Genomic DNA, 71,432 nt, shown 5'->3' on the forward strand with positions numbered 1-71,432 from the left:
ATTTTGGGAATGCTCAGTGGAACCATGCAGACACCTTCAAACGTGACCCCAAAGCACCAATCAGCTCCTTCCAATGGGATCTGCTGGAAGATGGGAAGGAAAAACCAGGAAAGGATCAAACGCAGGGATTTTTTTGTGTTTTCCCCTCTTTTTCCTTTTCTCCCTGTTTTTCTTCCTCCTCAGCATCAACAGTTGGTGCTGCTGAAGGGAAAACACTGAATTTAGGGGACTTGGTCCTACTCTTCTCCAAAACCAAAGCTCCATCCCTAATCCAAGGTTTCTCAAGGATTATTGGGAACAGGCCGCCCTTTGTGGACCAATCCCTAGAAATGTCCAAGGCCCGGCTGGACAGGGTTTGGAGCACCCTGGGATGGAGGGAGTGGATGGATTCCTTCATTCCCTGCCCATGGCACTGGGATGAGGGAATCTTGCAAGTCCCTTCCGACCCAAAATATTCTTGAATTCTCTGCTTTTCCCTGTGTTTTCTTTAAAGGCTTTTTTGGAGCATTTTCCCACATTCTTTGTGCTGATGGATCTCTCGTTGTTTCCAAACCCAAGGCAGAGTCCTGGGATTCCCAAGTCCCAAGAAATTTCCCTTTTGCCAGGAGCTGCAGCGGGATGAAGCCAGTCAGGCTCTGACCCTCCCACTCCAATCCCCCCTGGAAAACCCGGGAAAAATCCTTGGAAGTGTGAAATGGAGTTTGGAAGGTCACCTCTAGATTTCTGCACTTACGGAGTCACAGGAAGAGACAAAACCTCTGTGTTAGACACCACAAATCCGTGGAAAAAGGAATTATCACCCTCAGGATCCTGCACATGCCATGGATAATTTCCCAGGTGAATTTCCAGTGCTTTCCATTCGCTGTTCCCTATTGGAATTTGGGCAGTTTCTTGCCTGCAAGATCTTGAAGTAATTTTCCTTAATGGATTTAATGGCCAAATATGCCAGTAAAAAAGGTAATTCCAAAAGATATTCCCTGTATTTGCACATGATTTTTCTTTAACCTGCTCTATGGTGCCACTTGTCATCCTGGAGTCCTGCAGCCTCAGGATCTGTGGCTGGAAAAAACCAGGATCCAAACCAGGATTTAGGCAGGGAGGGAGAGAAAAAAACTATTTAATGAAATCTGGGATCTTGCAGAAGGAAAAGGAACTTCAGGATGTGCGGGCAGAGGACACAGGAGGAAGGAAAAGAGAAGGAAAACTTATTCCAATCCCAGGTAAAATTTTTTTTTTCCCACTGGAACTCCTTGGAAGGAACAATGCTGGGCCAGCTCCAGCTCCAAACCAGAAATAAAGGGATGAGTTAGGGATAAAAACAGAGGAATGTTGTCTGGAAAAGCCCGATGTGACATTTCCCCGCGGATGCTCCAGGCTGCCCAGGGCCAGGCCGGGTCCTGCAGGAGATGGATGCGGGGTGACAGCCCCGTGTCCCTGCCAGCCGCTGACACAGGGACACTCTGTGCATTCCTGGCAGCCCTGGAATGCCCCTGGGAGCTGCTCCGGCCACTCCGCTCGGTTTAAATCCTGGCAAAGCCCTGGTTTTCCGTACCCTCGTTGTTCCCGGTGTTTTCTTTCCCTGCCTGGGCTGTTTACCAGGGTTGAGGGCTCGACCAGCCCAGGGGGTGTTGGGCCAAGCAGGAGTTATTTTGGAGATCCACCCTGCTGGCTTCAGGAATCCAGAGGGAAATTCCACGCTCTGGTTTTAGCTCGTCCTCAGGGATGGCTCCATTTGCCCAGGTGGGACTCTGGGATTTGGGGGGGGGCTCAGGGGGAAAACAGGGATCACCCACCCTGGGAGCACTGGAGGCATCAGTAGGGTCTGGGAATGTTCCTCATTCCTGGTTTTTATAAGGATTGGGATGTTTTTTGGCCCTGTGGATCAAGGAGGGACAATTAATGGGAGTGATCTCCTCAGGATTAGTGGGATCTCCTCAAGGATTGGGAGAGCAGGAACATCTCCAAGCTTTGGTGTGATCCAGGCAAGATGGCTTTGGAAATTTCCATCATTTTGTTCCTGGTTCCTCCACAACTTCTCGCTCCTCTGAGGAGGAACCAGCCCTGCTCAACTTGGAAAGAGATTCCTCAGGATTCTGTAGGACCCAGCTAAACCCATAACGCCCCTGAACCCTCAGAGCTGGGAGATAAAAGATAAGAAATTGCAGATAGGAGTGATTTGTGTGGCTTTGGATGGGCACAGATTTATGAAGTACAAGGAAAGATTCCTGAAATCCCCTCTCCAGTCTCCCCAAGCAGGAGGGATTTGGACTGGGACATTTTTATCTGGATTTGGATGAGGATATTTCCATTTGGATTTAGATAATGACACTTGTACCTGGTTTTGGATGAGGACTCCTCTGTCTAGATTTGGATTGGGACATTTCTATTTGGATTTGGATAAGGGCATTTTTATCTGGATTTGGATGGGGACATTTCCATTTGGATTTGGATGGGAGTGTTTCCATTTGGATTTGGATCAGGACACTTCTACTTGGATTCGGATGAGGACACCTCTGTCTGGATTTGGACTGTGACATCTCTATCTGGATTTGGACTGTGACATCTCTATCTGGATTTGGATAGGGACATTTCAATTTGGATTTGGATGGGAGTGTTTCCATTTGGATTTGGATGGGGACATTTCCATTTGGATTTGGATGGGGACATTTCAATTCGGATTTGGATGGGGATGTTTCCATTTGGATTTGGATGGGAGTGTTTCCATTTGGATTTGGATGGGGACGTTTCCATTTGGATTTGGATGGGGACATTTCTATTTTGAGCTCGGGCCAGCCCAGGTAAAACCATTTGAATTCCCCTTTATGTGATGGAATTTTTGAGACTCCCCGGCTGGGAATAACCCCAAAGTGAGGGATTTATCCAACCTGGAATGAGGAGGGAAGGCCCCAGGCTGGCTCCAAAGTCAGGTTCTGTTCCTTCCCACTGCTCCTTCTTGAATGCCTTGGAAGAACCCCAGCTTGGGCCAAAATAATGTGTGAGCCTCAACTCCCCTGAGGATGGGAGAAGGATTTGGGGGAGCCTGGAGAAAGGCAGGAAAATCCAACATAATCATCCTTGAAAAGAATAATCCTGAGTAGATTTGTGCATAATAAAGAAATCTAAATATAACAAATAAAAAAATATCAGAAATGTAGCAGGAGAAGAGAATAAAAAATAAATATAAATTTAAAATATAAATAATGTAAATATAAGTAATAAAAATGTAATTAAAATGTAATTAAAATGTAAATAATAAGTTTTAAATCACAAAATACAAATACAAATAAAGTTACAAAAATATAACTGCAAATAATTAAAAAAATTATAAATCATGTAAATGGGTTTTATAGATGTCACTCCAAAGAATGTCCCTGCTTTATTTATGGCTTTCCAGCTGCTGGGACACAGAGCAGAGGATTTATCTGCTCTAAATTTAGCCCCACAAATGTTGTCCAGCCGGAATCCCAGCTATTCCAAGGATTAGCCTGGATAAATTGTGTTTGATATATGCTTGAGATAAGCAAAATATTCCCAGAGATAATTCCTAATCATAATGGAGGATCTGGAGGCTCAGACTTGACTTCAGAAGAGCAAAGGGAGGACACAAATCCCTGTGGCAGAACGTTCCTTAGCCCTGGATTGCCACCCAAGGGAAAGGAATTTGTTCCATGCCTGGGTTCATTTCCCACCAACATTCCCAGACAGACAACCAAAAATTGTCCTGGTTTTTCACTCAAAGGGAAAAAATTCCTGCTCTTTCAACACAGGAGTAGAACAGGAAGGGAATCCTTGGATCAAAATTCAAAGCCTGAGGAACTGAAGTTGTGCAAAAGCCTTTGGTTGACATCTGTCGGGAAGGGTCTGGAACTTCCAGCTCCAGCGGGGAACGGTGTCTGATTAAACTGGGATGTGGCCACTGGTGAATTAACAGGGATCCATTTTCTTTTCCAAGGGCCTCCACCCACACTGGGACAATCCCTGGAATCAGCACAGCCAGGGAGATGAAGGGATTGGGGAAAACCCCTGGAGAAAGGCTGGGAGCGCTGGTGGGGGAGGGATGAACACGCCCTGACCTTGTGCTCCAACAGCTCTAAAATCTGGAGGGCCCCTGGGCTGATCCCACAGTTTGGGCAGCAGGAAAAAGGGGAATTCTGCACCTCTGCCCCTGAGGTGAGACCCCACCTGCAGAGCTGCTCCAAGCCTGGATCCCTGTGGATCACAAGGACCTGGAGTTGCTGGAGACATCCAGAGGAGGCTCCAGAGCTGTTCCCAGGGCTGGAGCCAGGCTGGAGAGCTGGGAATGTTCCCCAGGAGAGGAGAAGCTCCAGGGAGAGCTCAGAGCCCCTGGCAGGGCCTGGAGGGGCTCCAGGAGAGCTGGAGAGGGACTGGGGACAAGGATGGAGGGACAGGACACAGGGAATGGCTCCCAGTGCCAGAGGGCAGGGATGGATGGGAGATTGGGAATTGGGAATTCCTGGCTGGGATGGAATTCCCAGAGCAGCTGTGGCTGCCCCTGGGTCCCTGGCAGTGCCCAAGGCCAGGCTGGAGCACCCTGGGACAGTGGGAGGTGTCCCTGCAATGGCAGGGCTGGCACTGGATGGGCTTTAGGATCTTTCCCAACCCAAACCATTCCATGATTCCTTGGCAATTCCATCCTTTAAGGTGCCTCCCTGAGCCACATCCCCAAACCAGGGAGGAGAAGCTCTGAAATTCCAGAGTTCCATGGAAATGTCTGTAGGACCAAAGGTGAACCAAAGCCTGGGGAGCTGCTGGGGCTTTTCTGGGAAGATTCTCCCAATTTGTCATATCCAGACAAGGAAAGTGCTCCAGCACCCCAATATTTGGGATTTAGGAGTTATATCCATCTCACCATTCCTGGTGCCTCAAGGATTGAGGATATCCTTGGAAGGATCTCAAGGGCAGCACGGGGATCTCACTCCTGCTTTATGGACAGCACCTGGAATTTCACTTTTCCCATCTGGCTCCTGTTGTATCCATACCATGGAGGCCCCCCTTTAGTTTTTTTATTTTCTTCCCTCTAGGAAAGCCCCAATTCCAAGAATTTTCTTTTCTCCTATGGAAGAATGGTCAATAAACAAAACCTTCCCACTTTCTTCCCATTTTTGTGTAACTTGGATTCTTATTCCAAAATTATCTGTACTCTCTTCATCCTGATAATGCAAAAAACCCCCAACTTTTAATTAAAATTGCTTAATTAAGGCCTCCTCTTCTCCACAGATATGAAAATTGGGTGTTTTGGCCTTTATTAACGTGTTGTATTCCCAGGGAATGCAGAGGGAGGGAATCCTTCACCTTCCCACAAGAACCCTGGACAGACTTCATGAAAATATCTCCCATCCCAGCATTCCCTTAAGGACTGTGCAGGCAACGTGGAAATAACTGGGAATTCTCAGATTTTCTGGAAATCCAAATGGATTCCCTGCATCCTGAGGTGTTTCCATCTTCATCCCTGTCCTCCACTCCACTGATTCCTTTTAGGGTTTCCTGGTTTGTGTCCTAAAAATGATCCATCCCTGCTTTTCCTAAAGTTTCAGTGGGGTTTGAGGGATCCCAAGGAAGGGAAGGTGGGGGAAATTCAGGGAAGGGAAGATGGAGAAATTCAGGGATGGGAAAACAGGGGAATTCAGGAATGGGAAGAGGGGAGAATTCAGGGATGGGAATGTGGGGGGAATTCATTGAAGGGAAGATGGGGGATCCAGGGGAGGGAAGATGGGGAATTCAGGGATGCGAAGATGGGGAAAAATTAGGGACGGGAAGACAGGGAATTCAAGGATGGGATGATGGGGGAATTCAGGGAAAGGAAAATATAGGAGGTATCCAGGGAAGGGAATGCGGGGAAAATTCAGGGAAGGGAAGATGGGGCAATTCAGGGATGGGAAAACAGGGGAATTCAGGGATGAGGAGATGGAGGGAATCCAGGGATGGGAAGAGGGGGGGATCCAGGGATGGGAAGATGGGGAATTCAGGGATGGGAAAACAGAAGAAATTCAGGGATGGGAAGATATAGGATGTATCCAGGGAAGGGAATGCAGGGGAAATTCAGGGATGGGAAGATGGGGGGAATTCAGGGAAGGGAAGAGGGGGCGATCCAGGGATGGGAAGATGGAGAATTCAGGGATGGGAAAACAGAAGAATTCAGGGATGGGAAGATATAGGAGGTATCCAGGGAAGGGAATGTGGGGGAAATTCAGAGAAGGGAAGATGGGGGGAATTCAGGGATGGGAAGACAGGGAAATTCAGAGAAAGGAAGATAAAGGAGGGAAGCAGAGAAGGGAAAATGGGAAATTCAGGGAAGGGAATATGGAGGAAATTCAGGGCAGGGAATATGGAGGGCATTCAGGGAAGATCAGGGTCTGATCCCTCTCTTTCACACTTCCATTTCCCATCCCCAGGGCTCTATCCCGAGTTCCTCGATTATCAGGAGCCAATCCCAGGGAACATCCATCTCTGCCCCCCTTGAGGCGAGGCACGGCTGAGCTTTGTTCCTTGACAGCTCCGCCTGGATTAAGGAGCCGCTAATCCTGAGGGGGGGATTTGTGAGCAGAGCCCCCGGACGTGATCCCTTGTAAACAGCTCATTAAGGACTTTACATCTCCCAGGGTTTTTTTTTTTTTCCCTCCCACACTCCCAGCCCGGGTAATTCCCTCCATCCCAGGCGTTGTAAGAGGATCCCGAGGGCATGCCCGGGATATTTTTAAGCCTCCACAGCTGCCAGCCCATTTTGAAGTCCCGTTTTAAGGCTGGTTCATCCTTGGCCTTCATAACTTTGCATAACCCGTGGCTGGAATTCTCTGCTGTTCTCTCTGGGGTATGAGAGAGACACAAAACTGATCCAAGGGATGGAGCCGGGCTGGGAGAGCTGGGAATGTTCATCTGGGGAGGAGAAGCTCCAGGCAGAGCTCAGAGCCCCTGGCAGGGCCTGGAGGGGCTCCAGGAGAGCTGGAGAGGGACTGGGACAAGGATGGAGGGACAGGACACAGGGAATGGCTCCCAGTGCCAGAGGGCAGGGATGGATGGGAGATTGGGAATTGGGAATTCCTGGCTGGGATGGAATTCCCAGAGCAGCTGTGGCTGCCCCTGGATCCCTGGAGTGTCCAAGGATCACCCTGGGATAATGGGAATCATCCCTGTTTTTCTGATCCGTAGTTGGAACCAGTTGACTTTTAACCTTCCAAGCCAAACCGTTTCCTGGTTCCACAATAAAATTCCACAACAAATCCAGCAATTTTCACTCGTTCCACTCATGTCACACCAGGGCTGGGAATTTTGTCCTTGCCCTGCTGGACTTTTCCATCCCTGGATTTGCCTCTCTTGGAAGGAGCTGCTGAGCTTTTCTAGGCACAGCCAGGCAGCCTGCAGTGGGAATAACGTGTTTTATGGAAGTTAGCTGCCTTAAATAAACACTCCCTGGGATCCAGGAGCTCCCAGCGGAGCCTCTTTCCCAAAATCCGCTAAAACAACAGCGAGGCAAAAAGGGGGCAGGAAACACTCTGGGAAAATGGGATAAACGCTGTGAAAATTGATTTTCCTCCTGTTTAATTGAGGGAATAGGTGGGGATATTGCCCAGCTCCAAGTGCTTCCCATCCCTCCCCTCCATTTTTCTCCGGCTGGGATTTCCTTCCACTGGATTCTGGGGAATTCCTGCTACGCTAAGTGCTCTCCTGGCATGGAAAAGAGGAATCCCAGGGGGATTTTTGTTTGCAAACATCCCCTGGCTGTTGGAATAATGTTACAGCGATGGATTTCTGCCAGGTGTGAAAAATGCCTGGCACAGCTGGAATTCCATGTGCAACTCCACGTGTTTCTCCCTGCTCTGGACTGTTTCAGCGCAAGCTGAAAGGATGATTTTTATTAATTTTTTTTTTCAGGAATATCCTCTGCAATACCAATCCACCTCTTCACCAGGAATTTTAATGGCTTTGCCTGGATAATGCCAACATGATCCCATCCAGGATGCAGGGATATGAACTTCAAACTGGGAACAGAAACAGCTGGATGAACTTTTATCCCAAAGAACAAGGCTGGGAAGGAATTCCAGTCCCACTGACAGCCAAACTCTGCCAGGACATGATGACTTTCCAGGGCTTCCCCTTGTTGGAGCCCTGGTTAATGAGAATTTTAATTTAAATACCAAAATTTCTGGAATTTTAAACTTTCTGTGCCAACAGACACTGAGCCCCGGGAAAACACTTTACATTTAACTAAAAGCCATAAAAAAACCTTCCAAAATAAAATAATGGAACTAAGATTACAAGTGTGTAGGTTAAATAAAAGTATATAATATCACATAGCAGAAAACTTCAAATTTGAAGTTTTAGAATATTTATATTTATTCTATAAATATTATATATATTTTATAAATATTTATATATAATTATTATATATTATATGTAACTACTATATATAACACTAAATATTATATAATAATTATATATTACATAATATTATATATTATATTTAATATTTATATATAAAAAGATGTTTTAAAACAGAAGCTAGTCCTTCTTTACCTTCTTCTTCACAAGTTTAAATAGTATGATATAATTAAATAAGTCCACATTACAAACAACAAGCAGTTAGTTATTAAATTAAAAGTAAAAATAATTGAAGTATCATTTCTTAATTAGATAATTTATCCGTAAAAACCTTATAAATAAAAAGAGAGAAGGGAAATGCAGATGGGAAATTAGGATAAAAAAGAGGCTGCATCCTCCAAAAACTGGAGGGATCCCAGGGGAACGCCCCATGGCCTCTCCCTTCATTGGAATAAAGCCTGAAAGGACTCCTCTGTCTCCTTTTGGACATAAACCTCTGCTGGTTGTGGATTAATTTTCTCAGCACATTGGTTTTTGGTGTGAGTTGTTTTGACTCTTTGGCCAATCGGGGCCAGGCTGCGTCGGGCTCTGTAGAGCGAGTCATGAATTTTCATTATTACCCTTTTAGCCTTCTGGCTGTGTCCTTTCTGTATTCCTTAGTATAGTTTAGTTTAGTGTTCTTTAATATAATATAGTATCATAAAATAATAAATTGGCTTTCTGAGAACATGGAGCCAGATCCATCATTCCCTCCTTTGTCAAGGAATCCCGCAAATAAAGCAGGGATGGATTTTGGCAGCTCCATGGGCCCTGCCAGAAATCCCCGCCCCGATTGCTTTTGGGATGGCTGCCTTGGGACAATCCTAATTAAACCCAGCTGGCCCTGACTGTATTTAGGGATATTTATTTGGGGTTTGGTGCTTTTTGGGGTTTTTTTCCCTTCTGTTTCATGCATATGGTTGTAAGGAATTTCCAACCAAGGAATTTCCAACCAGGCAGCAGCAGGTGTGTCTCGATCAGGTAATGGGAACAAGGGCTGGATAAAGGGATTAATTGGGATAAAAAACTGGAATTGTGGTTCCTGCTGCAACCTCAATGTAATCCCAGGATTCAGATCACAATAAAAACTGATGGCAAGGTGCAAACTCCTCGGAGCATCACTGCAAAGGGATCCGTGGTTATGGACGCGGCTGGAATTTTTAATCAAGGCAAGAGGTTGAAATCCCAAAAAACTGACCAGGGCAATGTGGGGATTTATTTGGAGCATCACTGCAAAGGGATCCGTGGTTATGGACACGGCTGGAATTTTTAATCAATGCAAGAGGTTGAAATCCCAAAAAACTGAGCAGGGCAATGTGGGGATTTATTTGTTGTAGGGCTGTGACTGGAAAGGAAAGCCCCAAGTGTTCACAGCTGTGGGAATGAGAGGTGGGATTAGCTCTGACTCCTGGTGGGAATTTGAACATCCTGAGTGTCCATCCAATCCCAAGGCGGGAATAACGACATCCCTGCTTTTCCTGACAGAAGTTTATGTAAACCCAGCTTAAAGCTTTCCAGCAGGCCCAAGTTTTCCATCAGACAGATTCCAGCAGCTGGGATTCATCCGAACACGCAGTTTTCCCAAACATTTCAGCAGGAAGATGAGGTGCAGGTTCTCACAACCTCTGGGAACAGAGTTTTGTGTGCTTTGAGCCATGGAGAGGGAATTTTATAAGGATAGGCAGTAATGGGATAGGTGGGAATGGCTTTTGACAGAAGGAGAGTGGGTTTGGTTGGATACTGGGAAGGAAATCCTTACTCTGAGGGTGGTGAGGGTCTGGTATCGTTTTCCAGAGAAGCTCTGATGCCGTTTCCCAGCCATCCACACTTTGCCAAATGATGGCATTGCAGCTTCCTCAGCAAAACCAGAGGGGCAGGATTGGTGGATCCATTGGAAAAGAGCCCCAGGGATCATTGATTCCAGGTAAATCAACAAACTCCATCCAGCTGGGAACAATCCGGTGAGGATTGTGGGGATGAGGGAAGAGTCCTAGAATGTGTCCTCCAGGCGAGGGGTATCCATGGTTATTCCTGCTGTCCATGATCCAAAGGAAAAGGTTTAAATGATCCCACAAGAGGGCAGTGATCCTCACTGGCTTCCCTAGGGAAAAATGTAATTAAGAATGGACACAGAGAATTCCAGGGTAGTTTGGGTTGGAAAAGAACTTAAGGATCATCCAATTCCATCCCCTGCCATGGGCAGGGACACCTCCTGCTATGCCAGGGTGCTCCAACCCTGTCCAGCCTGGTCTTGGACATTCCAGGGGGTATCCACAGCTTCTCTGGGAATTCCATCCCAGCCAGGAATTCCCAATTCCCAATCTCCCATCCAGCCCTGCCCTCTGGCACTGGGAGCCATTCCCTGTGTCCTGTCCCTCCATCCTTGTCCCCAGTCCCTCTCCAGCTCTCCTGGAGCCCCTTCAGGCCCTGCCAGGGGCTCTGAGCTCTCCCTGGATTTTCTTTCCAGGGGAACATTCCCAATTTTCCCAACCTTTCCTCACGGGAAGGCTGTTCCATCCCTGGGATCACCCAGAACTGGCTCATGACAAGCAGCTTTCCAGTTCCCATGAATCTCTGCCCTCCTTTTCCCAGTTGAAATTCCATGGATGTCAAAGGTGGATCAGCTGAGCTGTCACAGACCTCATGCAGTCCTCAGCCCTTGGATCTGTATCCAAATCTTGTTCCAGCTCCTGGAGTCTGGATGTGGGAAATCTCTCCTGGAAGAAAGAGGAAAAAAGAGGGGAAAATCTGTTTAAAAAGGATGAAAGGATGGGTTTTGAAGGACAATCAAATTTTAATTCGGGCAAGACTGAAATGCTGTGTTTGGTGAATGCCGTATTAAAAGTGATCCCAAAATCTTTCAGGAATGAGGGAAAGAAAAGGAATAATAGGATAAGGTGGGAACTGAGGCAGAGAAATAAAAAGTGACTGGAAGTCCAGCCTGGGGCAAATGAATTCACAAGCACAGGATCCCATTCCCTGTTCACGAGCTGAGCCGGGACTGTCCCAGACAGATCCAGGGGCACTTTTGGGTGTTCCCTTTGAGCCCTAATCTTGATCTCAGCTCTTCCCACACCTCCCAGGCTCCTCCAGCCCCGCTGGGCAGAGCATTCCCGGGATTTCAGGAGCCCTTGATCCCGGGACATTCCTGGCGTCCCTACGTGCCCATTGTTCCCGAGCTGGTGGCTCGGATTGGGTTACAGCCCCACGGGGAAGGGGGGGAGCGTCACAACCAGAGCCCAAATTCCGCCCCGTGAAAAAGGCAGGGGAGTATTTTGGGAAGTGACATCGATGTTCCACCTGTGGCATCCCAAAAAAAGGCTCCGTGTTCCCTTTGGATCTCCCCTCTCCTTGTTAAAACACCGGGACAGCATCAACACCAAGGAAATGAAGGAAATTTGCTGTTAAACCATTCCTGTTTAAGTTTTTCCCATCCCCTTTTCCTCCTCTTCCCACTTATATTTAGGCTTCGTTTTGATGTTTTATTCAAGTTTCATCCCATAACGTCAAAATTTCCTTTCCCCCCTCTGTGTCTAATTGTGATAAAAGCTGGAATTGTGGTTCCTGCTGCAACCTCAAGGGAATCCCAGGATTCAAATCACCACAAAAAATAATGGCAAGGTGCAAATTCCTTGGATCACACTGTGAAGGCATCCATGATTATGGATATGGGTGGAGTTTTAAATATCTTGGAGAAAAAACAGGAGGAAGACTGGGATAATTTTCCAATGGGAACAAAATCTGTAATTAACAGAAACAGATTATCATGAAGTCTGCAGAAATAATTGCTAATTAATCCTTTCAATTGTTTAATTAATCCTTTTTTTCTTTCCCAAAACCCCTGAAGGATCCTGCTGATTTTTTTTTTCCAGGTTTTTGGAATTTTTTTCTGTCTTTGCAGCAATGGAATGCCAAAACCCAGATCCCTTCTGCTCCTTGTCCCGTGGTGCCTCCACATCCAAGGATCCATCAGAAACTCATTTTCCATTAAATCCCACAGGGCTTCATGAGGAAGAGCACATTTTCCCTTGGATTTTGCTGCTTCGTATCTTTAACATTCCATTTTCTATAGAAAAAATACTTTTGATTCTAATTTTTGATCCTTCTTTTCTTGTCCCAGCAAGGAGCCAACATGTGTTGTCCTGATCCCAGAAGCTGGGAAGGAATGGATGGATCCTGCTCCATATCCACAGCTGGGATAATTCAGCATTTTCTCCTTGAAGTTTTGGAAGTGATTTAGAACAGCTGAAGAGTTGGGCCGAAAGTGGGAGTTGGATTTTTTTTGGGAGCTGAAATTCCTATAGGAAATAGGGATAACACCCCATGGGATTAAATAAGGTATAAATTCCCATTTTAAATAAGGTGTAAATTAAATAAGGTATAAATAAGGTATTAAATAAGGTATAAATTCCCATTTTTCCCTTTATTTCTGTGCCCCACAGCAGCTTCTCAGCAGGCAAATCCCTCTCATGGTCCCACCTCATCCCTTTGTCCATGTGGATCCAACACCTCCCCATCTCCCTTCCCTTCCCTTCCCTTTCCCTTCCCTTCCCTTCCCTTCCCTTCCCTTCCCTTCCCTTCCCTTCCCTTCCCTTCCCTTCCCTTCCCTTCCCTTCCCTTCCCTTCCCTTCCCTTCCCTTCCCTTCCCTTCCCTTCCCTTCCCTTCCCTTCCCTTCCCTTCCCTTCCCTTCCCTTCCCTTCCCTTCCCTTCCCTTCCCTTCCCTTCCCTTCCCTTCCCTTCCCTTCCCTTCCCTTCCCTTCCCGCTTCATCCACTCTGATGTTGATGGATAAACTGGGAAGATCTGACAAAAAATTGGGAGCCAACTTGAGATTACCCCTAAATTCCCCATCTGGTTTTCTTTTCCTTTTTTTTTTTTTTTTTTTTTTTAATTTAATAGTTTTCCTTTTATTTTTAAACTGCTTTGTATTTTTCTTCCATAATTATCTTGGAAATGCCAGAGCCTTTTGGAAAGCTTGGAATTTCTGTTTTTAACTGGGTTCGCTAAAGGGTGAGGAGCAGATGTGGTTTGGAGCTGGTTTTCCTCATCCAACATCTGTCAGGAACATCTGCGCTTGAGAAGCCCCCAAAAATTCCTCATTTTTGGGTCGCAAATCATCTAAAAATGATTTTTTTCTGCTCTTGGGGGAAGGCCTCAAGCTGTGGCCATCTCCCAATTCCAAGGGCAGAATTCCTTAGTGGGAAAAGTTGCACAACAATTTTTGGTTGGAATTGGGAACATCTTTGACGTGTCAAGATCTCATTTAAAGACGTCTGGAGACCTTCCAGGGATGTTTTGGAAGTGAGAATTGGAGTTTAAAATCCCAAATTGATTTGATTTTTATTTTGAACAGAAATCCCAAAACGTTCCAGAGGGGGGATAAATCAAACATCTGGAAACTGATGCATTTTTTTTCCCCAAATAATTGAATTTTAATAGCCCACAACAATATTCGATGGGGATTGGTCACTTCTCCCAGGTTTTTGTTTTCCTTGGAAAAAGGGGATTCACATTCCCTCTCCAGCCTCCTTTACATGGGGGGAAATGTGGCAAAATGCAGGAAAAAGAGGGAAATTGGGAGATAATCTCATCCAGGTCCCTTTTCCATGAAATGTGCCTCCAGATATTTTGAGGTCCCTTCCAACCTGATTCCAGCAGACATTCCAGCATTCCTCTCCATGGGACAGCCAGAATTATCACGGGTCATGAGGCACCGTGGCAGCATTCCCAAATTCCAACGATCCAGATTTTGGCTGGAATGTTTTGTTTTCACTTCAATCCTAATTTTTTGGTCTTTAAATCCAGTTGGTTTTGGGTTTTGTGGGAAATGTCTTGCTGAGTCTTGGAGAAACTTACTCTATCCTGAGAATCCAGGGAATTTTATACAATTCCAGTTATCCCAGCTTCTCCTATGGGATTCTGGAGCTATGGAATGACTTCCTGGCATGACTTCCTGGCAGAAATGTTGAGGAGAAATCTCCAACCCCTGCCCCAAATCCATTTGTAGGAAAAAGGATTTTTTTGCAAGTTTGGGTTTTCTTTGGGAGCTGTTGGGATTCCAGTGATCTTCTTGGAAGAGATGGATGAAGCATTTAGGAAAAGATTTGGCTGTTGGCAGAAGGATTTGCAGGGCATTGGAATATCTTGAATCCATGGAATTTGTCCAAGCAGAGGTTTGGTGTCTGCAGGGATTAAAATCCATCAGGTGCTTCTCTGGTTTGGGTGGATTTTGGATATTTAAAATAAAGAGGAACTTAGGAAATCTTGGAGTCCTGGAATGGTTTGGCTTGGAAAGGACCATCAGACCATCTTCTTCCAATCCATGGACTCCAAGTCCTGTCCAGCCTGGCCTTGGGCACTTCCAGGGATGCAGGGGCAGCCCCAGCTGCTCTGGGAATTCCATCCCAGCCAGGAATTCCCAATCTCCCATCCATCCCTGCCCTCTGGCTGTTTCCTGGAAAATCCACCTGATCTGCTCAGGGATTTTGGCCGTCCACAGATCCTCACCAATGAACTCCCCAAAAATCCATGGATTTACCCTGGATCTAGAGGATGAACAGACAGGAGGAAACAGAATCAAATACCCAAGGATTTAAGTGGGATTTCTACCCAAAATTTTCCAATCCAAGAAGAAATGACTTCCCATAAAATGTCAGGAAACGAGAACTTTTTGCTTTTTGATGTTCACAGAAGTGCAAAGGATCACTCCCAAATATTTTTTACCACAAATATATAAAAACATTATGGAGAAAATTGGATAATCCAGAATTTTGCCTGAAAATCCAACTGGGGTGATTTCCAGGCCTTTTCCCTGACCATCATTCCCATTATTTCTTTTCAGTAGGAAAAAAGCTGAGGAGAAAAATAAATCCCAAAAAATCAGCCAACTTCCCAAACGTGGCTGATCTGTGGGATTTGGGAGAGAAGTGAAACCTGATTTGTGGGATTTGGGAGAGAAGGCAAATCCATCCTTCCCGGTTTTTCTGGGCTCTTCTTATCTGGCAGAGGTGGAGGTGATGATCCCAAGCTGCTGCTGAGATCCTGCTGGCATCTTAATGGCCTGAAATTTTCCAGGGCTGTTTTCCACCTGGGAATGCAGCCTGGTGTCTTTGTAAATGTGTGAAACTTCTCCCTGTGGCTGCAGCCGATCCCAGATCCCAAATTAATTTTCACTGGAATTTTGCTGCTCTAAATGAGCAGAATTCAAAATTTCCTGGATCTGTGCTGATCACAGAAATATGGATTGAGGAATTTATAGTGAACATGGTGAAATAAATCCTTGGGATTGTTTTGGGATCTGTGAAAGCTCCCCCAATTCTCCAGCCACGACTCCTTCCAATGCAGGAATTAAAGAGAGAAAAACTTTTCCAGGATATGAAAACAAGGAATAATTCCTGTAATTTCTGGTTTTTTTTCCCAGTTCCTGGGAGTTTTCCAGTCCAGGCTGGAATACCCTGGTCTAATGGAAGGTGTCCATTGCATAAATGGGAGAAATGGGATAAATGGGATAAATGATCTTCCAGGTCCTTTCCAACCCAAACAATTCAATGGATTCAGTGATCCCATGGTTCTGTTTCTTCTCAGGGATATTTCCAGTGTGCAGAGTTTGCAGGGATCCATTCTGATCCCAGAAACCTTCCTGTCCTAATTCCTGTTGGGATAGAAAATGGGAAAATTGGAAAGAAAAACCTGCAGGAAAACCTTTCCAATGGGGCTTTGCCATCTGAAGGAAATCTGGGAAAAGGGGGGATCCAGGAAAAGCAGAGGGAAGGGGTTTGGATTATGGATCTCTAGGATGACACCAAAGGGAACTCCAAGAGATTTTTATGATTCAGCTGATATTTATTGGAATTCCAGCCTGGATGCCCTCACAAGTACGCTGTGATTTGGTGGGTGGCTGCTTTGTTCCAGGGTTTTTGGGAAAATACAAATAATCCAAGGAATGTGCAAGTGCCCCTGTGTCAAAGATCCTCCTGGTAAAGAAAAATGACCTGGAAATGGAAAACATCCCGGAAAAACGACATGAATCTGGGAATTATTCCCTGCAGTTTGCTTTGAGGGGAAGCGTTATCCAATCCGAGTGAAGGAAAGCTCCAAATGGACGCTCTTATCTCAGTCCTTGGCACAGGAATTTGGCACTCGAGTCCCAAAAAAGGCCTGGAAAATCCAGGATGAGGAGGCACTTCCAGCACAGCCCCTTTCCCTGTGGAGGGAGGGAGAAAGGAGGAGAGGAAAATCCAGCAGAAGTCAAAGAAGGAAGGACAGAGGGAAAGAAGGAAAGGAAAAGAAAGAAAAACGGGGGAGGTGGAATGAAGAGAAGGAGTTGGGGAAGATGGAGAAAAATTTTGGGTGCAGAGTGTGTGGCTGAATGTTTGAATGCTCCCGGGTGCATTTTCCTCCAAGCCATCCTGGTTTTTGGGCCCCTTTCCCAGGAGAAGGGCAGCGTGTGATCCGAGACGGGAATTCTCCCCGCGCCAGCTGACACGACGCGGATGCTTCAGCTTCCCCAAAGCCCCATCCTCAGCTCTAAATATAAACCTGGGCTTATCTTTGCCTGACAAAGGCCAGGGGGGCCATCCAGCCTGGAAAAGCGAGCTGGGAATGTCACTCAGGAGCTGGAATGTCACTCGGGAGCTGAGAATGTCACTCGGGAGCTGAGAATGTCACTCGGGATGGCCCTGGCAAGGACCAAACCCATCGGAGCACCTGGATCGTAACCCAGCCTCCCCCTTGTCCCTGCCCAGCAAAAATGTTTGAGCCGGCGCCAGGCTCGGCCTAAACCCCCCAAAATCTCTTTTCCACGGAAGTGTTAATTGGGAACAATGCCGGATCCAAGGGCAGGATCCAAAATAGCCGGGGCCAGTCTTGTCCTTTTATAGCCGTGGCCCCATTGTGAGCGGCGGCATGTGACAGGTCTGGGAGGGACAATGTGGCACTTCCAGAGGGGATAAAGGCCCACTCCAGCCCGGGATTTTTCCTGCAGCAGCTCCTCTGTCCTGCCTTTCCCACCCTCTCCAGCTCTCCTCCCCACATCAGCCATGGCTCCCAAGAAGCCCGAGCCTAAGAAGGCGGCCGAGCCTAAGAAGGAAGAGCCCAAACCAGCGCCTAAACCAGCAGAACCAGAGCCCAAAAAAGAAGTGGAGTTTAACCCAGCTTCGGTCAAAGTAGGTGGATTGATCCTGTGGTGGCGTTGGAGCTGGTGGAGGAGTCGGATACTGGGAGTTGATATCCTCAAAAATTAGCTGGGAATTTGGTTTGTGCCGAAAAGAGAATGTTCCATGAGGGATAAACTCTGCAAGGCACAGGAGGAATTCTTGGTGGGGCTTTGTCCTTTGGGGGAAAGGATTGTCCTTTGGGAGTTGTCCTTTGGGAATTGTCCTTTGGGAGTTGTCCTTTGGGAATTGTCCTTTGGGGGAAAGAATTGTCCTTTGGGAATTGTCCTTTGGGAGTTGTCCTTTAGGGAAAAGGATTGTCCTTTGGGAATTGTCCTTTGGGAATTGTCCTTTAGGGAAAAGGATTGTCCTTTGGGAATTGTCCTTTGGAAGAGGGCATTGCCTTTGGAAAAAGAAGAGGAGCTTTTCAGGATCTCTTTTATAGCGGGAATTTGGAGCAGACAATCACAGAATCAGGGAATCCCAAAATTCTGGAATGGTTTGGGTTAGGACAGACCTTCAATCCCATCTCATTCCATGAAAGGCAGGGACCTTCCACTATCCCAGATTGCTCCAAGCCCCAGTGTCCAGCCCGGCTTTGGGATCCAGGGGCACCCACAGCTTCTCTGGGAATTTCATCCCAGCCAGGAATTCCCAATTCCCAATCTCCCACCCATCCCTGCCCTCGGGCACTGGGAGCCATTCCCTGTGTCCTGTCCCTCCATCCTTGTCCCCAGTCCCTCTCCAGCTCTCCTGGAGCCCCTCCAGGCCCTGCCAGGGGTTCTGAGCTCTCCCTGGAGCTTCTCCTCTCCAGATGAACATTCCCAACTGATAAATATCCCTGGATCCTCAAAAAGCAGTTTCCCCTCAGGAAAACATGGGAATTATGAGAGAAAGGGAAGAAGTTGCTTTGTCTCCTCAGTGATTAAATCCTCCTCTTCTCCCACATGGGACCCAGTCCCACAGCTCAGGATCTGGGACAAATCCCAGAAGGGCGTTTTCCTGCCTTGAATCCCAAATTCCCTGTAAATCTTTATATATCAATGAAAAAAGAAATTATTTGTAACACATCAAATAATCTAGTCCCAGGGAATTCAGGTTTGGGGAAGTTTTGAAGGGAATAACTCCAGAGTTGCTGCTGTGCTCCCAGAACAATTCCATGACCTTGAACCAGAGCTTTGTGATGGGCTCCAGCTCCCTCCAACAGCTCCATGCTCAACATTCCAGTGCTGGAAAAGGAAAAGGACAGGCACAAAGGGAATTGTTTCAGGGAGCTCCAGCCAGGACGCCGTGACTTTGTGGGAATATCCACCGGGATTCTGGGACACTGTGGGGTCAAGGGCAGCAAGGATGAGTGGTCATTAAAAAAACCCCAAACCCAAACTGGTATCTCTCAAAAAAATCTTTATTTTTTTAATCAAAACAATTCCATGCTCCACATATTTATTTTTATCTTTATTATTTTTTTTTTAATCTAAAAAATTAATTCCTGCGTTTTTAAAAATTACTCTGCACAGATGTTTGGGAAAATTCTTATTTTTCATGTAAATGTTTATTTTTCCCTTTGGCACAGTTTTGAATTTTGAAGGTTACATGTATGATAAATATTATATAAATTCTGGAGTTCTTATCCCACTTTGAAGGTGCTAAAAGTTTGTCTAGAATTCCCAAATAATAAAAAAATCCCATTCCCTGCAGGGAATACCCCATTCCTAAATACTGGGTCAGGGAAATTGGGAAATACAGAGTTGGCGTCTGGGGCATTTTTTCCCAAACTTATAGAAAGGGAAGGGGATATTTCCTAGAGAAATTTTCCCAGGATTTCTTTAATTTGATCAGGAATGCCCTTGTCTGTTTGTACAAATTCCAGCTCCATAAATCCAGCTCTGCTGGAGCCCAGAATCCCTTCCCAATGTTTGGAAAAATGCTTTAATGAAGGTTGGAATTCTCCAAATATCCCAATTTCTGCACTGGAGGGTGAAATCCATTCTCATTTCCACAAACTGTGGTTAAAAAAAAATAGGAGAAACAACCTTGTACCCCAAAAAAATGTTCAAAATTAATGGGAATGTCTCAAATTATTTCTGTTTATTCCCAGATTTTATTGGTTGTGTTTGGAATTTTGAGACTTTTTTTTTTTTAACCACTAAAAAGTCTCAAAATTAAAATATTCCTGTGGTAGGGAAAGGCGCTCCTTGTTGGAATTTTCCCACCTCTCCCAGTCCTGATAATGATCCCAGGATCTTATTTGGCACTTGGGATTATATCAGATTTTCCCCATTTTTTTCCTCTCACCTTTGGATGCTCCTGGTCTGGTTTTTGTGTGTGTTGGGATGCCAGTTCCAGAGCCTAAATGTGGGATCCATCTCTTACCTAAAGCCATTATCCCAAATTTTTGGAGTTTCTCTCATGCACATTCCCATTGGATTTACCCAACGCTCTGAGATTTTCAACATTCCAAATATTTCCCAAATTTCCAAGAGTGGGTGCAATTGGATGTTTTTTGCAACTCATCCAAAAATTTTGGGGGATTTATTCTCCATAAGAGTTGGGCTCATTCCTTGGAAAATATTTTTTTAAGGAAGTGCTTTTCTAGGATGATCCCGGTACTTTTTATTTTGAGGCTTAAATTGTAAGATAATTGTAGGAATTGAGGAATAATTGTAATCTGAAAAGATTTGGTAGCAAAAAATTGTCTTTTCCATACATTTAATTCATTCCCACCTGGAGGCTTTTTAACAGGGAGGTGCATTTTCCCAGGAATATATTTTGTTTCCATGAAAAATAATCTGAAAAATGGGGTCAATTAATGATTTTTAAGGGCACAGAAAGAGCTTTAACCATGGGAAAATGGATCATTGGATTTAAATCCTCAATAATGAACAGGGAGAAAATCTCTGGAAGTTCATCCCTTGGGAAGGGGCCAAATTCCTATATCTGGGTGGGCTGAGTCACCCTTGGGAGAAGCTGAGCTGGGATAAAGGGAGATGAGAGGGGAATTTGGGAATTTGGGCGCCGGCATTTCAGTGGCTAAAGTTGGGTGAGGTGACGTTGCTCCAGGTCTGGTGACTGGGATCAGAATCCACGTGGAGACCGCTGGGAAACGTGAGGACCTGGAAGGGACACGGTTTTCCATAGAGAGTTTTCCACATTTTCCATGTTTTCCTGGGGAAAAAGCAGCCAGGAATTATTTTTGTGGGGTGCTGGGATCTCAAGGCCGTGGGGAATCTGTTGTCCCTGCAAAGCCCTGATGGGATACTAGAATGGAAAAACTTCTTTCGTTTTTCTGCATGGAAAGATGGAAAAGCATCCATGGTGGGAGCAGCCAGGGAAAACAGGGATGGTGCAGCAGCAGGAATGGGGAATCCTGCTGGATTTCCCTGTTCAGCTTCAGAACTTGGAGCATTCCACGGGCAGAAGGGCTGGGAAAAGGGAAGCTTCTCTTGGGATGAACGGGTTGGTTTTGGGAGAGATGGATTGAATCGTTCAGTTTCGTCCCACCCCAGGGATGGGATGATTCCAGCTGCCAGGTAAGTTCTCTCCATCCTTGGGCACTTCCAGCTCTTTAAAAATCCAGCTCCAGGAGCTGGAGCTCTTCAAAATGTCCCTGGAACAGTCCAGAAAAATGAACAGGAATGAGCTGCCCAAGAGGCACTGGGATAACAAGATAACGGGGTAATGGGATAACGGGATAATGTGGTGACAGGAGAGCTCTGCTTTTGTTTCCCAACTCTGGCGGTGCAGAATTCCCAAAATAATCCCTCTCTAACCCAGTCCTACTTCCAAGGGGGCCAAAAACTTCCCTGTGGAAAATGAGAGAATCCCAGAAGTTTTGGGTTGGAAGGGACCTTAGGGATCATCCCAATCCATCCCATTCCGTGGGCAGGGACACCTCCCACTGTCCCAGGCTGCTCCAAGCCTGGCCTTGGACATTTCCAGGGATCCAGGGGCAGCCACAGCTTCCCTGGGAATTCCATCCCACTCCCTCCCCACCCTCCCAGCCAGGAATTCCTTCCCAACATCCCATCTCTCCCTGCCCTCTGGAATTTAAAGAGCAAACAGAAAAAAAGGAAAAATTTTGTGCGGATTTTATGCAGCAGCAACCTCTGCATGACCTTGACAGAGATTCTGCTTCATATTCCTATTCCTGAAGTATTTTGCTGTGGAATTCAAGCTGGAATTAAGGGTTGATTTCTGGTTTTATTTTCCTTTCCTTTTTGAGGGCTGGAGCTGCTGGAGACTGGATCAATGCTCGTCCCAGGGCACTGGAGGAGTTTATATCCATCATAATTACTGTGGAAAGTGATGGGAGAGGGGATGATGGGAATGTTGTGTATTAATAGGATTAAAAAGGTTTTAGTGGAAGAAAAAGCCCCACATGATGGTGAAATCCAAATGTAACCTCAACCCCCAGGATCCTGATGGTTTTCCTGGCCTCTTTCCAGCTCCTGCATTTCTGTCTCCTGAAGCAGAGTCCCAAGGCAACAATAAAAAAAACCCCAAAACAAGAACAACAAAACCGAAACAAACAACTGCCCATCAAAAAACACACCAAAAAACCCCAAGCACCCCCAAAACTTCAATGAAATAAATAAATAAATGAGGAAAAAACCACCTAAAATCCAACCTCCTCTTCCTCCCAAACTATCCCTGCCATGGCCGAGTGCAAACCCTGCTGTTCATCCCCGGATTCCTCGGTGTCCTATGAAAAACCAGGAATGTTGTTTCGCTCTTGGAAGGGCTCCATTGTCTAAATGCTTCCCCCCCCAGCTCAGCTCCTGACTGCTGGGTGACAACAGATTTATTCATAGGACTGATGTCAGGCTTAGCTATGCCTGGCTCAGCGCGGAGTGACGGGGTTTATTGGGATTGATAAAGATTCCAGGAGATTGGAAGCTGTCAATGACGTCAGCAGGGCCCAGGGTGGAGTTAATCCCTCCCGGAGCCTCCAGGACAAAGCAGGGAAAGCATCCAGCGGCATCAGGACGCAGCTGATGCCATCAGGTGATGATTCCCTAAAGCCAGGAGTGCTGGAGATGAGGAAAGCCGGTGGAAAAGTTTGGATTTGGAGGTTTGATATCATCATGGAATGTCTAATGTTGTCTATACATCAGGGCAGGAGAAAAATGGGAACTTCTCTGTCTCCCAAATGGATTTGGACCAAACTTCAGCACTGGGAGCCTTAGGGAGAGAGAGGCTTGGGTGGAAATGTCCTGGCTTTAAATGACAAATTTTTTTGCCTTTTAAAATGGCATTTGTAGAGGAATTCACATATTTTTCCTAAAAACGCTCCATTCCCACTCCATTCCATGGAAAAAACGCCTGGGAAAACTCAGTTCTGAAGAAGAAGATCCCTTCTGCTGGGATATTTCCCACAAAAACAATTCCCAAGGGAAAGCATCCTGATGTCCTTCCAAGGAAAAGGGGAATGAGTTATGGACTCAGTTAGGGTGGGAAAGCCCTCAAAGATCATCAGATCCAACAATTAATCCAGCACTGCCAAGGCCATTATTGTCCCCAAGTGCCACATCCAGGTGGATCTGAAATCCCTCTGGGAATGGGGCCTCCAGCTCTGCCATGGGTGCTGGACAGACTTTTCTGGGAAGATTCTTTCCCAATATCCAACCTGAACCTCTCCTGTGACCGAGTGTCCAAGGCCAGGCTGGGCAGGGCTTGGAGCAACCTGGGGTGATGGGAGGAGAATCCTCCCAACCCTCCAGGGTCATAAAACTGAGACTAAACCAATTTCTTCTTATCTGAGTCATTTCCCCCCTTCTTATCAGCTTTCTTATCTTGTTTTTGTCTCGTCCAGGTGGAATTCAGCCCTGACCAGATCGAAGGTGAGGAAGATTTTTCTCTTCTGGGCTCAGTAAATCCATCCCTGGGAAGCGCTGGGATGAGCAGGGCTGGGATGTTGGAACAGCTTTGGGAAGGCTGAGCTTTAATTTCTGGCTTTAATTTTCTCTCCTCAAAATCCTTCCTTCCAAAAGAAAAGCATGGAATTCACGTCCCATTTCCAGGAGTGACACCCCCAAAAAGCCCAAATACAAGTTTTTCTTTAGGGAAAAACCCACCAGTACCAATATTTTCAAAGCAAACCCCTCAACTCTGCTTCAGATAATTTTTTCCTGCCTTCCATCACAGCTTAATGTGTTCCAGCTCTCCCGAATCCAGCAAATAACACCAGGCGTGGAATTTCTTTATCCTTTCAAAGCCAAACATCAGCATCAGTTTCCAAACCCTTTGTCCCAGCTCAAGAAACTGATCCCAAACCCTCCTGCCTGAAGTCCTGGGAACGCCGGCACCGCAGCTGTTCCCTTTCTCCTCAAAAACCAGCCTGGGTTTTATGGGATAATTGATGGATGGGATCAAACATCTGGCAGGATTTGCCTTTGGTCTTTAAACCCTTGGGAAATCCACTAAAAGATGGGATCAGGGAAGGGGTTAATTAGAGCAGGGGAAAAAAATCAATTAGAGAGATGTTTAATTATCACCTCCCTTTGTCGTTCCCTGCTGGCCCAGGAGGATCCGGGGGTCTCAGGAAGATTGGATGTTTCCCAGTTTGTCAGATGATGCCAAAGCTGACAAATTCCTTTGGAATTCCCAAATTCCATCCTCTGGGTTGGTCTTTCACCATCGATTGGGGTTCTGGCAGCTGATTCCAAATGGAGGTGGTGGAGGAGAAACAGAAGCTGCAGCACCTTTTAAAACACCCCAAATTCCTTCTTTTTGCTAAGGAAAATGTTGCGTGGATCAAAGGATTCCCTGAAAAGATTCATGGGTGGTTTGGTCCCCAAAATGTGGCTCTGGGGTGAAGCTTTGTGGAACATTCCCATTTTTGGGGGTGTCCTGCTCCTCATTCATGAGTGAAGCCCATCCCTGCTTTGAACCCTGGGTTTGGGCCTCTTCAGCTCCCAGAATTGCTGGAAAAAGAGGGAAAATGAAATGTTGCAGATGGGCAGAGAGGCAGGAATTAGGAATCTGAAAATATCCAGAGGGTTCCTGGCCAGAGGGAGGGCAAAGGACACCAAGGTGGTTTTGGTGCATGGATGGGAATTTCATGGAGTCAGCAAATGCAAATGAAAAGATTAAAACAGTAGGGAAAAAACCCACAAAAAAAAACCCCAAAAAACCAAAACCAACCAAACAAAAAAAAACCCCAAAAACAAAACAAAACAAAAAACAAAAAAACCCACGAAGCCTTGGAAATCTGAGCTGTCAGGAATTTTGCTGGATTGGGAATCTTCAGGAGATGGTCCCAGGGAGTTGGAGAGTGGTGATGGATGAGGAAATGAGGGGGGTGGGAATATTCCCCAGTTTTCCTCACCCATCTTGTTGTGAGACCCCCGGGAAAGGAGCTGGGAAGGGGTCTCTGCCCCCATTCCTCTGTCAGCAAAGAGCCCAGGAAAATCCACGATTGCCCTCTGCTGGAATGAGGGGCTGGAAAGGGATCGGGACAGGAGGGAAAATCAGGAGAGAGGGGCAGGGAGGGGAGGAAAGAGAGGAAAGTGGAAAGAGGAAAACAAGGGAATGTTGATTAGTCCCAAATGAGAACTTTCAGTGCTGTTTGGGAGTGTTGGATGGAGAAGGAAATGAGGAAAATTGGAGCAGAATTATCAAAATGGAAAGGGAGGAGGAAAGGAGGAGAGGAAAATCCAGCAAATGTCAAAGAAGGAAAGGAAAGGTAAGGTAAGGAAAGGAAAGGAAAAGGAAAAGGAAAAGGAAAAGGAAAAGGAAAAGGAAAAGGAAAAGGAAAAGGAAAAGGAAAAGGAAAAGGAAAAGGAAAAGGAAAAGGAAAAGGAAAAGGAAAAGGAAAAGGAAAAGGAAAAGGAAAAAGGGGGAGATGGAATGTAGAGAAGGAATTGGGGAAGATGGAGAAAATCTGGGGTGCAGAGTGTGTGGCTGAATGTTTGAACAAATCAGGATTTAGGGAAAAGAGGATAAATTCCCAGAGTTTGGAAATGTGGGACAGAAATAAAGGTGGAAAAGCAACAGCAGCGCAAGGGCCAGATCCAGGGATTGAAAGCCAAAGGGATTTTTGGGATCAGTTGTGGATGGTGCAGTGGGAAGTCAAGGATAACAGTGAAGTTAAAGGATTAGGGATAAAGTTAAAGGATAAAGGATGAAGTTAAAGAATAAAATAAAAGGATAAAGGATGAAGTTAAAGGATAAAATAAAAGGATAAAGGATGAAGTTACAGAATAAAATAAAAGGATAAAGGATGAAGTTAAAGGATGAAGGATGAAGTTAAAGGATAACAGTAAAGGATGACAGCCTGTTACTGCTGCTCCATGGGATCCTCCCCTGACCCTGCAATTCCAGCAGGGAAAGGAGAGCCTGAGCAACTGGAGAGTCTGGGGAAGTGTCTGCTGAATCCTGCATGAGAATCATGGAATCATTCCATTGGGAAAAGACCCTTAAAACAATGGATCCCAACCTTTACCCCAACACTGCCAATGCCCTCAAGCACCACATCCACATGAAGTCAGTGGTGCAAAGGAGAACCTCTCCCATGGGAATGCTCTTGCCAGGATGCTGCTCCTCACAGTCGTGAGGGATTCCATTTAGGGAGAAGCGAAACCTCTGAACCTCCCAGGAGATCTGGCCTGTTCCCGGTTCCTGAGGGAACAGCAAGCCCTGTTCTCTGGATCCTGCCCTGGAGGCACCTCTGGGTGCTGTGTCCAGCTCTGGCTCCTCAGCACAGCAGGGACAGGAGCTGCTGGAGCTGAGCAAGGGCCTGGAGCATCTCTGTGCCCAGGAAAGGCTGAGGGAGCTGGGGCTGCTCAGCCTGGAGAGGAGCCCCAGTGAGAGGGGCCCTCAGCCCTGGGTGTCCCTGAGTGTCCCTGGCTGTCCCTGGGTGCAAGGAGGGGCACAGCAGGGCCAGGCTCTGCTCCAGGGACCCAGCTGTGACACCAGGGCCACGGGCAGGGACTGATCCCAGGAATTCTCCCGGCACAGGAGGCAGAACTTCTGCCCTGGGCAGTGCCCAGCCCTGAGCACAGAGCAGAGAGGCTGTGGGATCTCCCTCACCGGGGATATCCCAGACCTGTCAGGTTGTAATCCTGAGCCCTGTGCTCTGGGATGGCCCTGCTGGAGCAGGGAGGTGCCACCAGTGACCCACTGCGGTCCCTTCCAACCCGACCCATCCTGGGATTCTGGGATAAGGTTTTCCATACACCTTCACCCTCCCCCACCAATACACAGCTTGCAGGGTGACAATCCCAGTATTTTTTCCTGTCACAGCTCATTTCCAGCTCCTAGAGGTGCTCCTGGAGCTCCAGGCTCTGGGTCAGTGCTCTCCAAGTATCCAACCTTTAATCCAAGATCTGGTTCGCCCATCAGCAGAGCTGCTGTTGGATCCTGGGCCTTCCTGAGTGCTCCTGAGCACTGGAAAGCTCCCAAGGCAACGATTTCTCCTGTTTTCCACACTTTCTGATGGTAACTGAGACGGAAATACCACGGGAGAAGCATTTGACCTCTCCGATTCCATCCCGCGGTGGAACCGGAAAATGCGGGGAAGGAGGAACACAAACATCGGAGATAACAAAGCTCATCCAAATTTTTCCCAAACCACAAAATGAAACATCCAGGCAGTTAGTGAGGGAAAGGTTCTACTGAGTTTATCTTTTATCCGAGAGAACACAGAATTAATTTCTCCTGACCTTTTTCCCTTCCAGAATTTAAGGAAGCATTTTCCCTTTTCGACCGGACCCCCAAGTCGGAGATGAAAATCACCTACGCCCAATGTGGAGATGTCCTGAGGGCTTTGGGGCAGAACCCGACCCAGGCTGAGGTCATGAAATTGCTTGGCAGACCCAAACCTGAAGGTTGGTGGCCTCCTCCATTTGTTTTCCCAGAATTTTTCCTGGAGAAAGTGAGGTCTCCATTTTCTAAGTGAGAAGTAACTCAGGATACGGAGCAGCCTCTGAAATTGCCAGCAGAAAGGGAAAGTCAAGATAATTGTCCCAAATTGAGGGGAATTAATTAATTTAACAGCCCTGGGCATCCGTGTGTTTCAAAATGACAAATTTTTTGTCTTTTAAAATTGCATTTATGGAGGAATTCAGGTGATTTTCCTAAAAGCACCTATTATTTCAAACCCATCCAGAGAAACAAAGGGATAACCTGGATGTAAGGACATGGATTGTTCCACAAAAGATGGCTGGGAATGCCTGTAATGATTGCAGTGATATCCTTCTGTATTCCAAATTTTCATGTTCTTCTCTCCCTTTTATCCAATGTTTATCCCCACATTTATCCCTTTTATCCCCACATTTCTGTGCTCATGCTGGATATTCCATTGTTATTCCCAACTCTCCCAGAATCCCCCAAAACTTCCATTTCCAGGTTCTTTTCTCCTTTTATCTGACATTTATCACCACAGATCTTCCACCCATGGTTATTCCCAACTCTCCCAGAATTCCCCAAAACTTCAATTTCCAGGCTCTTTTCTCCTTTTATCCAACATTTATCACCACAGTTCAGCCCTCATGGCGGATATCCCGTGTTTAATTCCCAACTGTCCCAGAATCCAACAAACCTTCCATTTCCACACTCTTTTCTCCTTTTACCCAAATTTATCACCACGGTTCTGCCCTCACGGTGGATATCCCATGGTTAATTCCCAACTCTCCCAGAATCCCCCAAAACTTCCATTTCCAGATTCTTTTCTCCTTTTATCCGACATTTATCACCATAGATCTTCCACCCATGGTTATTCCCAACTCTCCCAGAATTCCCCAAAACTTCTCTTTCCAGGCTCTTTTCTCCTTTTATCCAACATTTATCACCACAGTTCAGCCCTCACAGTAGATATCCCATGGTTAATTCCCAACTCTCCCAGAATCCAACAAACCTTCCATTTCCACTCTCTTTTCTCCTTTTATCCAAATTTATCACCACAGTTCTGCCCTCATGGTGGATATCCCGTGTTTAATTCCCAACTCTCCCAGAATCCCCCCAAGCTTCCATTTCCAGGTTCTTTTCTCCTTTTTTCCAAATTTATCACCGCAGATCTTCCACCCTGTGGTGGGTATCCCATCATTATTCCCAGAATCCCCCCCCAAACTTCCGTTTCCCCTGGGTTTTCCAGAGATGAATTCCAAGATGATCGACTTTGAGACCTTCCTGCCCATGCTCCAGCACATTGCCAAGACCAAGGACACGGGAACCTACGAGGATTTCGTGGAAGGGCTCCGGGTGTTTGACAAGGAGGGGAACGGGACGGTCATGGGAGCCGAGCTCCGCCACGTCCTGGCCACGCTGGGTGAGGGAAACCTTCCAGTGGGAATTCCCATCTCTGCCTTTCTCCCTCCCTCTTCTCCCTTCGTGTTTTAGTTATCCTTTAAATATCTCATTCCCATCACAATGGAATGATCCCAGAATTTCCAACCCCATGTATTCCCTTAGCTTGTCGCCATTTTTCTGCACTTCCAAGAGGTGTTTCCATCCCTTCCTTCTCCTCTCCTTCCCTCCTTCCTGTTGTGTTGGATTTCTCCAATAATTATTAAATTTCCACAAATCATCCCAACATTTCCAACCCCAATGATTCCCTTGCTTTGACTCCGTTCTGCTTCACCAAAATGAAGACTTACAAAACAACAGGCACCAAATATTTAAATCATAAAATTAAATTGAATTAAGTCCATCACTGATCCATGCCAATGCTTCCAAATTTGACCTTGGAATCTTCCAGAACCTCAAACTCAGAGGGAAACTGAGTTTTCACTGAGAGTTTTTTCATTGGGACTTGGTTAAAACTGACCCAAACCTTTAAGATTCAGCACTTAGACCAAATTATTCTTAGGAAAATGAGTTGTGCCCATAATATCCTGCAGGTTTCCACATTTTTCCCGTCTTTCTGGATCTGGGATCAAATTTATTCTCAAATTTGGATCTAGATTTGAGTCAAGTTTGGAATTTGGATCAAGTCTGCAACTCCAAAATGAGCTTTTCCCATGGTCAGCACCCCAAATTCCTTCCAGGAGAAATGTCCCCCTCTTCTCTCTCACTCCCATTTGTCTTCCTCAGAAGCTTCCTAAATTCCTAAATCGGGGATTTTGATCCAGGGATTTTGTTTTCCATGCAGGGGAGAGGCTGACTGAGGAGGAAGTGGATAAATTGATGGCTGGGCAGGAAGATGCCAACGGCTGCATCAACTACGAAGGTGGGCGAGACCCCTGAAAACTTTCTTAAAATATTCCCAAGAAAGTTTAAATCCATGGGAAAATCTGGGGCAAAATTTCCAAATTTTAGACAATTCTGAGTCCGTAACTCTTCTGATAAACCCCGTCTATGAAAGGTTAATTATGTTTCCCATAGGATAACTGATCCTTCTTTCCCTCTTTTTTCCAGCTTTTGTGAAACACATCATGGCTAACTGAGCCCAGGTGAGTCTCCTCTGCCCTTCTCCTGGATTGCCAAGTCCTTGTTCCTTTAGGATTGACTGGAAGCTTCCAAGAAAAAAATATTTTCCACGTGCATTTACAAATCGCTGCTCCCAAACTCCTAAAAAAGCAAGGAAATAGAATTGAGCTGACGAGAGAGGGGGAAAAAATAAAAGAAAAATAGATAAGAAGGAATCAAGAATGCTTACACCCCTGGCAGTATAATTAGTGGTTTTCCATAAATCTTGCTCCCACCATCTCCTGACAATGGATTGGGTTTCCAGGAAAAGCTTTGTCCAACACATCCAAACCACAGCACCACCAAGGGCATCTCTGTCTCACCCTCACAAAGGAGCTGGGCTTTGTTTCCAGGGTTTCCTGGGCAAGGTTTATCCCAGTTTTACTGGAAAAGGTGCCCGCTGCCTTTGCCTGGCCTTCCCTGGGTTTTCTCCCTGCTCAGCTCTTGGGGAAGGGGTTGACCGATCCATCTAATCTGATATCCTGGGAAAAGCTGCCCTCAGATTTGGTCTGGATGTTTTGGGTTTGCTGTGTTTGTTTTTAGTCTGTTTCAACAACTCTGGTTTATTTTTAGGCCTGGTTTTGGTTTGGTTTTGGAGCTGACCTGGCTGTCCTGTGGTGACTTTTGTGTCTGGGTTAAGTAGGGGTCACATCCAGGTTATTTGGGAATTTTGTTCCAAGATATAACTTAACAAAATATAAACAAGCTAAAAAAATAACCCGATTTGGTTTGGGTTTTTTTTTCCCTTTATTTCTATTTTTTCCCTACTAGAATCCACTTTTTTTTTTCCCCCTTAAGGCATTTACCTTTGAACTTGGATTTTTCCAACTGGTTCCCAGTTTATGATATAAAAAATCAGGAGTTTTGGTGAAATCCCAATCCATGGTCCCTGCCTGTTGTTCAGGGATGTTTTCAATCCTTAATCCAAACCTACAGGAAATTCCCGTTCCAATGGGAACCAACGTCAGTCACCAGAGAAGACAAGTGAGCATGAGCAGCTTGGTTTGTCACAGGAAAAAAGTTCCAGTTCCACAGGGAAGCTGGAAAACTGGAACAGGATTGGGAAGCAATCTGAGGGTCTTTGATGAGTTTGGAAAACTTCTATTCCCAGGAAACCAACATTCCTGGGATTTGCTGATGAGCCTCAGCAGTGTCATCCAGCGGTGGCCCTCCCACCCCTGCTGTGGGACTCTCGGAATGTTTAGGCCATGGTCCCTGCCTGCTGTTCAGGGATGTTTTCAATCCTCAATCCATACCCACTGCCCTTGGAAATTCCCATTCCGATGGGAACCAATGTCAGTCTAGTGAACATGGACAGCTTGGTTTGTCACGGGAAAAAGTTCCAGTTCCATAGAGAAGCTGGAAAACTGGAACAGGATTGGGAAGCATTCTGAGGGTCTTTGATGGGATTGGAAAGGGGGCTGGGAGCTTGTGATTCTCAGGAAAGCAACATTGCTGGGATTTGCTGTGGAGCCTTGGTGGTGTCATCCGGCGGTGGCCCTTCCACCCCTGCTGTGGGACTCTTGGAAAGTTTGGGGAAAGCCAAATGGAATTGATGCCTTGTGCAGGCTGACCCAGAACAGAGGCTGGACAGAGCTAAAGAATAAAGCAGGGATTTATTCAAAGGATCTCCTCCATGGATGCACCTTGGGCAGCACCAGAGCCCAGCCAGGGCTGCACCCAAGATGAACCAAAATGGCCCCAAAATGCACGAGCGCTCCCGGGGTCTCTCCCTGGGATCAGCTCTGCTCCATTTGCACCTTGCAGTTCATTGTCCCATTCCAGCTTTAGCCCAGGCAGTCCCACCCTGCTTGTTTTTCTCTCTCCAGCCCACGGTGTTTGTGCTCCGGGGCTGAGATTTGGGTCATTTGTCCTTGGTGCCCAGCTGGAGCAGGAATTGTTTTGTCTCCCTGCTCTGTGCACAGAACTCACCGTGCCCTGATGTGGAGCTCAGACCCACACACTAAAGCAGCACAGAATTTGAAAATATAAAAGCTGAACCTGAGGCATCACAATGTCCACCCTGGAAGGAGCCAAGGTCCTTTGCTACAGGATCTGAACTTGATGGGAATCTGGAGCTGAGCCCAAAAATTCAGGAATGGCTCCATCTCTTGGCCATTCCTGTGGGATGGAGGGAAGATAAATCTGCATCTCTGTATCAGGATGAAACTGGGCCTTTCCTTTTCTCCTGATTTCCTGAGGACATTGGGACTATTTTATATGGAATTTTCTTACCTGCATCAGCTCCAGGTGTTAGGGACTGCTTCCCCTGTTTTCTCCATCACTGAGCATGGGACTGTGGGACTGGGATGATTCCTGGTGTTTTGGCAGCTCTTGTTGTTGATAAGCTGAGAATGATTCCCGGTGGAATTCTTCATTCCTTCTTTTTCCTCTAATTCTAAAAAAAAAATATCTTTATCTTTCAGGACAAGATAAGTGCTGAGAATTCCGGATACTGGCCTTGGATTTTCATCCGCTGGAATTTCTCCTTGTTTTTCAGCCCAGACTCCCATTCCAGAGCTCCGACATGGGCCTAAATCCCTAAAGATATTTGGATATTTTTGTTTAGTTTGCCTTGTTCCTCTGTGGGAAGAGGGTGGATCCTGTGGAGATCCAACAGAAGAAACTGGAATGTGAACTATGAATCCCTGGGAATTTCTTTAGGATGAAGGATATAAACAGAAATACAAAACTGAGGAAAAAGGAGGAATTCTTTTCATTAATAAATCGATCAAAAATGATTGATCCCTTTTCCCATCCCAAACTCCACATTTTCCTTGTGTTTATGGGACACCAGTATAAATCCCAGGGATATCATTCATCCTTCAGGAAAAACTGTGAAATTCCCAGAAATTACCAACAAACAGAACCTTGCTGATGTTTTTTCCTCTGCTTTGGATGATGGAAAATTAAGGATATAAAAGCAAAAAATCCCAGATTTAAGCAAACTTTTCTAAAATCCATCTTTTCTCCATGAGGATTCCTTCCCATTCCAATAATTTCCCTAGGAAACAAGGAAAAGTCTTCCCCAAAGGAAGTTGTTCTAATAAACACAACTTGGTCCTGGAGTTTTTGCAGTAAAAAATGGGATTTTTCGTGTCTTTGTTTCCTCATTGTTTCTGTGTATGTGTGAGGGAAGGGGAAAGGGAAAGAAATCCTGAGAAAAACCTCAGCAGAGGCCAAGGAAAGCTGAGAAGCATGGAAAATCACACGGATTAGGAGAGCTCCTTTTCTGGGGAATAGTAATTGAAAAAATAAGGGGGAAAAAATCCTCTGGGGCTGGAAAAAGGAGAGGCCAGGAGCTGGTAGAGTTTTTTAGGAACGTCAAAGAACCTGAATGTGCAAAAGTCCTGGAGCAGAAGGGGTTGTTAAAACAGGGAAATTCTGAGTTTAATGGAGGAAAGATCAATGGGGCATCAGAATTCTGGGATACGAATGGATGGGAATGACTGAGCAGGTCAGGTCATTCCCACAGAGAATGGAAAAGAGAGCAGAGACTGTCCCAGGATGAGCCAGGGAATAACCAGAAAGGAAAATCAGCAAGGAGAGCAAACTGAAATAAATGAGGAATATCCCTTCCCTTCCCTTCCCTTCCCTTCCCTTCCCTTCCCTTCCCTTCCCTTCCCTTCCCTTCCCTTCCCTTCCCTTCCCTTCCCTTCCCTTCCCTTCCCTTCCCTTCCCTTCCCTTCCCTTCCCTTCCCTTCCCTTCCCTTCCCTTCCCTTCCCTTCCCTTCCCTTCCCTTCCCTTCCCTTCCCTTCCCTTCCCTTCCCTTCCCTTCCCTTCCCTTCCCTTCCCTTCCCTTCCCTTTTTCCTCCTTTTTCCTCTTTTCCCCCCCTTTTCCCCCCTTTTTTTTCTTTTTCTCTTTCTTCCTGCACATTCCAGCAGGAATTTCCCTTGCCACACCACTCCTGCACGGAGATGGAGCCAGGAATATTGGCTGGAATTTCATTGCCGTCTCCTTAATCCCATCCCAGCCTGGATTCCAGCAGGGAGTGAAGTTTGGGAATTGTTTTATCCAGAGGAAAGTGAATATTTTAATATTTTCCTAGTGCTATTCAAAAGGAAATAAAGAAATCAACAAAAATCCATAATTTAATTAATTCTTAATGAAAAATCCTTTGCCTCCCTCAGTCAACTTTTGTTTTTATTAATCCCTTAGGAAGCTGATTTAAATTGATTAATTAATCAACCTGCATCTCCCTGAAATGAAATATTTTAACTTTTCCAACCGTCTCCTCTGACAGAATTTTTTTTTGTAATTTTTAAAAAATTTTGTTGCCAAAATTACCCCTTATTTTAACCCCAAATTTCTTCCTAAAGAACCTGCTGGGTTTTTTCCCAGAACTGATACCAGGATTAATTTTTCTCAACTGACCTATTCCATTTTCCTTGGTATTTTTACTCAAGGATTAATCACCCCTTAGAATCCCTCTTTTTCCCTGCACTGTGGATAAAAAAACTCCAAACAACTTCTTCAGGAATTGTCAATTTGAGCTCAATTCCCAGCTTTATTTAAGACAGAAATTCCTGGAATTCTCTGAAGTTCCTTACACAGCTCTGCCCACCTCTTCTTCTTTAAAGCAAAGTGGCAAAACCACCTTGCCTGTATCCCATAAAATCCCACAAAATCCCATAAAATTCCATCTATCCCAGGAACTGCTGTGGGATAACCGGGTGCTGGAATTTTCCAAGGAGCTGCCTTGTGGAGCAGGGATCTCCAGGCTGGATTTTCCTCCTTCCCTCCCCTTCTGCTGACTCCAGCCAGCCCCAGTTCCCTGGAGGAGCTTCAATTCCGACACAGATAATCCATAAATGACCCCAAAACCTCGCGAAGACGGGAAGCACAGCCAAGGAAAACAACTCCCAAAGATCCCAAGAATGCTTCTCCAGCCTGTCCCCAGTGCCACCAGCAGGGCCAGGTCGGCTCCGGTTGGGTCGGGAATTGTTGCCAGAGGGGAACGTGCTCAGCCCATCCCAACCTTCCCAGGATAAACACAGGACAGATCCCATTCCCTGGGACTTCCCACAAATCCCTCCAGGAGCGGAAGGAACAGCAAACAACGGGGACAAAAGAGGAAAAGCCCTTGGGGATGTGGCCAGACGGACGAGCACGGAGCGTCCCCAAGGCTGGATAAACAGTCCAGACTCGCAGGGAATTTTTGCAATACTGTTTTACCTCTGGGCTTCTTTTTAACCAAGAAATCCTAGAAAAACCCTCTGGAAGTGGGATAAACACAGTCAGGAATTTCTGGTTTCATTCGTGGCTCCTACAGACAATTCCTTATTCCAGGTTCCCAAACAAAAAAAAAAAAAAGAAAAAAGTCCAGGTGCGACAGTCCCAGGTGCAATATCCCAAAAAGCCCTGCCAGGTTCAGCTCCTGCCTTCCCCACCTTTCGAACCTCATGGTCCTGTCTCTCCAAATCCATGGGTTCCAAGGACCAGGTGCAGCTCCTGGGCTGGAGGAGCTCCGAGGCCTCCAAGGATCCATTTCCACGTTGGTCGCTCCATCTCCCAACCGCCCTTGATGAGCCGGAGGTTCCCAGAATTGTTTGGGTTGGAAGGGAGCCTGAAGATCCTGGAATTCAGTCACCAGTGGTGTCCCTCAGGGGTTTGTGCTGGGGCCAGTCCTGTTCAATGTCATTATTGATGACACGGGTGAGGGAATTGAGGCTTTCATCAGTAAATCTGCAGATGACGCCGAGCTGGGAGCTGTGTCCGTCTGTGGGAAGGCAGGAGGGCTCTGCAGGGAGACCTGGAACGGTCGGAGGCATCGACAGAGTCTAACAAGGTGAAGTTTAATAAGTCCAAGGGCCCAGTCCTGCATTTTGGCCACAATAATTCCCTGAAACTCTCTGGGCTGGGGATGGCGTGGCTGGACAGTGCCCAGGTAGAAAGGGACCTGATGGACAGCAGGGTGGACAGGAGCCAGCAGTGGTGGCCAAGCAGGCCGATGGCTCCTGGCCTGGCTCAGCGATGGCGTGGCCAGAGGAGCAGGGAGCTCATTGTGCCCCTGCCTGGGCACTGCTGGGGTCACACCTCGAGGGCCCCTCAGCTTGGGAAGGGCCTGGGGACACTGAGCACATCCAGAGGGGCTGGGAACACAAACCCTGTGGGGAGCCCCTGAGGGAGCTGGGGGTGCTCAGCCTGGAGAAAAGGAGACTCAGGGCTGCCCCCATCACTCTCTGCAGCTCCTGAAATGTGCCTGTGCTCAGCTGGGGCTGGGCTCTGTCTGCAGCAGCACTGACACACCCAGAGCACACAGCCTCGAGCTGCACCAAGGCAAGTTTAGGTTGGTGTGCAAACCCAGGGCAGCACTGGGAATATTTCTGTGTCTGCTCTGGGGTGCCCTGACCCCCAGGGCAGCACTGACTCTGACCCTCATCCATGGAGAAAGTTTCCCAGACTCCAAGACAGACTGGAATCCACCAAAGTGTGCAACAGATTATAGAGAGCAGTGTGGGTGTGTCACTGGGTGAGAAATTGAGGGTTTGGGGTTTTTAGTGTGTTGTGGATGGAAGCAAGATGGAGGGCACAGGGTGTCATCCTGGGTTTCTTCTTCATGCTTCTTCTTCCTCCTTCTCCATGGGTTTGGGTGGCATTTTGTAATTGGGCAGAAAAGTCCTCATGGCAGCTCTGTGGGATCAGTTATTGGGTTAAAAGGGAAAATAATCCAGGTGTCAGTTCTTAATGGGATAGTTTAGTCTGAAAAGCCCTTGGAACAAGAGATTGTTGGCCATTTTGTGCCTTCTGATGAAAAGCTGCTGAACTCCCAGCAGTGAGACTGTTTCACTGATAAGAAATAATAAACACCTGAGTGTGAGCGTGAAATAACATCTCAAGTGCCTTCAGTCCAGACCCAGAGAAACCCACACCTGGAGCCACCACAGGTTGGATATCAGGAAAAAGTTTTTCACAGACAGAGTGATAAAGTTCTGGGATGGCTGCCCGGGGAGGAGGTGCAGTCCCCATCCCTGGGTGTGTTTAACACAGCCTGGATGTGGCACTGGGTGCCAGGGTTGGGTTGAGCTGTTGGGGCTGGGTTGGACTCGATGACCTTGAAGGTCTCTTCAAACCTTGTGTGATTCTGGGAATTCTGGGAATTCCAGCACGTGAGGGACACCTGCCACAATTCCAGGTTGCTCCAACCCTTGTCCAGGGATAAGGGCTGAGCTCCAGTCTGGGAATGACCCCAGCACAAAGACGTTTGTGTACGTTCCCATAAAACACAAGCTGGAATCTGTGAGTGGAGTCTTGCAGAATTCAGCCAATCCTTCCTGGATTAACAATTCCCAGAAATCGTGCAGCATCCCACAGGATACACTTTCCCACCCTACCTCCCTGAATCTGGGACAATCCCCATCACTGATTTCCATGGCACTGACAGAGCCCCCGGTGCAGGGGCTCAGGTGATATTGTGACATTTTTACGGGATCCTGCATTTCCTTCCCACGGATCAGCTGCAGAATGCAACTGGATTCCAAACCTGGATATTTGCAACCCCATGGATGTGCTGAGGATTCTTCCCCTGTATCATCTGGATCCCCTCCAGAGTAAATTCAGAGCCTGAGCTGCATCCCTGAATCCCAGCTCCCACTTTTAGGGATTCAATGGAACCACCCTGATTCCCCCTTCACAGCTGAAGGAGTTTTATGTCCTCTCCCAGCGTTTTTTCCACATTTCCCTCCTCCTATTTTTTTTTCCTCCTAGTGGAAAATCGCTCTCAAAGTGCCCTGAGAGTAAAAACCATCAATTAAAACCCCCTTGTTACCAAGGATGGAACTCCACAGCCTCGAGTTTGCAGCTGGAGACGAGAGAAAAAAAAAAAAAAAAAAAAAAAAAAAAAGGGATTTTTGAATTCCTTGTTTTTGAAATTGCAGCGTGATCCAACTCCCAGGTTGCTCCATCCTTAACGGGCCATTAGAGCAATGTTCAAAACACAAAGGACATCATCCCCTCAGGAAAGTTAATGGAGCAGAACGTTCAGCTCCGAGTTTTCCTCCTGTCTGCCCCGGGAATGTTTGTTCGGAGAGGCTTTTAATGGAGAACAGGTGCTGGAGGCAGAAATTTGGGAATAAATGGAGTGGAAAAAAGGGCCAAAATAGAGCAGGCAGAGAGCAGGTTGCAAATTCCAGGGAATATTAATGCCGTTGCTTGGGTTTGAGGGAGAAATGGTGTTTTTGTGATTTCCTGAGGTTTTGAAGCTCCTGGGGTTGGGCATGAGCATCACTCCCTGGAATCAATGTGGGTTTTTTCCTTACAAACAGTTCAAAAAATGAAAATGTTCTTTCCAAAGGGAGTATTTCACTGTTTTGTGTTCATATCCTTATTTTTCTTTATGGTCTCGAGAACAAATGGAATTTTCTTTCCCAGTTTTTTCTCCTTTCCCCACGTTTTTCTCCTCCAGTGCCAGCAAAAGAAATCGGTGGCAGGAAAGCTGGAAAAAGGCAAAAGGAGGAATATTTTTTAAAATCTGTTATTAGATTAATCAGAACTGATAGGGCAACACCAGGAATTGTTAAGGAATTATGAAAAATCTTCTTTATTCTGGGAAAATCCTCCATAGGATGAAATTCTGGGTAGAGCTGGAGGAATACCAAGGACAGCAAAGCAAAAAAGCTGCAGATTTTGGCCCAAAAATCCCCTCTTGTTACAAAAGCATCACCAAGGGATGGATCCTGCCTGGATCCAGAGGATCCAGACCAGTTTATTCCAGGAATTTAAGTAGCAAAGATCAGAGCACTCCTTGGAATATATTTTTTTCCAACTCATTAACAGCTTGCAGACAAATTTGGGATGGTGAGAGGGCAGGGAAGGGAGACTTTGGCAAAGCAAAGCCTTGTGGATTATCTGGGATCTCTCTGGAACTTGGGTCTTTCCTAGAAAATTATTAAGGATCAAATTATTTGGAATTTAAACCAAAAAACGAAGACAAGAATTAGAAATAATTTTCATTTTCCAGAATATTTTGCCCTTTCTCCTCCCGGGGAAGAACCACCCTAAGTTTGGGATGCGCATTCTGCCTTCTCCCAGAGAACATTTATTTCTTTGGGAATAAAAAAACCCCTCGGCCGCGGCGTTAGTTCCCTACTCCAACCCCGGACCTTGGGAACAACACCAACTTTCCAAGTGTCTGCAAGGAGGAGTTTGGAGCAGAGGTTCTGGCGCGGCCTCGCCGATCTCAGCCTGGGAAAGAAGCACAGCTCATTCCCCGAGCTCATCCCGGCCCTCCCGAATTCCAAGTGTCCGTGGGCGACGTCAGCTCCGCGTGCTCGGGTCCAGCTTGGCTCCCGGAGCTGCCCTGGCCCAGCAGCACCTTGGCTCCTTTGGGAATTTTCACACTTCCATGCACTTGACCTTTGCATTGCAACACTTGGCCCCAAATCTTTTATTTTTTCCCTTTTTTTTTTTTTTTCTTTTTTTTTAAAAGGATTTTGCTCGTTGAAGGAAAAAAAAAAAAAACAAACCCAGTGTTCAGAAAGCTGCCAGGGAAAGGATTGGGAAAAAATAAAATTTTATTTAAAAAAATACTTGTGATGAGCTGTTGACATTCCTGGGAACTCCAGGGGTTCCTCAGCAGATGTTTCCCAACAGAAAACACAAGGATGTCCAAATCCCAGGAAAACAAGACTTAGGAACAAGGGGAGAGGAGTAGGAAAAGCAATTCCTGATGGGAAGGTTTCCAGCGTGGCTCTGGAATTGTGCTGAGGGTGGTGATGGTTCTCCTTGGATTCTCCATCCCTGGAAATGTCCAAGAACAGGTTGGATGGGGTTTGGAGCAACCTGGGATAGTGGGAGGTGCCCCTGCCCGTGGGGTTGGAATGGACGGATCCTGATTATTTGGGGGATTGAGAAAAACAGGAGCTGCTAATTGAAATAAAAACTTATAATAAGGATTTATACAAGAAAAGTGAAATTGGGGAAGGGCAAATTCCAAATAATTTGAGTTGAGATAGTGGGAGGTGTCCCTGCTCATGGGGTTGGAATGGACGGATCCTGATTATTTGGAGGATTGAGAACCGAGGGAAACGGGAGCTGTTAATTGGAATAAAAATGGGATACTCGTGATGAGGATTCACACAAGAGAGGTGGAATTAGGGAAGGGCAAATTCCAAATAATCCCAGGTTGGCGTAGTGGAAGGTGTCCCTGCCATGGCAGGGGTGGAATGGATGATCCTTAAGATCCTTCAGTCCAGCCCATTGCAGAATTCCCTGCCCAGGCTCAGGGCAGGTCATTTATCTCCAGGGATCACAAGAAACTGTCCCATTTTCTGGCCACATCCCTCCCTCGCATGCTGACACCGCAATTCCAGGTGCAATTCCCTGCTCTCCCAGCTGATGCCACAATTCCAGGCACAATTCCCTGCTCTCCGCACAATTCCAGGTGGAATTCCCTGTTCTTCCCACAGTTCCAGGTGAAATTCCTTGTTCTCCTTGCTTGGCCTGCAATTTCAGGTGCAATTTCAGCTGCAATTCCCAACTCTCCCTGCTCTCCTGCAATTCCATGTGCAATTCCTTTCTCTCCCAGCTGATGCCACAATTCCAGGTGCAATTCCCCATTGTCCCCACAATTCCAGGTGCAATTCCCCATTGTCCCCACAATTCCAGGCACAATTCCCTGTTCTCCCCACAAATCCAGATGCAATTCCCTGTTCTCCCAGCTGACATCACAATTCCAGGTGGAATTCCCTGTTCTCCCCGCAATTCCAGATGCAATTCTCTGCTCTCCCTGCAATTCCAGGTGCAATTCCAGATGTAATTCCCTGCTCTCCCTGTTCTCCCCCCAAATCCAGGTGCAATTCCTGGTTCTCCCTGCTCTCCCAGCAATTCCAGGTGCAATTCCAAGTGCAATTCCAAGTGCAATTCCCTCCTTTTCCCCCAACTCCAGATGCAATTCCCTGCTCTCCCTGCAATTCCAGGTGCAATTCCAGGTGCAATTCCCTGTTCTCCCAGCTGGCTGTTCCTTCCCTCAGCTGAAAATTCCTACAGGGATCAGCCAAAGGAAAATGGCCTCAAACCACACCGGGATGCCAAAGGAGCAGTTTGTTTTTTTCCTTTTTTTTTTTTTTCTATTTTCCACCCCCCACACTGACAGCAATGGATTTTCCAGTCATACCCACTCCTTTCCATTTCCTGGATGATCCTAACAAGTTTTTCCTGCTTCCAAAATAACCAGAGTGGGGATAATTGTCCCTCTTCCTTCATTCCCAAAAAAATACACACACAAAATTGGGGGTTTGCTTCAGGCTTGCTGTTTTTTTCCCAATAAAAAAGTTTGGAATGCAATTTTCCATTATTCCTGGTGGCATCGGCGTCAGGGAATGAGAGCAGAGATGAAGACTCCATAGGGAGAAGCTTGGAATATGGAGAGGAAAACATTCCCAGCACATTGTGGAGCTCCAACAGCTGCACCACAGGTGGAGGTGGTGACATCAAAACCCTTCGTAAGTGGGGCCTGAGTGGGATTTGAGCTTCCTGCAGGTGAAATTCCATCTAATCCTGGAATGGTTTTGGTGGGAAAGAACCTTGGAAAAAATCCAAGGGGGCAGGGACACCTTACACCATCCTAGGTGGATCCAAGCCCCAACATCCAACCTGGCCTTGGGCACTCCAGGGATCCAGGGGCAGCCACAGCTGCTCTGGGAATTCCATCCCAGCCCCTCCCCACCCTCCCAGGAAAGAATTTCTTCCAATATCCCATGGAAATTCCCCCTCTTTCAGTTTAAATCCGTTCCCCTTGTCCTCTCCTTCTTTTCCAATATAGAAAACCACCCTCTCTCCTTAAACCTTGGAATTTGGGATGTTCTCCACCTCCCAAACCCTCCCTTTCTGCAGTGACTGTGTGGGACCTGCGGCAAACACAGGAATTCCAAAGCGCCTCTAAATTGGGATTCTGGGACCAGCAGCTTCTGTTCCGAATGGAGACCCTCAGTGGCTCCTTAAAAAATCCCTTTGGGAAGGCTGAGGAGGAACAGGGATCAGCCTGAACTCCGGAACAGCCCAGGACTGGCTGCCCTGGATGCCTTTCATCTGTCCTTTCTCATGTTCTTGGCTGCAGCACAGGCCCAAAATAATCCCAAAATCGACTTCCTGAGCGCCACAAAAACGCCATTCCCAAAAGCCCGATGGAAAAGGACCAAAGTTATTTATTCCTCACAAATATTCCTGCAATTCTTCCATTTCTGGGCTGAGGGAGAAGTTTCACGCAGGGGAAAAATGATGGGGAATTCAAAATTTAATGCCTGAAGGCATAAACCCAGGTGGGATATTCTGAATATTCCCTGGGGTGCTAAAACCACTTTGGGATGTGGGATTTGTTCAAAAAAAGGATCAGGGAATATTCCAAATCCAGGACTCTCCCACTTAAACCCACTTTTCCTAAATCCAGAAGTCTGATCCAAAATGTGCTGCCAAAACCAAAATTCTTGATTGATCCTAAATGGTCTCTGGGGTCAAATATGAGTTCCTACAGAAAAAAAAAAGTGATTTAAATTAATTTATTTAAATCAGATAGGAATGGGATCCCACAATTTCCAGGGAACAAAGCTCACCTGCACAGGAGGAAAAATCTCATTTCTTTCCTGGGAATATTTTAAGGAATATAATTAAAGAAGTGAAATGGAATTAAATGAATAGTAAATATTTGAATGGGTAGAAATAATTAATTAAATAGTAAATGTGTGAATGGATGGAAATAATAAATTAAGTATAAATAAAGAAGCATAAAATATTTTAATAAATACAAATAATAAATTAAATCTAATGAAAGAAATATTAATTATTTTAATGAATATCATCTAATCAGACAAATTTCCAGCTTGGAGCAGTTCTAAGTAGCCTTGATAAAGAGGGAGGGAAGAATTCTGTACCCTGGTGAGAAATGAAAGAAAAGGAGAGGAAAATTCCCAGGGGCTGAGATACTTTGGATAACCTCCAAACGCAGGATCTGTGTTTGGGAACTCCCAGGGAATTCCTGTTTCCCTCTAAAAGTCGGGAAAGTTGGGTTTTCCAGGAAAGCCAGGGGAGTTCTGGGAGCATCTTCTGGGGCAATTTGTTGGGCCCCTCTCTGCTGAGAATTTCAGATTTCTGTGCTGCCAGGCACTGACCCCCAAGAGAACACTGCGCTGACCTGAGGCTGTGGAGAAGCTTCCAGAATGGAATGACAGAACTGGGATTGTGGGCGTGGAGTTTGGATAGAAGTGTGTGATACCACAGGGTGGGAAACTCAGAGTTTAAGGGTTTAGAATACAGTAATGGATATAAAGCAAGATGGAGGTTTTGGGGCGGAGGCTGGGCCTTCTCCTTCTCCTCCTCCTCCTCCTTCTCCTCCTTCTTCTCCTTCTCTTCCTCCTTCTCCTTCTCCTTCTCCTTCTCCTTCTCCTTCTCCTTCTCCTTCTCCTTCTCCTTCTCCTTCTCCTTCTCCTTCTCCTTCTCCTTCTCCTTCTCCTTCTCCTTCTCCTTCTCCTTCTCCTTCTCCTTCTCCTCCATGGGTTTGGGTGGTTTTGTGTAATTGGATAAAAAGTCCCCATTGCAGCCATGGGTGGTTGGTTATTGGGTTAAAAGTGAAAATAATTGAGGTGTCATTTCTTAATTGGACAGTTGATCCTTCAAAGGCCTTGCAGAGAGAGAGATGGGGCTCCATGTTTAGTTTGTTGGAGTGAAGTGCTGCAGAACTCAGGGTTTGTGAGAGTGTGACAGAGATAAGAACTGATAAACATCTGAGTCCCCACACGAAATTCCATCTCACACATTTAATCCTGACCCTGGCAGAAAAGAAGCAAAGACTCCACAGTAATTTAGTCAGGAAGAGGGAGCAGGGCTGTGTTCCCACATCCTGATTTTCATCTGGAACAACATCCAATGGCCTGGTGGGCTGAGGATCCATGGATTGGCACAAGCTCAAATTCAGGATGTCCAGGGAGCCTTGAATCCCAGGATGGATTGGGCTGGAAGGGATCTTTAGGATCATCCCATTCCCATCCCTGCCATTCCCACCATCCCAGGCTGCTCCAAGCCCCATCCAACACTTGGACACTTGCAGGGATGCAAGGCCATTGGCACATTTTGAGGGAATAACCCCTGAAGTGGGATAGGTTGCAAACTTCCCATTATTTGTGCTGGTCCTGCGGGTGAGGGAGGAGAGTAAAATGGGAATTTCCATCCCAAACACTCCTGGGCACTCCTGCTCCGACAGACACTCAGCTGAGGGGACGTGGCACCAAATCCCCAAAGATTTGTGTGGATCCTGGTGTCCAGAAATGATCTCCCATGGGATTGTGCCACGGCAGAGAGCCTGGGGCTCCAGGACATCATTCCAGGTGTTGCTTCCAGCAGCCTCATGGAAACAAAACTGCTCTTGAGAGAAACAGGTTTTCCTTGGCTCTGCCTGGCCCAAGGCATCCCAGGAGCCAGGCCTGGCTTAGCCATCCCTATGGGAATGCTGGGGCTGTTCCAGAACCTTCCAAGTCAAAGGGAATCTCTCCACTGACTCCAGCAAACCTTGGATCTGACCCACTCATGCAGGAGCACTCTTGTCCAAGTGGGAAAACTGTTTTCCTTGAATTCCCCGGTGTAGAACAATTCCAAAATTCCTGCTTTTTAATTTCTCCCTCCCTTCCACTTTCTAAATTTTTCTCCTTGTTTTTTCTCTCTGTTTTGGCAGCAGCTGCTCTGGAAAAGTCACAGGAGAAACACGATCAGGATGTTTTCCTCACTCGTGGCTGCCCTTGGTGTTATCCCGAGGAACTGGGCTGCTCCCTATTATCCATCATTCCCTATTTCATGTGGAATTGTTATCAGGAGCTCCAGGACCATCAGGAAAAGGCTTTTGATTGGATTGCTGGGATTTATTTCCCTTTTTAAAGCCAGCTGGGATCGAAATCCAGGCCCAAATCACGGCAGTATTCCACAGAATTCCATAGTTGGAGGCATCCAGGAGCTGTCATGGATAAACACGGGGTGGATTCCATCAGCATCCAGAAGGTGCTCAACGAACCCTCCTTGGTTCCACATTCCTCACCATTCCCACAAGGAATGTGAAGCCCAGGAGGTGTTTCCTTCCTAAACCCCCCTGGGAATTCAGAGGGATTGGGAAGGGAGATCTGATCCCCTTAAGGTGCTGGGCTCAGCCCCATCAGTTGTGAAAAGGTGTTAAAGCAATTCCGGTGGGGAGTGGCCTCCTCGCCACAGGTTTTTTGGGAATTCCGTGGTATTCCAGGCAGGATTTAGGATCTGGGATAACTAACTAACTAACTAACTAACTAACTAACTAACTAACTAACTAACTAACTAACTAACTAACTAAATAAATAAATAAATAAATAAATAAATAAATAAATAAAGCTTCCAAGCTTCCATGCACCTATTCAATCCAAAAATCCACTTATCCAGCAGATTTCTTGGAAGTCATTGGGCTGCCTTGGCTTACAGCTCCTGCTAATTAATGGAGCAAGGGAATTGATTTATGGCAACTAAACAACACCCACAGCCTCCCGTCCCTGGAATGACTTTTCAGTAGTTTATCAAAAATCAGAGATGGTTCCTTATCAAATTCTTATCCCAATGGATAAATATCCCTGGATGAGTCCAGGCTCTGGAAATGAAGAACAAACGTATTTTTCTTATTTATCTCAGGGAGGATCCCAAAATCTCAGCTCTGCAAAGAGAAATCCTGACAACTTTTAGGATTCACTTCTTTGTTGCTATAATTTTTTCCCTGAAGAAAATAACAACAAAAACAACAACAATAGTAATAAAGATATTAATAACAATAATTATAACAATAACTGTGGTTTCTAGAATTCCAGGAGGGTTTTGGTGGGAAGTGGTTTTAAAGGTGATCCCGTTTTACCCCTGGATGAGCAGGGACACCTTCCACTACCCCAGGTTGCTCCAAGCCCCATCCAACCTTGCCTTGGACACTTCCAGGGATCCAGGGGCACCCAAAACTTCACAGGGAAGAATTCCTTCCCTATTTCCCATCTAAACCCACCCTCCTTCAGCTTAAAGCCATTCCCACTTTTAGTCCATGTTTACATTACAAATATTTATGGGGAAAAGAATCCAGCCCAATTCCCATCTTTACCAATCATTTTCTGGGATATTTGGTGCCATCAGACAGCTCCTTTTTGTTGGAAAAGGCAACAAAATGGTCCTTCTATTGTTCAGAGGGAATGGTGTGAATCCCCAGGGAAAAATCCGTTCCAGCCCATGCATCATTTTGCATTATTGTCATTTAGTGACTTCTGCAGCAGAGATTTGGAAATTTCCATCCTCTCTTTGCTCGGAGCCACGGTCATCCCAAAACATCGAGTCTTTGCCATGTTTTTTTTTGCGGGATAGAAACCATGAGGAATTCCAGTGAAAAATCTCCCACTGTTTTGTCTCCATAATTCATTGGAGGAGGGACATTTTAACCTCCCTGAAATTAAAATGTTCTACTTTGACTTGTTGAAATAAGGCTTTGTTTGGGGTTTTTTCCTCATCAAACTCTGGTTCTCTGATGTGGTGTGGGAGAACCGGAGACTCCAAGGGGTTTGGAATCTTGTTTCTTTTGTAGGATGAAAGTTTTATGGCCAAATTACACCTCTTGTCATGCCCCAAATCAATCCCTGTGAAAGAATCTGTGCCTTAGAATGAGCACATGGGGAGAAAAGGCTTCCAGGCCGCTCATCCCACAAGATTTCCACTAAAATTCCCAAAAAGCTGTGAATTCATAGGACAATGCTATGGAACTGACTGGGAATGAAATCCCTCACACCAGAGGAGCAAAGTGAAACCTTTAGGATGTGATTTTTCAATCAGACATTGATAATTTCGCTCATTCCTCGGGATAATTCAATTTTACAGGAATTTTCAGTGCAGAAATAATTCAGGTAGAAAAATCCTCAGCATTTCAATCCATTGATCCTTTGGAGCATTGAGCTCCCAGGAAAACTGAAAACTGTCAGTGCAGGAATTACCTCCACAAATTTACAGAATCTATGGCTCTCTATATTGTACATATTGACATTGGATTGTCGTGGAATCCGGGAATGGTTTAGGATGGACGGGACCTTAAAGCCCATCCAGTGGCACCCCTGCCATAGGCAGGGACACCTCCCACTGTCCCAGGTTGCTCCAAGCCCCATCCAAGCTGGCCTTGGACACTGCCAGGCATCCCCAATTTCTCTGGACAATGAAATCTGTACGTTTGTGTTGCACCTGGCATGAGGAGATCACAATCCTGAGTGGAAGCCACAAAAATCCCAGTGAAAAAATAATGGAATACTTGGAGAACTCAACTCTTCCCCTTTATGGCCAAGAAGTTGCTCCTTATCCAATGAACTTCCCTTTGCACCAGGACTGGGGGTGCTTAGGCAGGAAAGATCTCCCTGGGCATGGTGGGATTTGAAGGCTGGACTTTGGAGGTGTTTCCCAAGCTTAAAGATTCCAGGATGGAATCCCAGATCTCTGGGATCACCAGAGCACTGAGTGCCACCTCCAGGAATTCCTGGGACACCTCCAGGGATGGGAACTCCAAAGCTCCCTGGGCAGTTCCAAGGCCTGAGCACCCTTTCCATGGGGAAATTCCTCCTGGTGTCCAACCCTGGCCCAGCCTGAGGCCGTTCCCTCTCCTCCTGTCCCTGTTCCCTGGAGCAGAGCCCAATCCCTGCCTTGCTACAAACCTCCCTTCAGGGACTTGTGGAGAGTGAAATTTCCATGAAACGAGATGGAAACTCTGTCCCATATTTTGGGTCTCAGATCCTTCAGTCAGCTTTGAACGATTTGGAAGCAGTTTTCTTTTAAAGAGGAAAGATTCCTGCTCTGAGGGACGGCTACTGGAATTCAGCCTTCACTCTGGGCCGTGTGTGTGGGAGAGCAGCCCAGCTGGGAATTTTCTCCAGACTTTGTGTCCCAGCCTAACTCGAGCCCCCGCCAGCCTGCCAGGAGCTCGGGAAGCAGGAAATCAGCAGCTCCAGGGAAGTTCCTCTCAGGTCACTCCATGTGGAAAGAACGGGAGGCCGGGAAGGAGGACGGGGGATCCTGGTTCCAGCAGAGCCTGGAGGGTTTCTCCTCGAGCCGTGCCAGGAGCAGGAAAAGGAGCTGGGTCTTGTTCCTGTCACAGAAGTGAGAGCACAAGGCTTGGAATCCCCGTGGAATTTCTTGAGGGAAAAACCCCTGTGCACACAGAGCCGTCCGGGCCTTTTTTTAGGCGCTGGAAGTGAGACTTTCATCTGGATCAGATTTCCTCTTGGCCGGAGCTCCCGTCCAAACCTGCTGGCCAATGGCAACAAAACTCCAGCCTGACTCCACTCCTAATTGGGCTTCCTTGTTTTCCTGCTGCTGGTTGGGATCGGATTTGCAAGCGACGCCCGAAATACTCCAGGACAGCAAATCCGCACAAACAGGGCCACGCTTCCCTGTGTTTGTCCAAGTCCAGGAATAATAATGATTATTACAATAATAATAAATCCTGGCGGATTTAGAAATAGGAGCTGGAGAACCCTTTGGAATTGACTCTACGTCCGCTTCCAGAGGATGGATGCAGTTTATTCTTGCTGGAAGCTAAAAATTCAGGAATATTCCTGGAGCTGCAGCAAAGGAGAGGAAAATGGGAGGAAAGGGGGGTCCTGGATGGGGGGAAATATTTTGGGGCTCTTCCAACTGCTGCTGCCATAGCTGGGAACACCTGGAAAGAGGGAATGGGGATTTGCCAGGGAAAGAGAAGGAAGAAGAGGAGCAGTGGGAGAATGAGAACCCTGAGGAGGCTTCAAGGTGGTGGAATTTGAAAGAAGGGGAGATAAAATTCCATAATTCCCAAATGTCTTGGTACAAGTCTGTGCATTCATCCCATACTCACCAATACCAGGATTCCTTCTCTTTTTAGGGGTGGTGATCTGACATGCAAATAGGGAGAAAGGAGGAATTTTTCATCCAGAGCAAAGGGAAATGCACTTGGTGAAGAAATTTTTGGGATGTGTTGGGAGCAGGGTGATGCCTCCCAGCATGGAAGAGGCAATGGGAAAGAGGAGAAGGAGGATCCTGAAGGCTCAGGGAGGGAATGGGGTAACAACCTGCAGGGCCAGAGGGTCCTGAATTCCTCTGCACTCCCACAGGTGACCCTGGTGGAAAAGGGGAGCGGTGGGATGGCTGTGGAGCCAGGAGAGTCCTGGATCCAGCAGCTTCTCCCAGGCAGGGTGGACAGAGGGCTGGAAGAGAGGCCACAGGAAAGGTCAGACCTGGAGATCTGCCACCACACCAACATCAAATGCCAGGCCATGGGATTTAATCCCCACAAAGGATCCCCTTTCCTTCCCTTTCCCAAGAAATTAGACAGCAAATCAAACACTCCAGGACATGAAATTAGTTCCTACACAAGATCCTATCTCTTTCTGTCTCCCACCTAATTATGGAGCAAATCGAACACTCCAGGACATGGATTTAATTCCTACATGAGATTTCCCAATTAATCATGGGGCAGATAAAACACTCCTTGCCATGGATTTCGTTCCCACACAAGATCCCTTCTCTTTCCTTTCCCAATTAATCATGGAGCAAATCAAACACTGCAGGCCATGGATTTGTTTCCCACACAAGATTTCCCAATTAATTATGGAGCAAATAAAAAACTCTAGGCCATGGATTTAGTTCCCATCCATGATCCCTTCTGTTTCCCTTTCCCAACTAATTATGGAGTAAATCAAACGCTCCAGGCCATGGACTTATTTCCTACACAAGATTTCCAAATTAATTATGGAGCAGATAAAACACTCTAGGCCATGGATTTTGTTCCCATCCTCAATCCCCTCTCCTTCCCTTTCCTACTGAATTCTGGAGTAAATCAAACACTCCAGGCCATGGAGTTAATTCCCATCCATGATTCTTTCTCTTCCCTTATCCAATTAATCATGGAACAAATCAAACACTCCAGGCCATGGATTTAATTCCTACACAAGATTTCCCAATTAATCATGGAGCAGATCAAACACTCCAGGCCATGGATTTAATTCCAACACAAGATTTCCCAATTAATCATGGAACAAATCAAACACTCCAGGCCATGGATTTAATTCCTACACGAGATTTCCCAATTAATCATGGAGCAGATCAAACACTCCAGGCCATGGATTTAATTCCAACACAAGATTTCCCAATTAATCATGGAACAAATCAAACACTGCAGGCCATGGATTTAATTCCTACACAAGACTTCCCAATTAATCATGGAGCAGATCAAACACTCCAGGCCATGGATTTAATTCCTACACAAGATTTCCCAATTAATCATGGAGCAGATCAAACACTCCAGGCCATGGATTTAATTCCTACACAAGATTTCCCAATTAATCATGGAGCAGATCAAACACTCCAGGCCATGGATTTCGTTCCCACGCCATGATCCCTTCTCTCCCCTTCCCCAATTAATCATGGAGCAGATCAAACACTCCAGGCCATGGATTTCGTTCCCACACCATGATCCCTTCTCTTCCCTTCCCCAATTAATCATGGAGCAGATCAAACCCTCCGGGTGCTGTTTCTGGCCCCGGGGCCCAGTCCCATGTTGTGACTCACATCCACACACAGAAACTCTTCCCCTCTCCACCCTCCCGAGAAGAAAAGGTCCAAATCCCAGCTTCCCTTTGGGAATTGTCTCTGGCTCCTGCTGCCTCACGATCCAGGGATCTTCCCAAGCTCCCAGGATCCTGCTTTATTGGTAATGGATTAGTGAGCGTTTCTGGGTTGGAAGGAGCTGGCTGAATCCTGAGACAACCTCCCAGTTATTCCAGCTCAGAGGGGTTCCAGTGTTTCAAAAACAAGGAGTGAACGAATGGAATTGTCTTTATTCCGTGGCTGGAATCCACTGAGGGCAGAGGCATTAAGAGACTCGAGCCAAATAAATGGATACTGATGGAGCAATCCTTGGACTCTTGGAGAAATCTTTATTTCGGAAGTGTGTAAGAACTTCTGTCAGCTCCGTGATTCCCTTCCAGCTTCAATAAATATCCGGGCTGAAATCCCAGAGTTCCTCTTTTTATTTTTTCCCCTAAAAAAAATGCTTCTCTGCCTATACCCCTCATATGAGGGAAGGTAAATATTCCCACATTTATATCTGGTGGAGAAAACCCCAGGCAGCAAATTCAGGATTAGCAATTTCTGACACTGCCCTAAAGCTTTACTGTGTACAGTCCAAACACAGAGCGTTTAAATATGAAATAAATCTTAAATAATGATGGATGAATGAATTATAAATTCATATTTAATATCATGGTTTTCTAAGGAAGACCAGCCCATTCCCTAGGGTTCAGAAAACACTGGAGAACCTGATAAGCAGCTGGGACAAAATGTTTGATGATGGAAAAAACATTTCCAAAGGCAGCAAGGAGTAAAGAAATCCCAGTGACCCAAAGGATCTGCAGGAAGCCAATTCTTGTGATGTCTATAACAGGGCAGAACCACAAAGCTGAATTTTTTTTTTTTGGCAATTATGAGAGATGACAGATGAAAGCAGCTCAAGAGAAGCACTGAAAGATGGATTTCTTTTGAGAGAACATCCATTGATTTTTATCTCCTTGCAGTTCGAATTTCCCTGGATTACCCGTGGGCTGGCTGACAGCTTTGTCTGAAGTTGTGTCAGACCAACCCCGGAGCTGTTCCTGGGCACGGAACCACAGGAAATATCCCGGGCAGAGCGTGGCCTCCCTGACACCCCCTCCTGTTGTCATTTATCTGATGATTAAAATCTTCATGTCCTTTACACCCCTCTCTCCCAAAAGCTCCATGGCTCGGAGCCCTCTCCTCACCAGTATTCTTGAATTTTCTGTCTCCTCCTCCACATTTTAGGAGGCTCCAAACCTTGAGGGCGGGGAGGTCCTGGAGAAGTTTTCCCACAGAAGCTGTGGCTTCTCCTGGATCCTTGCAAGTGTCCAAGGCCAGGTTGGATGGATGTTGGAGCAGCCTGGGATAGCAGAATTTCCCCTTGCCCATGGAATGGGATGATCCTGAAGGTCCTCTCCAATCCATTAATTGAGTTGGAATTTCATAGCACAAAATTCTTCCTCATTTTCCTGATTTTGTTCCCCCCACTGGAAATGGTTCAATTCTCCCAAGTGCTCCCAAAATTAGGGATTGATGCCCTGGACTGTCATCCTGACCAGAACTGGACACAAACACTGATCACATCCCACATGTTTCTCATGGAAAGTTTTCCCTTTGCTTGAGACCAATAGGAGATTAAGTTTTACAGAATCCAGGGAAAATCGGGGAAATTTCCTGTCTTTTTCCCTTCGCTGGAAAGGCACAGGGATTTGGGACAAGGCCTGGAGTGCCAGGACAAGAGGGAATGTCTTTAAACTGAAACAGAGTTGGGATAGGTGGGATTTTTGGGAAGGAATTCCTAGCTGGGAAGGTGGGGAAGGACTGGGATGGAATTCCCAGAGCAGCTGTGGCTGCCCCTGGATCCCTGGCAGTGCCCAAGACAAGGTTGGACAGGTCTTGGAGCACCCTGGGACAGTGGAAGGTGTCCCTGCCATGGCAGGGGTGGCGCTGGATGGGCTTTGAGGTCCTTTCCAACCCAAACCATTCCAGGATTCTCTGGGGATAAGGAAGGGCTCTAAATGGGATCACCTGGCTCCGGAACTCACATTTCAGTCATTGTCTGCACTTTCATCACATCCAGCATTCCCAGATTGCCAGAAGCTCCCACTCCTGATGCAGCTATTCCCCCAAATTCTTCAGAGGAGACAGGTGAAGCAAATCATGGAAATCGTGATGGCAGAGGAAAATTATTTCCCAAAATCCACAATGTCAGACAGAAAAAATATCAAAATCAGAGAATCTCCTGAGTTCCAGGGAAGCGCAAGGATCATCCAGCTCTTATGCATCACTTCCTCCATGGCCCAAATTCCTTTGGGGAATGGCCTTGGGATCTTCCAACCCTTCATTTAGACCTGTGGGCACCAGCTCAGCACCAAAGCAAAGCTGCTCCTCTATTTTCTCCTTTACCCACACAATTCCAGTGCTCGGGAGAAGCTGAGCGGAGCAGGAAGGGAAGAGCAGCAGGAATATCCCGGAAAATCAAGCACGTGAATCTTTTTTACAGCTCTGGACAGCAGATAATTCAAAATCCTGATATTGTCCAAGAATAAAATAATTTAAAAGGCCACTACACCCTGAGTTCTCAGCGTCCTTGCTCCAAGTCTGGGTGTGTGTCATTCCCACCTCCCTGTTTGTCTGGAAACAACAAACTCTGGAATTGGAAAGGAATGACACGACGAGGTAGAAAACCTCAATCCATGGGGAAAAGTCAGGGATAACTTTTAGCTGCTGGGGTGACGTGAGAGAATTTTATTAAGGAATGAATACAAAAAACTCGGAGCAACCAGGAAATGCACAAGGCACCACCAACAGTCCTGCAACTCCCAGACAAGGCCTGGAAAGCTCCCTGGTGTTCCCAGCATGGATTAGTCACCCTGCTGGGAAGGCCTTGGCAGCTCCCCTCGATGGGCAGTCCAACAGGTGGGGCTGAGATTCCAGGGACTTGAATTCATCCCCTGCTCTGCCAACACTGGGAATGTCCTTCCTGGGAAATGGGGTGCAAGTCACGCAAATATCAAAAAAACCCCAAAATTCTGTGTCCAGGGCGTGAAAAAAACACCTCCGACCCTCCCTGCAGCCTGGCAAATATTCCTTCATTTCTGTGCTCATCGGGGATTTTGGCTCCCCAACTTTTTTATTATTTTGTCAAAGAATGGATGATAATTCTCATTCTTTTGGTTGAATTCCAAATTTTTCTTTCTCCTCCTATTGCCATTTGCCAGAATCCTTTTTTTTTTTTTTTCCCCTTAAAATTGCTTTTAAAGATTCCATAGGACATTCCAGCAGGGAGCAACAAGGAGACAAATTCTAAAAATAGAAGGTGAACACACGGAGCCAAACTTCATTTTTTGGGAGTGGGTGTCGAAGAGGTGACTTCGTTCCCATGTTCGTGCAAAGGAGACACCAAACTCCTCCAAACCAGGAAATCCAAGGGGGAAAAAAATGTCCTCGACAAAAAAAAGTCCCCAAAATTGTTGGGATGGGAAATCCTTCAGGAAAACATCACTTCCAATCTGCCTGTGATGTCACAACCCCTCAATTTGTATTTTCCAGGTGTTTTGTGGCAAAGAGAGATTCCAGGAGCCAAATTTCCCTAAAATAGGAAGAAGCAGTGGTGTCACATTCCCATTCCGTGTTTTGGAGGAGCTTCAGGTCCCTCCTGTTCCAAAGAGGGAAATTCCAGACTCCACAGACACAGAGTTGGAGAAGACCTCAGAGCCCGACCTTTGGCTTCTCAAAGCAATCCGTGGAGATTCTGGAAGGAGTCAAAGCTGGAAAATCTTCTCCTCTTGTGCTGGGACAGTGGGAGCACCTCGAATATCCCTGTCCGAATCCAGCCAGGAATTTTGGTTTAGGACAGATGATATTGACATTTTTCCTTCCCTCTTTGTAGCCGTGTCCACGCAGAATTCTCTGTAAATCCTTCATTTATCCAGCCAAAATCTGGGATGAACATCCCCTGTCCCACAGGTTTTAGCTTTTCCTGGATTCCTAAAAAATGCCCCTTTCCTGACCCCCCTAATTTTATCCATTTGTGTGTTCACGTCCTTCATTTTCCCTCTCAATCCTTCCCCTCTCGACTTTTTAAAGCACAGTAATTAATGATAATTGGATTTGAGGTGCTGCCTCAGATTCCCGGGAAATTTTGCAGCCAAAGCTCCCCAAACAAGGGAGAGAAAAGTTATTTATAACTCCCCAAAAATAAGGAAAAAGAACTTTTTACCTTCTGGAACCACCCAGGCCCTGCAGACCAGAATTCCTTTGTTTTCCCGCTGCTCCAAGCCCAGCCTTTCCAAACTCCAGCAGGGCCCCGTTGTTAATCACAATCCTGGAAGCCATCAACACGCTGGGATAATTTTTCACCACATTCCAGCACCTCCTCGTCCATAATTTTCCTCTTCAAGAGCTTTTAAGTGCAGCAATTTCAGATCCAACCTCCTCCTCCTTCCCTGCTGGGATCTTTGGGGGAACTTTTCCCACTTTGTCCTTCCCAGAGCCGCTGGGAAACCTGAACTCCTGGAAAGAGCTTTGGCACTTGGTGAAAATTTCACTCCATCCCATGGAATTACATCCAAGAAAACCAGAACAATCCTATGGACGTTTTTCCTGCTGCTACAGCCAATTAAATCAAAATATTTTGAGTTTTTTCAGCTTTCCTGCTTCTGAACGGTGCCTGGGTGTTGTTTTTTCTCCTTTTTCCCAGTATTTTCTTTGTAATTACAGAACTTTTAAAATCCATTCATGGACTTGAGGAGTTATTTTTGTTCTTGGGCTTCTTCAGGGCCAAAACCTGAGAAAACAATGCTGGGCTTTGAGAGGGAATAAAAAATTGCCAGGGAAATATTCAGGTTCATTTATTATTAGTTTAAAAATTGTAATTATCTATATATATCATAGCAATAAATATTATTAACAACAATAATTTATGACATGAACGAGAATCTTTTATTGAAATTAGGGACTTTTTTGGTAATAAAAAACGCAGGTTTTAGTTATTTTACTATTTCTGACTAAAATTAGGAATGTATTTTCTGTTCTTTGCAAACAGCTGAAGAGGAGGAAAATGTCATCCAAATCCTTTAAAAAAAGGCTCCTTTTTTCCCTCCTTTTCTCTCTCACTTCCCTTTTCCCCTTCAGCATTGATTTTATCCCTCTCAAATAATTGCTCATGTCATTAATTAATTAGTCATCATGCTTAAAGCAAATTAATTCTAATTGTATGTAAATGAGTTTTTTATTCCCATGTGTAGGGGTCTAAGGAATGACATTCCCTCCTTTTCCTCTATTTTGTTCATAAATCAATTACTGTTAAAATTATAATAATTATTATTATATTTATTATAATTTATATTTCTAATTTAGTATATTATTATTATAATTCTTTTAATTATGTTTTTTAAAGGGTTATTTTTGGCTTGAGATCTCCAGCCTGGGAAACAGCAAAAAACTTTGGAACAATTAAAGGTTAATTCAATTTTAAACAAAATTAATTTCAAAGGACACCCAGAATGGGAATGAGCATCCCAATATTTTAATTCCTCCTGGTTTTCCTTTTTTTGTGATTTTTGGGGATACAGAAATACCCAGAGAGGGATGGATGGGATTCAAGCAGGACTAAAAAAAGCCCCAAAATTTTCACGGAAAGCCTGAAATCCCAACAGTGACTTTCCATGCTGGGAGATCAAAGGCTCCTGGATCAAAATCGATCTTTGGATTTTTCCATCTGAGTCAACATTTCTGTCCGATCCTTCGGAGATTCTGGAGCAAGAGGAGCGAAATGTCACCCAAATCCTTTAAAAAAGGCTCCTTTTCCCCCTTCTTTTCTCTCTCTCACTTCCCTTTCCCCCTCAGCATTGATTTTACTCCTCCCAAATAATTGCTGATGGCATCAGTTAATTAATTAATTAACTCATCTGAGTCAACGCCTCCATCCGATCCCTCGGAGATTCCTCCATGCTTTGTAATTAAGTCTGAAATCCTTTAAAAAAGGATCTTTTTCCCTCTCCTTTTCTCTCTCACTTCTGTTCTCCCCTACAGCATTGATTTTACTCTTCCCAAAGAATTGCTGATGACATTAATTAATTAATTAACTCATCCGAGTCAACGCCTCCATCCAATCCTTCAGAGATTCTCCCATGCTTTTTAACAAAGTCTGCTGCAAACGGAGCTTCCTCTTCTGGATCAACCCAAGGAATCCCATGGATCCTGCACCTCTTTCCAGCCTGGGGAACTCATCCCAGCTGGAATTCGCCCAAGGAGCTCCTTGGTTGGCAGAGATCCCGGGAATGGCTCGGCCTGGCAGCGTTCCTTGGATGGCGCGAGCAGCGGGATGATCGGAGCACGGGAAGGAGGAGGGAGCTCCTGTTGGATTGTTATTCCCTTGGAGGAAAATAAATCCCAATCCCTGGATTTCATCTCCATGGATCTGTGCGTCCTGTACAAATAAATCAACAGGGAAATAAAATCTGTCTCAGTTTGGAAAGACAGGAGTCTGCTAAGGAAGGCAGGAGCCTCCCCTGAAATGGAGAATGTAAACCCTCCACACCCCTCCAAATTGCTTTAAATTTTAAATTAAGGGGCTCTCAGGCAAAAAATATGGGAACAGGAAATAACAGTTCTTTAATAGGGAAGAAAATAAAAGGATAAAATAAACAATGCAGTACACTAGAACAACACTGCCCGAGTCAGAACCCAACCTGACACCCTGTGGGTCAGGGTGCTGGCAGCAGTCCCATCGGAATTGTGGCTCAGCCCTCCTGCAGTGTCAAGGGTGGTTCTGCTGGAGCAGGGATCCTGTAGAGAAGGATGGATTCTTCCTCTGAAGATCCAGTGGAAGGAGAGGCAGCTGCTGTTCCTCTGGGGAATCCAGTGCAGAAGCCGTGCTGGTGTCTCAAAACCTCTGGATTATATCTGGGTAGGAATGCTTGGCTCCTCCCTCTGGGCTCACATCTCCCAATGGGAGGCTGTAGTTCTTATCAGCCATGCAGGGACATTCAATGGCTGTTATCAGCAGGTGTCCCCCCAGAGGGAAGATTGGGTGTGTAAGAGATAAGGAGAACTGCCCACTGAACAGAAGACAGCAGCCATACAGATGACAAATAAAATATATCTTGCCTTGCAATCTGGGGCAATATGATACATCAATCAATAAATAAAGATCTGCCTTCCTCAGCAAGACTCCAATTAGCAGAAAAATAATAATTTTTTTTTTTTTATCCCTTCTTTCTGTCCAGGAAAAACAGCAGGATGAGGGCTGATTCCAACACAGCTCTCAAAGGACAACATTAGATTAAAAAAATTTTGGGACTAAACAACCCTAATTGAGATTATTTGTTAAAATTGGCATCCCAGCCCCCTTAACTACTTATTAAGATGAAATTAAATTAATTAAATTGAATTGAAATTAATTCAATTTTTGCAACATTGAACCCGCCTGCATTTGATATTTTTGCATCCAATTAAAATTGATCTCTCAGCTCTACTCTTCTTTACACAGGATTAGGGGAGTATTTGGAAAATTGGGATCATGTCATGGATTAAATGACATTTGGGGTTAATCACATCCAAATAAACTTCTTGGAACATTTCCAAAAAACCTACAAACCAACAGGAAAAGCCAGCCACGGATTGACCATCCCTGACAAATTCCACCTCTCCAGATGTTCTTCAATTGTTCAAAAATCAACGGCAGCAGCAGACCAGGGAGAGAAGTCTGGGAATGAGAATATTCCCGCTGAGAATGTGAATTTTGTGGATATTTTCCTGCTTCTCTTTCCTTTTTCTTCTAGAGCCGGGAAGGTGACAAGTGGGAATCTTCAGGGAGAGGAGGTGATGGGGCCCTGGAGCTGTGAAATCCCTCAGGTAAAGGAGGGCACCTGGAAAAGGTCAGGATAAGCTGCCATGCCCAGCTATCCCAAAATCTATCGCTTAATTCCTAAATTTCCCCATGGAAAGGGTGCTCAGGCCTTGGAACTGCCCAGGGAGCTTTGGAGTTCCCATCCATGGAGGTGTCCCAGGAATTCCTGGATGTGGCACTCAGAGCTCTGGTGATCCCAGAGATCTGGGATTCCATCCTGGAATCTTTAAGCTTGGCTGGACTTTGGAAAGACCTCCAAAGTCCAGCCTTCAAATCCCACCATGCCCAGGGAATCTTTCCTGCCTAAGCACCCCCAGTCCTGGTGCAAAGGCAAATTCATTGGATAAGGAGGAACTTCTTGGCCATAAAGGGGAAGAGTTGAGTTCTCCAAGTATTCCATTATTTTTTCACTGGGATTTTTGTGGCTTCCACTCAGGATTGTGATCTCCTCATGCCAGGTGCAACACAAACGTACAGATTTCATTGTCCAGAGAAATTGGGGATGCCTGGCAGTGTCCAAGGCCAGCTTGGATGGGGCTTGGAGCACCCTGGGACAGTGGGAGGTGTCCCTGCCCATGGCAGGGGTGCCACTGGATGGGCTTTAAGGTCCCGTCCATCCTAAACCATTCCTGGATTCCACGACAATTCAATGTCAATATGTACAATATAGAGAGCCAGAGATTCTGTAAATTTGTGGAGGTAATTCCTGCACTGACAGTTTTCCTGGGAGCTCAATGCTCCAAAGGATCCATGGATTGAAATGCTCAGGATTTTTCTACCTAAATTATTTGATAACCTTGGAAGTATTTCCAACCTCAATCATTCCTTCATTGGCTAGAACCACATCCCAAACCTATTCCTTCATTCCTAAACCTGCAGGGAAGGGCACTGTGGGCATCCATTATGGATGTATTGGGATAATCCCATTGAACTCTGGCAACAATGAAATCCCTGGATAGAGGCACCAAAATTTGGGAAAATCCGAGCACTGGCGGCCAACTGGCAGCTCCTGAGCTTCACCAGTAGCACGAGGAGCTCCAATTCAGCATTGGCTGGGGCCCAGCTGGCACAGGGAGCACAAATCCCGGGAAAAATTGGGAATAAACCAGGAAAGGTTTCACCATGAAGTCACCTCTTGTCCCACCACACCAGATCCTGGTGGACAATCCATGTCCTACCCGGGAGCATCTCCCACCCCTTCCCTTCCCACGGATATATGGCACAGGTTGAGTCATTCTTGACAAATCCAAAGAATTTTTGGCCAATCCAAATAATTTTTGGCAAATCCAAAGGATTTTTGGCAAATCTGGCTTTTAGGCTCAGCCCGTAGGCTTGGCTTTGTCCCCAGACCAGCCAGGAGCAAGGGGAGGTCACGAAGGACAACCTCCAGCCCTTCCACCCTGATCCATCTGGAGCACTTCTGGAAAGCCCTGGAGAAAATCCAACGCGTCCATTTTCGACTGGAAGCTGCCAAGGCAAACAAAGCTCTCGTAGCCACATGAATGAAATCCACATGTTTTTATGGAGTGTTCCCCTCGGATGGATCCACACACGGTGGAGAGCAGAGGAATTGTGCTGATTTTGAAGGAAAACCATTCGTGAAGGAGCTGCCACATCTCCTTATTGCAGAATGCTTTTTGCACAAAAAAATTCCTTTTTTTCCCCTTTTCCTCTTTTTATTTCTCCCTAAATGAGAAGAGGGGGAAAAAAAAATCCCTATAAATAACTCTACTGTACTGCTCTGTCTGAAAACTCAGGGAATTTTTTACAAGCTGGACTCAGAGCCAGAATTTGGGACCTGCAAATGGGAGCCCTTTCTGTGGTGGTTTAAAAATGTGGGGAAATAATAAAATGAGGAATGTCTCAGCTTTAAAAAAAAAAAAAAAAAATTAAAAAGGGAATCCAAACCCTCCGGTCTGTGTTCCTGTTTTTTAATGGATTAAGTACAGGGGAAGCATTCTTTAATTTGGGGGTGCTTGGAAGGGCCAGGACAGGATCTAAAGGGAGGGATTTGAGCGTTAATTAAAAGCAGCTGAAAATAATCAAATTTAAAATGAGGGATGGGGGGAATTGCAATGTCCAAAAAAGGTTTTTACATTTTACTCCATTCTTTTCTGCTTAGGGTGACCTGGGATGAAGGATGGCCTCGAGTATCTTGTGGACATGGAGCAGTTCTTCAGAGATGAGAAAAATCACAGAGTAATTTCAGAGTGGTTTGGGTTTGAACAGACCTTAAATCCCACCCCATTCCATGGGAATGGACACCTCCCACTGTCCCAGGGTGCTTCAACCTGGCCTTGGGCACTGCCAGGGATCCAGGGGCAGCCACAGCTGCTCTGGGAATTCCATCCCAGCCCCTCCCCACATTCCCAGCCCAGAATTCCTTCCCAGATCCCATCCATCCCAGCCCTCTGGCAGTGGGAGCCATTCCCTGTGTCCTGTCCCTCCACAGCTTGTCCAAACTCACTCTCCATCCTTCCTGCAGCTCCTTCAGGTCCTGGAAGGTCACACTGAGCTCACCCCAGAGCTTCTCCTCTCCAGGGGAACATTCCCAGCTCTCCCAGCAGAGCTGCTCCATCCCTGGGACCATCCTGGAGCCTCCTCTGGGCTCTCTGCAGCAGCTCCAGCTCCTTCCCGTGCTGGATCCAGGGCTGGGGCAGCTCTGCAGGTGGGGCCTCACCTGAGGAGCAGAGGGGCAGGACAGATTGACACCATCATGGAGCTTCATTGTGTGCTTCCACAGAATTCCAAAAATCCACCGCTGCTGTTATTCCACACTGCCCAATTCCACCAGTCTGGATTGATTTCATTAAACCTGAGTGGAGCAAAGCAAATCCCGGAAGGGTTTGGGTGGGAAGGGACTTTAAAGCTCATGTGGGACACCTCCCACTACCCCAGGTTGCTCCAAGCCAAGCCGTGTCCAACCAAAGCCCACCATCAGAGCAGTTTGAGGCAGATTTGTCCTTTCCTTGCATTGTCAACAAAATTACCGAAATCAACGAAATCAACGAAATCAACAAAATCAACAAAATCCTGAAGTGACGCTGGTGGTTTTTGATGGATCTGCTGATCTTTGCAGTGCTTTTCATTTTTTTTTTTTGAGGTAGATTTGTCCTTTCCTTGCATTATCAACAAAATCAACAAAATCAACAAAATCAACAAAATCAACAAGATCCTGAAGTGACACTGGTGGTTTTTGATGTATTCTATGATCCTTGCAGTGCTTTGCATTCCAATGCCCAGGAATTTGCCAGGTGGTTTTTGATGGATCCTCTGATCCTTGCAGTGCTTTACTTTTTTTTTTTTTTTTTTGAGGCAGATTTGTCCTTTCCTTGCATTATCAACAAAATTAACAAAATCAACAAAATCCCAGAGTAATGCTGGTGGTTTTTGATGGATCCTCTGATCCTTGCAGTGCTTTGCACTCCAATGCCCAGGAATTGCAGCCCTGGGAGCGGTTATCATGGATTGGCACGCCTGGAATCACTTTCCTACAGAGGAATATTCAGGAGAAGAAGAAATTTTCATTTGTGTGAATGATTTGAGCCCCCAAAGCTCTGAGGGGAAGGAGCTGTCGCAGAGCAGCTCTGGCAGCTCCGAGGCCGCTAATGAGGGAATCTTTATGGAGCTTCCCGCTGGGAGAAAGGGAAAATCTGGGATTTATTTCTTCGTGCAGCTTGCGCTTGGCAGCCGGAGGTGAAATTAAGACAGCAAAGCAAACAAAGATCAGGCACCGTCAGCAAATTGGAGGCTGTGGAGCAGAGAGGGATGGGAATTTAATGGGAAAAAGAGGGAAAATGAGGGGGGAAAAGGGGTTCTGGGAGGAGGGATCCACAATTCTTTCCAACTATTATCTGCAAATCCAGGTTTCCATCCAGGCTGGAGATTTGAGCCTGAGGGCCCAAAAGCAGGAAGGGGTTAAAATATCCAAAATATCCTTGGAAAAGTTGAGGAGATTGGGAGGTTGGAGTAATGTATTCCTAAAGGTCCCTTCCAATGCAACCCATTCCAGGATTGTATGGATAGAAGGAATTGAAATCCACCTGGAGCATTTCCATGGGCTGAGGGAAAGCAAAGGAATTGGGAGGTTTCCATGTTGGCATTTTTAAAGGGAATTCTCTATTTTTCAAGGGAATTCTCCATTTGTAAAGGGAATTCTCCATTTTTAAAGGATTTTTTTTTATTTTTAAGGGACTTCTACATTTTTACAAGGGGATCATCCATTTTTTTTGGAGGAAATTCTCCATTTAGAAAGAGAATCTTCAATTTTGAAAGAGAATCTTCAATTTTGAAAGGGAATTTTCCATTTTGAAAGGGAATTCTCCATTTTTCCATTTTTTAGAAGGGGATTATCCATTTTTTGAGGAAATTCTACATTTAGAAAGAGAATTTTCAATTTTGAAAGGGAATTCTCCATTTTTAGAGGACTTCTCAATATTAAAAGGGAATTATCCATTTTTAAAAAGGAATTGTCCATTTATAAAGGGAATTCTCCATTTTTGAAGAGAAATCCTCATTTTTAAAGGGAATTCTCCATTTTCAAAAGGAGTTTTCCTGCTTTCAGCTGGGATTTAGGTTGTTGAAGGCAGCAATCAGATTTCCCTTTAGAATTCCCTATTCAAAACTGGAAACTTCTTGTTGCCGTGGGATTTTTTGGGAATTCAGGTCGGATGGTGGCAGAGGAACCCCCCTTTGGATTCCCTCACAAAGGATTGGGAAGTCCAAGCCATCCCATGGAAATCCCATGGAATTCCTAAAATCTCTTCCTTAATTTTGGAGACTGAAGGATGGATGAGATCCAGCTGTGACTTTTGTCCAGATTAAACTCGGTCATGGGTCTTCTGAGGGAAAACCAGCCACTAAAGAGGCTCAAAAATCCCAGGATTTTCCAAAGTCTGATTCTCGGGGATGGTGATGTGGAACCACCTCATGGTGAGGAAATGGGAAAGGGACGGAGAATTTTTTTGCTTTGGGATTTTTAAGAAAACCTTCATTTTAAATTGGGCAAATCCAGCATTAATCCCTCTAGTTAATGGGAAAAGCTGAAGGGTTTACACCACACCCAAGATTTGGGATGGGACACATCAGGATGATCCCCTGCTGGACACAGGAATGGTTTCCAACACCTGGAGTTTTCTGAACAACATTGCAGTGAACTTTTAGCTGAATTTCAGGCACCTTCAGGGAAGGAAACAGGGCTCCCTCAGCATCGTCACAGAGATTTTATCAACTCCCAGATATCTGGGCCAAAAAGGAGATTTTAGACCATTCCCTCAGCCTGGATTTGCAACCCACCAAGATCCAGAGCTCTCCACTCCCACCAGTCCTGGTGCTCTCATGGGAGAAAAATCGGGAAGTCAGAAATGAAGATTTTTGCTGTATTTTTTTGGAGCTCAGCATTTTGTGGTTGTAAAATGAAGCATTTTCTCCCCAACCACTTTTGAGGAGAAAAAGGTGTGTTTGGAGAGCCAGACTTCTCCAGTGGTTTGCTGGTTTCAGTTTGGGTGGTTTTGTTCAAAGCCAGGGGTGATTTTGGATTTCAGTTCCCAAAATCCATTGGCTATGAAGTGAAAATAGAAACCCTTGGCCACTCGGAGCCAGAGATTTTTTTTAAACCTATTTTATTTTCCCCCTACATTTTAAATCCTTTTTTTTTTAATGAAAGACAGAAACTCATTTCAGGGGGGACAGCAGGGAGAACTTCCGGATCCATTCCAGTTTTTCTATCCTTGATTATTTAATAAAGACGAGATTATTTTTGTCTCCTCCAAAGCTTCTAATGCTCCTAAAAATGGTGTTTAATTAGTGCAGAAGGTTTTAATGACGGTGGAGCACTCATTCATCTGGAGATGGAGATAGGAGGAGGGCTGGGGATGTTTTCACACTGACAGAGAGGAAAAAGGAACTTCCATCATTTTTCATTCTTTATTTTAAGCATCCCCATCTGTCTTGTAAATCCCCCCCTTGGCTGCTGAGGAATGGAGCCTCCTTCCCTAAAATCCTGCTTTTTTTTTTTTTTTTTTTTTTTTTTTTTGAGGAGAAATCCAGCTACAAATGTCATTTGATTCCAAATCCAGATTTTATTGAGTCTAAATCCACTCCCAGCCCTCCAAAGGAATTGTCTGGTGGTTTCGGACCTTTTGCTCTGATGAAATTCGGGAATCATCCCTGCTGAGAGCCTGGATTAATTCAGGATGAGGATAACAGGGATGGCCTGGACGCAGGGTGACATCAGCGGTGCCTCTGCTCTCGCTGGTGCAAAGAAAGACACCGGGAACACGTTCCCTGCGAACGGCTTCCAGCAGGAACCTGATTCATCCCAAAATCCACAGATGTCTTTTCCACTGGCCTGGGATCACAAAACAAAGATTTTTATTCCCAACTTCCTGGCTCCGACTCCAGCTCCGTGCTTGAAGCCTCTCCCCTTGAAGTCCGGCTGGCAAAGGAGGCGATGAAATGAAGGATGAGGGACAACTCCCAGCGGATCATCCCATCCCCGCTGGCCTTGGGATGCAGCAGGGACACCTTCCACCATCCCAGGCTGCTCCCAGCCCTCTCCAGCCCGGCCTTGGACACTTCCAGGGATCCAGGGGCAGCCACAGCTGCTCTGGGAAATCCAACCCAGCCCCTCAGTGCTCCCTGTCTCGGTTTGAACAGGTGTCAGCTAAGGAAGGCAGGAGCTTCTCTTGAAATGGAAAATGTAAAACCCCTCCCTACAAATTATTATCATTTTGTCATTAAAGGGCTCTGAGGCAAAGATATGGGAGTAGGAATGACAGTTTTTTATTAGGAAGAATAAAAATTAAAATATAAAATAAAAATAAAAATAGAAAAATAAAATGGAAATAAAAATAAAAATTAAAAGTAAAAAGTAAAAATACAAGTAAAAAACAAAAACAAAAGCAAAAACAAAAATGTGGGATCTCAGCACCTCAGGACTGATGTGCAGAGTGACCGAGACCACCCTTGGGGGGCTCGGGAGTCCTGGGATGTTGCCAGAAGTGTCTGGTGGCTGGACTTTGATCCTGCACGGGAGACGACACCTGTATGAGGATGGGAGGATTTCACTGGGTGAATGGTGAAGGGATAAGTTCATTAGAGTGAAACACAGGGTTTAGGATTTCTGTACAGGGGGGTCTAGAGAAGTAAGATGGAGGAATTGGGGCGTGTCCTGTCCTTCTTCTTCTTCTTCTTGGCCTCCATCTTCTGTGGTGATGTTGGCACTTTGGGATTGGTTATTACTAAAAGTGCACTGGTTAATAAGGGTAGAAGGTATTGGGGAAAAATGATAAATATTGTATACGTAATTTTGAGTATAAAGATAAGTGACCGCCCCGGGGGCTCTCAGTGTGCTCATGGCTGGCTGCTGTGCAGACCTCTGTTGGGCTGAAGAGAAAATCTTTTAGATAAACAACTAATAAACACCGAGACCGAGAAAAGATCTGAAGCCTCTTCTTGTCCTTTGAAGCGCGGGCTGTCCAAGGCCACCCCGGGCCTTTCCAGGTCTTTGAAACAGCCGAGAAACCGCCACAAAAACAAAAACAAAAACAAAAATAGAAATAAAAATAAAAATAATAAAAAATATAAAAATGCAGTATTTTTTTTAACAGAACACCACTGCCAGAGTGAGAGCAGTCCCTGCCCCCTGTGTGCCAGGCGGTGTCCCAGCCCCATCCATGGGGGCTCAGCCCTCCTGCAGTGCCAGCTGTGGCTCTGCTGCAGCAGGGATCCTGCACAAGGGGGGAGTTTTCCTCTGCAGCTCCAGGGCTGCTGCAGATGGGCCTGGGCTCCCTCTGGCCATGCAGGGCAGCAGAAAGCTGCTCCTCTGGCAGTGCAGGGGGCAAAGGCTGCTGTGCTGTGCCAGGCTCAGATTGTACCCAGGCAGGAATGCTTGGCTCCTCCCCTGGGCGGAGCATCTCCCCATGGGATGCTGGGATTGGATCAGCCCTGCAGGGAGCCTCACTGGCCATGAATGGAAGATAATTAGTAATTAATTATCCGTGAACAGAAGAGATCTCCTGGAAGGAGGATGGGTTGTGGGACAGATAAAGAAAACTGCCCAATGAACAGCAGAGAGCTGCCCCAGCTCTGACAGATGGTAAATAAAATGCACACCCCCAGCCACGTCTTGCATTTCCAACCCAAGACACTCCCCCAGGGAATTATTCCTCCCCAGTATCCTAGCTAACCCTGCTCTCTTTCAGGTTGAAGCCATTCCCCCTCGTCCTGTCTCTCCAAGCTTTTACCAAGAGTTCCTCTCTGGAATTTTTTGCAGATTGCTCCAGGGATTTTGCAGTTTTCACTGAGCGTAGGAAATAATTGAGCTCAACTTGATAAAATCAGAGGGTGCCCAATTCAATTCAGCCCCTGACACCGTGTGGAGGCAGCTGGAAAGGGAAAAGTGTGGATAAGCAGCAGGAAATGGTTTCCCCTCAAAAACAAAGAAATACGGATATTTTAACAATTAATTTTTACAATTAACAATTAAAAACTATTCCTAAGGTCTCTTTCCCTCACAAACCATGGTTTCTTTTATCTCTTTGCTCACTTCTCTTTTCCATTCTCTCCAGGCACAAAAATCCACTTGGATTCCATTTAATCCCCTTTTGAAAAGCAGGATTTAATCCCTCGGGAAGGGTTGAAAAAGGGGGTTATGGATTAGTTTGTCTGAGGCAGATGCAGAGAAACTGCTCAAGGATGGGATGGAATTCCTGGATTTCCAAACAGGAATTCCTGGAGTTCCCTGGCCTGGCTCCCAAGGCTCCTTGAACTGGGTTTATTTTTCAGATCTGGGAAGAATCTCCCAAAATCTCCTGGAGCTGTGCAGAGTCAACTTCTTCTCCTATGGAAAAAGAAAGAGGGAATTTATGCCAGGAGAGGTTTAAATTGGATGTAAGGAAAATTCCCTCCACTAAAATGCTTGTCCAGGGCTGGAGACAATTCCTGAGGGATTTAAAGCCCTGTGGATGTGGCACTTGGGGACATGCTCAGCGTTGGCCTCGGCAGTGCTGGATTAATGCTTGGACTTGATCCTGAAGGTCTTTCCAACCTCAGCAGTTCCACGATTTTGTGTTAATTTCAGCCTCAATCTGCTGTTCTTTGCAGCCAGAAGCGGGGCTGAGCTGCTGTTTTCAGTTAATTTTGATGAACTTTACATGAGCTTGAACAGATTAAACTCAGATGCACATGGAGCTCATCCCTTTTTATGATGGAATAAGTGGATGAAAGCGATTCCAGCAGATAGAAAATCTCTGATCTGCACCACAAACTTCTTCTTGCCACAGAAATTAAAATCAGCCTCACTCCGAGCAGCTGCCCAGGCCAAAAACGCTGCAAATAAAGAGCTGAGGGTAATGAATCATCCCTAATATTCCATGGCATGGCAGGGAAGCAGAGCAGTGGGATATCCCCATGGATCAGCAGGAGATAACATCCAGATCTGGCAGAGAACTGAGCACAGGCATGAATGAAATTCATGGATTTTGCTCAAGTGGGAAGTGCCAAAAAATCCCAGTGGACAGAGGATTTGTGGAACGGGGCCAGAAGAGGCAAAGGAGCAGGGATGGGCAGGAGCAAGCCAAAGGGAAAATTGGGAATTGCCAAAGGAGATGGGAGGGACATCAAAGGAAACAAAGCTGCAAAATGTGAAAAAAAACGAGAGAGGCCCTGAAGTGGAATTCCCAGAGCAGCTGTGGCTGCTCCTGGATCCCTGGAAGTGTCCAAGGCCAGGTTGGAGCACCCTGGGATAATGGGAGGTGTCCCTGCCATGGCAGGGGTGGGAATGGGATCATCCTTCAGATCCCTCCCAACCCACATTCTGGAATTCCAGGATTGGGCCGCGCTTATTTTACACAGGTAACACAAAATAAATTCCAATGGAGTCACAGACTGCCGGCACATGGAGTGTTCCCAAGAAACTCTGAGGGAAACCACTTGGATTTTCCTCAAAGTGGATCTTCAGCTCCTGCTGGATTAATCCCATTGTCAGACTTGTTTAAATGCCTTTTCCAGAGGTGCAGCCATGGAATGTCAGGGCAAGGAGAAGCAGAGGGATGCCAAGGAAACAGCTCTGGCTCCCAGTGAGGAGAGTGGGAAGAGGGAAAGGATCATCCCTGACTGTTGGTTTCTCCAGCTTTTACAGAGATTGGGCAATTGAGATGCATTTTATAAGATTTTATTCCATTATCAGTCTCGATGAAGGGTGAGACATAAGAGAAGTAAAACTCAACACCAATCTATCAGAAGCCAACCTATTTCCTGGTTACAGCACCTTATAAATGTTTTTTTCCTATTAGCTTTTGCCACACAATGCTGCCAATACTCCTAACACAAATCACCTGTTATTCCACCCCACCTGTTATTTTATGCTCCTGCTACAATGCATCTTTCAGTTCTAATACTCTATAATATCTGGTCTTTTTGCAAGGCCGTCTTCTGAAACTTGCTGGAAATTTATTTTTAGCTCAATCTCTCTCTCAGCAATGTCATCTCTATTCCATGGCCTTCCTAAGCCAGCACACCTTATCTCAGAGTTTGCATAAAAAATGTACAAGACCATATGAACTTTCTATCAAGTTTTGAGGATTCTTTACAAATCCATTTCTCACATCCGACCATAAAGTTTAACTTCCCAACTTTGGAGCTGGGAAATGCAAGGAAAGTTTCATTCTCCTGCCCCTTGGAGGCTTTAAAGCTCCTGGAGGACACTTGGCTCTTCCCAATTCCCAGAGAAGCCATGGCTGACCCCGAATCCCTGGAAGTGTCCAAGTCTGGACACTTGGGATGGAGTTTAAGGTCCCTTCCAAACCCTTCCATGATGTTCAAACAGAATGACCCCAAATCCCCGCCCTTGGTGCCAACTCCCCACAGTCGGAAATCGGGAATCTGTGGCTCCACAGAACACAGCTCTGTTTCAGGGACTGGAATAACGTCCTCAAGGAAAGAGAAGTGTTACAGCTGACTTTTACGGCATCAGGAAAGTGATCTATCATCCCTAAATCCCGCTGAATGCACAAAAATCCCCTTTTCCTGGCTGGCAGGATCCTTTCCCTCAGGATAAGCGGCCGTTGTGTCCCGTGTGTGTCCAGCTCAGCTCCCTGCTGGCCCGTGGCTTCTCCCATCTCAGCACTCCCTCTTCCTCCTCCAGACCGGCAGCAGAGCAGATAAATCACCTCCTATCAACGGCACCATCACCTCTTATCAACCTCACAATCACCTCTTATCAATTCACAATCACGTTTTTATCAACCTTGCAATCACCTCTGATCGATTCACCATAACCTCTTCTCAACTGCACAATCACCTCTTATCAACTTCACAATCACCTCTTATCAATTAACCTCTTATCAACAGCACAATCACCTCTTTCTGACCACACAATCACCTCTTATCGACCACACTATCAGCTCTTATCGACCACACTATCAGCTCTTATCAATTCACCTCTTATCAATTCACCGTCACCTCTTATCAGCCTCACAACCACCTCTCATCAACCTCACACACAATCACCATTTATGAATTCAGTCACGTTTTATCAACTTCACAATCACCTCTTATCGACCTCACAATCACCTCTTATCAATTAACCTGTTATCAATTCCCAATCACCACTTATAGACCTCACAATCACCTCTTACCAATTAACCTCATCAATTCCCAATCACCTCTTATCAACAGCACAATCACCTCTTATCAATTCACATTTAATAAACTCCTATCAATTCACAGTCACTTCTTATCAACCTCTCAATCAAAACCTCCTGGAAATTTGATTCTGGATAAAAACCCAAAAGCATTCACCCAAAATCTTATTAAATCTTTTTTTTGGCAGAACTTTTCCATTCATTTTGGATGATTTTTTTTTTTTTGGTTTGTAGGAAAATTGTCCTTTCCTGTGTTATTTTTGAGCCCATGGATTTTAGCATTGATCCAACAGTTACTAGGAGGAAATAAAGAAGAGATAATTAACAATAGTTATAATAATAATTAATTATTCTCAAATAAAGAAGAGATTCATTAATGACGGGATTATTGCTGGGGTAAAGGAAGCAGAACGAGTTTTTTGAACAGCTGAATCTCAGTTTTATCCCACATTTCCTTCCTGGAGCAAAGCCGGGTGAAAATGCTGAGCTGAGCTTAACGCAGCCTCTCCATCTCCTTGGGAATTGACCTCAAATCCCACGGCTCCTGCTCCACATTTTCTCATTTTGGAAAATTACAGGCTGCAGCCTGGCCCTTTTCTCCCCCACCTGGATGTTCCTCCCTTCCCAAACCCCAGCTCCGAAGGCCCCTGATCCCCTCCCAGGAACGAACCCACAGAATATCCCACAAAACTCTATTTTCAATCCTAATTGACGGCTCTTGTTTGCTTTTCTGGTTAACCATCTTTACTACTCCACCTCCTCCCTCATTTTTCCAGGAAGAATGTTCCGTGTGCACCCCACAATTAAATTCCAGACAGCGCTGGGGGAGATTTGGGCTATTCTGAAGGACAAACCAAAAAAAAAAAAAATAAAAAAAAAAATAAAACAACCCAAGGTGCTCAAACTATATTTGACCACCCAAAAATGAGACGAGGATCCTTCCAGGCAGAGGGGGAAAAAAAATTACAAAAATAAAAAACTCAACTCAGCCACTGTGGGAGCCTCTTTTTTTGGAAAGGCAAAACCAAACCCAGAGTTCAGCCCAAGTGGTGAATGCAAGAAAAAAGCAAAATTTTGTGGTTTGCTGCCTTTAATCAGCTCCCACCTGATCCCTGGGGATTTGTTTCTATTTGAGCTCCATGTGGGATTTGGGATCGTTATCCCAGAGCGGCAATTTGCAAATTAAGACCTGCACTTGGAGGGAATTAGAACTGGATTTAGCTGGGGCATAATCACACCACTGTCCCCTCTCAAGGTCTTCTTTATTCCCTGCTGGAGGCGCCTCCAAAAGCTGCGGCAAAGCCCAAGTGGAGCTTTGGAAATGCCAGAGGGGGTGGGACAGCAAAGCTGAAATGATCTTCCAGATAAATATCCCCCAAACAAGAGCTGCTGAGCCCAGAATTACCCCAAAATCCCAAATATC

The 71,432-nt window shown here is 45.9% G+C and overlaps 1 protein-coding gene across 1 annotated transcript; it reads left to right on the top strand.

Annotated features, from left to right (window-relative positions):
• The first annotated feature begins 17,331 nt into the window (after window positions 1–17,331).
• Window positions 17,332–33,001, top strand: MYL3 (myosin light chain 3). The gene is made up of 7 exons (XM_063167950.1): window positions 17,332–17,540; window positions 23,341–23,368; window positions 27,206–27,355; window positions 28,621–28,794; window positions 29,617–29,694; window positions 29,883–29,917; window positions 32,360–33,001. Exons 1-6 carry the CDS (start codon window positions 17,415–17,417, stop codon window positions 29,909–29,911), a joined length of 585 nt encoding a protein of 194 aa, XP_063024020.1. The 5' UTR covers window positions 17,332–17,414; the 3' UTR covers window positions 29,912–29,917; window positions 32,360–33,001.
• Window positions 33,002–71,432: the final 38,431 nt, after the last annotated feature.

This window comes from Melospiza melodia, chromosome 1 (genome assembly GCF_035770615.1).
Source record: "Melospiza melodia melodia isolate bMelMel2 chromosome 1, bMelMel2.pri, whole genome shotgun sequence".
NCBI lineage: Eukaryota > Metazoa > Chordata > Aves > Passeriformes > Passerellidae > Melospiza > Melospiza melodia.

Coding starts and splice junctions, on each gene's coding strand:
- MYL3 (XM_063167950.1), top strand. CDS start 17,415: ATGGCTCCCAAGAAGCCCGAGCCTAAGAAGGCGGCCGAGCCTAAGAAG. Junction 27,356..28,620: donor TGGCAGACCCAAACCTGAAG/GTTGGTGGCCTC, acceptor TGGGTTTTCCAG/AGATGAATTCCAAGATGATC. Junction 29,695..29,882: donor CGGCTGCATCAACTACGAAG/GTGGGCGAGACC, acceptor TCTTTTTTCCAG/CTTTTGTGAAACACATCATG.